Source organism: Nycticebus coucang, chromosome 11 (assembly GCF_027406575.1).
Source record: "Nycticebus coucang isolate mNycCou1 chromosome 11, mNycCou1.pri, whole genome shotgun sequence".
Lineage (NCBI taxonomy): Eukaryota > Metazoa > Chordata > Mammalia > Primates > Lorisidae > Nycticebus > Nycticebus coucang.
In genome coordinates, this window is record NC_069790.1 from 70,760,540 (window position 1) to 70,832,628 (window position 72,089).

Genomic DNA, 72,089 nt, shown 5'->3' on the forward strand with positions numbered 1-72,089 from the left:
CAGCTTTCTTCCAGAGCAGCCTCATTCACTGACAGAATTGGGCAGGCTTTCTGCATCATGAACGAACTCTTTATATTCTTCCTTTCCTTGTCTCCTCCTTTGCTCCTGTTCATTACACCACTGCAGACAAGCAGCAAGCAAGCGATCGGACTTGGGTTTTCATCCATAGTAAAACTCTGTCGTTATTATTTCATCATAATTCATTTAATATGTAAGACTGCTGGATCTTGAAAAGTCCTCATACTCAGATGGTTAATTTCCTTCCATTTCAGATAAATTCTAGACAATATCTGTCCCTAACTTATTTCCTACTTTACATACAGTAAATAGGAATATTTATCATGAATATTGTTCAGTTGATCAAATAACACAATTTTAGCCAATCCAGGGAGTATAAAGTTACTACCATTTTACATTCTACTATTCCATATAGGTTAGCTTTATTGCTATCTGAGAATATCATTGCTATTTACAAGCTCAACAGGGAAAATGACAAAACTTAGTGAAATTCTTAGAGCAACATTTTCAAATCTAATAAATTTCCTCTCATCTCAGTATTCTTATACAACCTTGATCTCTAATATCTTTCTGTTGATAAATAAAAGTAATGCCAGGAACAGGGCAAGTAAAACTGTTACAGCTGCTAGTCAAACTTCAATATGACTTAAATCAGAAGTCTGGAAAATTTCATGTGTCCATGAATCACTTAAAGATCCTGTTAAACTAACGATTCTGATTCAGTAGTTCTGAGGTAAGGCCTGAGATTCTGTAATCTTAACAAGTTTCCAGAAGATGCAGATATTATTCTTTCAGATTTCCCTTAAATAAAAAAGGAAGATTGAGACACATGTTCATTTGTCCTACTGATGTCACATGAATTCCCCTTCACAAATATGTAGAATGGCCTATGTTTGCAGTGTATAGACACAAGGTATTGAGATCTGAGGATAGTTGGGTAAAGAAAACAGGAATGAGATGTAAATAAGTTATGAGTAGATAATAGTGGCTAATATAAATTATAGTAGTGATATAAAACATGGAAGTCCAATACATTCAGACATAAAAGGCAAATCTTTTTATCTAGCAGAAGTGTTTATTTTCACAAATATTTAAAATATAGCTACTTTTGAGCCACAAAAGGAAAAAGTACAATGTTTGTATACTTGGTACAAGAATGTCCACTCCTCTGATGAATTTGCCATTATGGAACTGAGTTTTGAATTGGAACAACAAACAACAACAATTGCTTCATGCTCTAGCCAAGATGAAGAAAATGAACTCTATTCAATTGTGGAAATGGCACTTTTTAAGACTTTGTTTTTTCTAAAGAATTGATTTGGGTGCTTTCTTGATAATCCTTTTGAAATATGCCATTACTTAGTGCCAAAAAAAGAAAACAATGCCAGCATTTCTTCAACCAAAAAATGAGGTGTAATTTGTAAAATTAAAGCATATTAAATCTTCATTTTGTAAATACCATAGAAGGTATGAACAGAACTGGTGCAGTGGGGTAAAGATTCATTTACTGCCTATAAAGTAGAAGAAATATATCAGAAAGCAGTGGAACAATACAAGATATAATGCATCTAAGATACACATTTTATTATTCAACCTAATCTCTCAAGCTGCAGTCTCAGAGAGAAATTCTCTAATGGACTTCTCCAATAAGGCAATGCATAGTCCCATTCAAAAGCACACACAGAGGGCTGTTTCATAATTCTCAAGAGCAGCATATACCACACAAACCATGGTAGCCAATTAAATCTGCTCCAGACTAGAATTTCCACGTCCTTCAGGACCACCTTCCATTTAAAGGTACATACTCTAAAATGACCACTAGGCCTATTTTCCTTGTGATGAACAGAGTAAAAAAAACACACATTAGCTCCACCACCTTATATACCTGTATTTTCGTTTCAAGTGTTCACAAATATGCCCAAAGAATTTACGTTATTAATAACTGAGGCTTGTTGAAGGAAATCTACACATTCTGTGATTCTTCTAAATCTAGTAAATCAAGAATATATATATATTTTTTACTTATAAAGAAAGGGCAGTAATTTTTCCTTAAAAAGTCAAATGTATAATTTAGCTATATATAAACCCAAGGAAACTGACAACCAGGGATCATTAAGCAGTGATGAAATTTATTATGCAATTTTAATGCATGATAATACTTATAGAAATTTTATAACTTTTGTACTCCCCTTTTAAAAGCCTGTTTTCCAACTAGAATCTGTTTTTGTTCTTGTATTTTTTACTTTTCAGTGGATAATCATTTTTCTTTATTATATAAGTGGCCTTGTAAATATCTTTAAGCATAACTTGCTATTGGGCAGGTATTAAAGGTAGTGAGATATTTCCTTTATTTATTGAGATATGAATATATTAGGTGATCATGTTAAAAACATTCTGTCCAAAAAAATTGCAGACAAAATTATTTCATCTCCTTTTCAGAAAGTAGTGGCAGAAATAATCAGAACAAAAAATTGGATTGCCTTCTCAGATACAAACTAAAAATCTTACCCCCCCCCCAGGTATTATTTATCCCCAAATTCCACCTTATTTTTTTAAATCATCAATTTAATTGACTTATATTTTGGTAATGAACAATTTTGCTTCTATTAATATTTGATTTCATGGAATGTCTCCAGAAGATAGAGTAGATACTAATGAATCCAGACTATGGAAAACTCATGAAACTGTATTAGGAATAAAATGATATGATTCATTCACATAAAATGTTAAATGTGGTACTGGCACATAGTGAAAGCTCAATATAGGTTAGTTACTAGTGTCAGTGACAGATTCTGAATTTCTACACAAAACAGCTTAAGGTCACCAGTCTGGATATAGAAAAGAGTTGTTTTGAACTTGTGATATTTATAGCAAGCATACTTTTTTAATTTATGTTGAGTATTTTGTTTTTTTCAAGAGTCTAGAAAGGAAGTACTGATGGAAATGATGGAGAAAGTGAAAAAATTTCCCATAAGCTGACAAATGTCATCCATGGTAACAAAAGAAATGCCTTCATTTAGAGGAGGAAAGGTCAGACATTCATTTCTGTTTATTAAGGGGTGGGGGTGGGGGGCAGAAATACTAGTACATAAAGCACAGAGGCCTGAACTCCTTTTATGATTTTGCCAGAACTCTTAAATATTGTCATGTTTACTTCTGTTTCCCTCAAAACTCTGAGTGATTCTGTTTTACTGCGTTGAGCACTCTCTCTATTTATTTGCACTGACATATTTAAATTTTAGGTCAAGCCTTTTAATGGTTCAGCAGGTGTTCATACACATCCTGGATTTGGAAAATGTATGGCCAGCGTATCTACATGCAACAACACTGTTTTTATAATTCATTTTCACTTTACTAGTTTCTCACATAGTATGTTTTTCTTTCTTGTTTTTAGGTTTCATCATTAATTTCTAGCTTGCTTAATTTCCCTTTTAGCTTCGATCTCTTCACATATTAATGGTATTTAATTTTATATAATCTTTCCTGGTCAATGATATATTAAATTATCTGACTTTTAAATAATTAATGAGCTATAGGAGTGAGAAATGAATAAGTTAAAATTTTAGATAAGTTATTGAGCTAACTTGGAAAAGGTCATTATTAAATCTTTTATTTTATAATTCTAAGAATTAAAAATGCAATTTAGTGATCTGCTTGACATTTATAGGTCTTGCTTGCTCATTCAAAATTGATTGACTAAATTATGTCCAGAAATATTTATGGTCTAATGTAAAAAATGCCTGTTTGATGAAATGAAACAAGTAATATATAAATTAATGTTATTTAAGCAATATATGTATATATGTGCACACACATATATAGTATTTACTTACATATTTAATGCGTATAGAAAATATGAAATCATAAAAACAGCAAACATCACCACACCAGTAATGAGTAAGATGATTCCTAAATGGCGAAATGAGTTTTTTATCTCAGTCACTTTATCTTTGAACATTTTTACCTCCTCATCACCAATGGTGCCAGTCTGTAAAATTAGCATTATTTGGGTAGATTAGTGAAGAAAATACTCAAAATATCCTATCATACACACACACACACATACATATGTATGTGTGTGTATATATATATATATATATATATACACATATATACTCATATATTTTGTGTACACACAGTAGTATATATACATATAATCCTTAACACCTATATAGGTCTTACTCATCAGAATCTTTAAGACAAGTCAACGGGCCAATGGGACTACCTATGCATGTCAAAGGGGCAATAAGTGACAAGTATTTAGAGAGTGAAAGATGACCCCTCTCCCTTTAAACACGCTGTATACCAGAATTTTTACTGTGCTAGGACTAATTTGATCTTCAGAACTGTCTTCAAACAATTGCCCAATTATCCAAAAGATGTTTCCAAAGACAAACAGCAAAGATCAACAGTTTCATTCGCTCTAAAGACCCATTCAACGTATCTGCTCTTCCTGTGGATAATCAATGCAATGTTTTACACTAAAAATACTCTGTCAGGAAATAGGATAGACTTCCTAGCTTACTCTAAATGGCCTTATATGCATAGTTGGCTTTTATTAGTGCTATAGTATTCCCTGAGTCTTGATTCACTTGCATGCAAGTGCTTCCTCCCTAAGGCGAACACGATGGGATGTAAAAATATTTAATAGATCCATTTTGAAGATAATGCTACATGATAGGAAGTATTTACAAGAAAGAAAAACTGAAAACACAGTCATATTTCTAAATGACTAGGTTCTTTCACGTAGGTGTAGTCTTATCTATACATACAACTTCAAATGTACATTCTTTAGAAATATTAAAAGCTTTGATATATTTGTATATATTTTATTATATACAAAGAAGTTTTTTGAGTGACTAGATTAAAATACTGACCTCATTAAGCCAGAGAATAGGCACAATATATTTCTTCTTCAGATGCTTCAGTACTCTGTAATATACATCGAAAATTATAAAAGTATAAACTGATATTATAATGTTTATAATATACATAAATATAATTACTATTATAAATAAATGTTCAGAATTGGTGCATTCTTTGATTCTGTGACCTGTCACGAAGCCTTCAAACTTCAGCATAGCTGTTCTCACACTTCTTTTGCTCTTAATAAATCTTTCAAATCCGGATTCTTAATTATACTTACCTTTTTCCAAGCACAGAAATTCATAGTTACAGAAATACGTAGGCACTTAAATAAACAAGAAATGCTTGCAAAAATGCTGATAAAAACCATTCCAGTATATGTGTGAATAATATTTCAACAAATATCACATATTAAAGATGAAAGTTGTCATGAGCATTTAGTGATCATAGTTTAGTGATGTTATGCTAAAAAAGCTGAAATTTGATATTCTTTTCTCCTTTGCAGACATACTTACACTCTTACAAGAAAACACTATACACATTGTATAAAGATAACCTTATTTAAGAGACTCACTCAATATTTTTTGCTGGCTTGACCAATATGTTGACCTGTAGCCGTTTGGCAAATCGTAAACTGAATCCAGTTATCTAAAAAGAGAACAACTGAAATAATTACCAACTTATTTTTAAAACATTATTTTATAATAACTAAAACTTGTTACAGCACAAGAGAAAGAATACAGAACTTAAAGTAAAACAGAATACTTGTATAATGTGTAGAAGTTAACTGACTAGACCTCTTAACTATCACATACATAACTATATAATTACATTATATGTGTGGATACATATGCCTAAGCACACACACAATTCTTTAGCCCAACTTAATATCATCATTTTATATTTGTGATTTATGTAAAATGGTTTTAATGAAATAACAACACATACAATATGTAAGCGCTCAGGTAGTTCATTTAATTTCTGAACCATACATAGACAAACATATATTCATTCAGAATACATATATCCTTAGTTATAATACCATTAACTATTGTTATTTAAACTGAAACATGGCCAAAATTCTGGAATTGTATTTAACTTTTGAAAAGAGAAATAGAAAAACAAGGGTGGCGCCTATGGCTCAAAGGAGTAGGGCACTGGCCCCATATGCCAGAGTAGGGCACTGGCCCCATATGCAGTTTTTGGCCAGCCCTGGCCAAAAACTGCAAAAATAAAAAAAAGTAGAAAAACAATTTATTATGTTGTAACAATTCTACATATCTTTCTTAATGTAAAGTAAAATAAATAATACCCTAATTTCTTATAAAATCTTTAATTCCACATAATATACAATGACTCCTTATAAAGCAATATCTATTGTTAGGTATAAGCACAAAATTGTAATTTATATAAAGCTTTAAAGCCAATTAGAATTGTTTTTATCGTTTATTAAAAATGCTTATAGAATTCCATGAGCTGAAATTAAAATTTCATTTTCTTTACATTTCATAAACAACACTATGAGGACATGAATGTAATTTTTACTGACACAAAACCCGATTCAATAAGAGTGGGCAATAAGTATAACTAATGAGATTTTTTTCATTCAATATTATTTCTTAAAAAAATATCAACCAAAGCAGATCAATAGTATATTTGCTTACAGGTTCAACATCCAAGTATGTCCTATGTTCTTCCTCATTTGGATTTAAGCCTTCAATCGGTTCTGAAACATCAGGACTTGCATGTAGAAAATGAGGAAGTGAAATGTACACGGGTTTTCCTGAAGACAAGTTTTAAGGGTCAACTGGGAGACAAATAACTTCCCTCATTTCACTTTTTACTCAAAAAATATTCCCTTGAAAAGAAATATTTTTAAGTAAAAATATACAATACTGTTTTTGAAAAACATGAGAGCTAAGGGGAGAGAAGGGAGAGAATCATTACTTCAGGTCGCTATTGTACAAAATTAAAATTTTGCATACTCCTAACAAGTTCGTTGTTCTCTATTCTATATCCCTTAGGTGTCAATTTCCAACATGTAAAATTTAGCTGCTAAACATAAAGTTTTAACTAAATGTGTTCGTGTTTCAAGTAGTAATATTTCTACAGACTAAGAATGGATTAGAGTTTTCATCAACACCTCCCTAGGCGTGATTAATATAAGCAGGATAAAACAGACTCCAAATTTTGAAGATTAAGTTACTTCTTCTTGTAGACATATTGAAAATATTTAGTCTTTCTAGGGAAAAAGATGAATGACAAATGAATAACTTGAGATACTCACAGTGTTTTAGAAATTATTTTCATTTTATTCTGACTCTACAAGCAGCACTGGGAAATACCAGTATGGTTTTACCTGATAACTAAATTTTGTAACACTTACAACGCTACAAACTGAACACAAATTTTTGGCCACTGTCCTTATCTTTTTCCCTGATTACTTTAAATTTTAAGTGCTGGGTAAAGTAACCATTCTAAAGAATATCGCAAATGATGTCATGAACTATGAACTGAGACTATTTACTCACCTTCTTTGCATTTGCTGATGTCTAGCACACCATGGGACATACAATATTCAGAAAGAAAGTTTTTTGTGCAGAAACAATAGTTTTCTGGATTTAAAGGCGGGGGTGCAAAGATGTTGGATGGAAGAACAAATCGATACACAGGGATTCCTTTCAGATCAACGTCGGCTTCAAATACAGCATAGACTGACCTGGACACAGAGAAACAAGAGCTGCATTCCAGGAACCTCAATTAGATTCTGGAGATTTTTTTTTTTTTTTTCATATTCTTACTTTAACATAGAAAACTTGGGTTCTGCAGTTAGAATTTTAAATCTTTATTTAATTCAAGCCAAAAAATTATTGGGAAATTTAAATACACACCAGAACTCATACCTGATTTAGAACTATTTGTACCTCTGTTTTTGAAAGTTTCTAAGCTTATGAGCTCTCTTATGAATATTTATACAGAAGTCACACCTTTAGTCAATTTCTGCTACAGGTTAAATATTTCTGACTCTTCTCAATTCCTTTGTGCCTAGATTAAATGAAATAAAAATAAAATTTCTGTCTTTTATGACTTAATCCTGAAACGAAAGGCTGGGCACTTGCTGAAGTCTGTGAGGGCTCGACACAAACTCTGTTCACCTCTGTCACCTACCAAGTCTCCACTGTGACCTAGGCAATGTTCTAGGGCCTAATGCATATTTCTTCAAATCCCTGGATGTTCATATATGTGGAAATGCCACACTTGTCAGTTTTCTACATTAGGAAAAGATTCAGGGACTGTAAATGCTTGCCCCAGTCAGTCCTTAGTGATAGTGCTGGGTCTCTGGTGTAGTGATAAAGGCGCTAATAATTTTGAGGTAGCTGTTTGGCTCCCTGCCCCCAATTTGATTAGAGCATGTCAATTTTCACAATTCTGTGACATTTCCATTATCTTCTCTGGACATCTTTAGAAAGACTGTGCATGCCCTTGTAGACTTAAACAGACTATTTGTAAAAGAAGGGCAAACTAGCTCCTGCTCAGAAATGACAAAGAAAATGATTTACTTTATAAAAAAAAAAAAAAAAGGTGTAGAAAATGGTTTGCAAAAAGTACGTGAACAGGGCGGTGCCTGTGGCTCAGTTGGTAGGGCGCCGGCCCCATATGCTGAGGGTGGCGGGTTCAAATCCGGCCCCGGCTGAACTGCAACCAAAAAAAAAAAATAGCCGGGTGTTGTGGCGGGCGCCTGTAGTCCCAGCTACTCGGGAGGCTGAGGCAAGAGAATCGCTTAAGCCCAAGAGTTAGAGGTTGCTGTGAGCTGTGTGAGGCCACGGCACTCTACCAAGGGCCATAAAGTGAGACTCTCTGTCTCTACAAAAAAAAAATAATAATAATAATAAAAAGTAAGTGAACATTATGAAGTCTATATTATTGCATTTATTCTTAAGAAACCCAGAAATTTCCCTAACTGGTACTAGGAAGAAAAAAGATCAGAATCATAGACATACTTCAATGTCTTTGTCTTACCTGCAAACATCAGGGAAAAAGATGTATAATACCCTGGTCTTCTCAAGAAAAGGTGGAAACGAGGCTCCATCTGTTGAAAATTCAAGCCAGCAGCAAGTGATTAGAGATGTATTCTAGAAAAAAATCTAGAAATGTCTATTTCAACATGGTCAATAGAAAAACAATTTAAACCACCTAAATAACTTAAAATTTACATGGCAGCCACATTTGAAAAGTAATAGCTCTTTTCAATATAATACTTCTATACTAATATAGAAGTATGAGAATGCACAATATAATACTTGTGCATATATAATACTTCTATACTTCTATACTTCTAAAACATTATTTTTTAAAATTTCAGATTAATCTGAGGGTAAAAATATTCAGGTTACATTGTTTTCATTTCTAAGGTAAAGTTCAGGCAATGGTTGAGCCTTTCACTCAGTGGGCTTGCTGAACACTCTCATTATGCACATTTGGGGAGACCACCCATCTCCCTCTTTCCTCCCCCACCCATCTTCCATGTCTCCTCTCCTCCTCCCTACACTACACTTGCATGTTTTATTTTGTGTGGGTAGGTAGTTGTTTATAAATTGGTTTCCTATTAGTAGGAGTACATTGGATATATGTTTTTTCCATTCTTGAAATACTTTACTAAGAAGTATGTGTTTCAACTACATCCAGGTAAACACAAAAGATGTAACGTCTCCATCTTTTCCTATGGCTGAATAGTAAGTACTCCATGGTATACATAAACCACAGCTAAAACATAATTTCAACATAAAAGTAATAAAAATATTAGGATATTGTGCATTCTCAAAATCTAGTGTGCATTTTATACTTAGAGCACATTTCAGTTCGTAATAGCCACAGATCAAGTGCTTTACAGCTCCATGTATCTAGCATCACCATATTCCACAACATTGGTGCCCTATGCACATTCCCTAGTATAAAAAACTTTTAAAGAGTCAATGTTAAAGCTGTAACTGTGTTTTTGAAATGCTCTGCCCCAGGAGTACCATGGAGTTCATTTAGAACCCCTAGCATATCCACATTGTTTTTATTTTTATCTGACCTAAAAGTGATTAATATTTATAAAATGATTTAAGCTTATCCACTAAACAGTTTCCTGAAGATGTTTTGAAAACACAAAATTCTAAATGTCATTTATTGCCTTCTACTTTAGCTATAATCCTTGATACGCATTGTATATATAAAAAAATAACCAGTCAGCTCCTCAAATGAATATCACCAATTGATAATATGCAAATATTTTTTATGAGCTACTACTAAATGTGCTTGTTTAAAGTGGCATATTCTAGGCTCTTTTTCTTGTGTGTCTACTTTGTGTCCTTATCAGTCACATTCTTGTAAGAAGTGAAATATAACACGACATGTGTGGTTTTATTCCCTGATCGATCCTGCTACTGAGATAGTTGGAAAATCCCCTACAAAAGTCCTTGTATAAGCATTGCCTACAGCTGCCTTTCAAGTACCTTAGCAATTAAATACCTTGAAGAACTTAAAAAAATCATTATCAGATCATTGAACACTATGCCATAATTATACCAAGAAATTACCAGGGGCAATGATCACAGGAGAGTCTCTCCCTACCCCAAAAGGAACATTCTGAATGTATATCAATACTTGCATTTTATGTCTTTTCTAATTTATTAAAAGTATGGGAGTCACTTCTGAATCATGATGAATATACACTGGAATCATTCATTGGTCTTTGTCCTCGTCCTATCACTAAGAATCTCAGACAGGAAACGTACTCTGTCCTGATCTACTGCCTTCTGTACCTGGCTTGTATTATTTCTATTTTCTTCTTAGATATTTTTAACTTCATTCTTCATGCATGTGTATTTATACTATTATTAAGCTAAGCCTCTTTTAAAATCTACTTCCTAACTTTGAGTAAAATTGTTTGATGCTTTTCTTTTCCCCCTTAACCCCAGAGAATCTTCTACTGTTTTAAGAGCAACACAGCATTCCCCCCCACCAAGTCTGTCTAAGGACTAAGTATTTTAGTCGTAATTACTAGAGTTAGTAATGTAATTACTAATGAAATGAAAATTAATTTCCAGAAATGCTTTACTTAGAAAGGAATTTCTTCATTCCTCACCCCCATGTAGCTCAAAACCCTGCAAAGCAAATCCAATAGTGTTTTTTGCTGCTTATTTTTTATTTCTACAAGACTGTTAGATAAGAATACACAATGCAATCATATCTTTGGAAAACCAAACATTCTCTGTGATTCTTTTAATTTTCTATCTGTTTTATATCCTTCCAGGATATTCTATGACCAACTTTGTAGACTTCAGACATCTGTTCCTTAGTAGTTCTTAATTTTAATTACCTCACGGTATTTGATTCCCACTGCTTTCTAAAATCTTAATTCTCAAATTGATAGGTATACATGTATTTTCCTATTCTTCTAGGAGAATAATAAGCCAGATCTAACTGTACCCTAAATCTAAGTTTACAGTTCTTCCCCCCCGATTCAAATTTAGAATGCTTATTTTATATATATATATATATATATATATGTATAATTTTTCATGGATACATAGATATAAGAAATATCTATTCTTTTTTGATTCTCTCTCATTCCGACCATCTTATCTAAAATAGATGGTTCTGTCTTATAATTGCACTGATTCTACCTTGGCTTTAAACCTCAGAAGTATTGTAACTAGCTGTATGAACACATTTCCATGATCTCTGTATATTTTTTTGTAATCTCCTCCCTCTCACGTGTTAGACTCTCAGTCCAGTAACTTGATGACCAGAACACTGTAACAATAACTCCTAATGTTTTTTAGTTGTCTTCCCCCAAATTACAGAATTTGTGTGAGGCAAAAAGAGTTGAGATTCTGAAGCCTTCTGCACAGACTTCCTGACGCCAATACTCACCACCCCTACTAACCTGCTCCAATGCATAGAGCCCCTAGTTAAATAATCTGTACACTTCATTATTCAAGAGATGGATTTGAGACTTCTCACCTTCTCCAGACTAGCAGATTTTTGTATTAAAAATTCCTTTCTCCCTTGGCAATTCTTGTTGCCTCTATAACTGTCTTTCTATGCAGTGAGTAACCAGACCTAGGCCAGATTCTTTTTGGGTTGGTATCAATGTGTTTTCCTTAGTAATCTTAATTTTTTATTTCTTTCAATTCTAAGTGGTTATACCTATCATATTTACACAATGTTTAAATAGCAACTACTTCTCCAAGTTTTTCTTTTTAACAGTTATTTCTGTTGCCAAAATGGCAATTCATTAAGTTTTTACAAAGCACATTTTCCTAGTAATGCACTGAGAGATAATTTGTTTTTGTTAATATTCAGAATCCTATCACATCAAATGTTTACCAAGCCTATATAAAAAATAGTCTGAATTATGAAGTAGGGCTATAAAACAAGTAAACTCACATGCTTAACTTTCAGAACACTGTTGGTATGACGATGAATTTGTAAAAGAAGGTGAGGTAGATTCATTGTTGTTATTACCACAAAACAAATGTCCTTACCTGTACCATTAATCATGTCACAATAACTTTCCCAATAGAAGAGATTCCTTAAGAATAAAAAGAAAGAAAATGAACTAACCATTCTCTTTTTAAGAGCACCTTTCTTAGAATACCTTTTTTTAAAAATTATGATTCAATACATCTACTCATATAATGAAGATTAAATATGGCAAGTACCAAGTTTAAGAAATGTTTTAATTAATTTAGTTCATGTTTTTCAAAATATTTTTTCTTATTGCAATAAATTAAGTGCCTCATACTTTTAAGTTGCTAAATCACAAAACAAAAACTGCCAAGTGCTATGCTAAGATTAGAAATAACTTGTGATTAAAAATATTTAAAAACATTTATCAGAAACTTAGATCTCTACTTAGGAAAGATTTTCTTTTCTTTCCAATATGTGAAATGAATCATTCAGTGATATGAGAATAGAAGAAAAGTGTTAAGTGTGTTGAAGATGTAAGGTCAGTATAAAGAAGACCAGGGGAGTGGGAGGGAAGAAAGAGCAAAGCTGAAATTTAGATCAATACAGATTCAAAACATGTTGATAATCAACCATTTTACATATAATTTTCCCCTTTTTGATTATTGCATGGATTGGCATTAAATTAGGACAGACTTCATTATTTGTACACTGGTATATAAATAAGTTGTATACTATACCTAGACACACAAAAATAGTACTAATTGTTTTTCTACATCTTTAACCCCTTTTTGATGATAGAAAAGCTGTTTTTTCCACTCCTATCATTATCCAGGGTCATGTCAACACAAGCTGTTGTTTATGTTTTAAATAGAATAAACTGTCAGTCATGCTAAGTCTTGCTAGGATGAATTAAACCAATGTTATCACAATCTTAAAGGGTGTGAAATTCATATTCTAATTAGAAGTAATTAGCAATTCACCTTAAAACCCCTGTAATATTGAAATGGAGTAAAATGCTCACTGTTCTCCAGCATAAAAAATTGATGTGATTTCCTCTGAAATGAACACTTGTTTTTCTCCACTTCACTTTTCTATAAAAATAAGTATGTATGGACTCTTTAGAAGAAAAAATATTCTACTAGTTAATATTTAATTCTTATATGCAATTATTAGGTAAAGACTCGGTGTGAGGCAGCAGATACTTATGCTAATAAAACATTTAATTTCTTTTAGTTTTGATTATATTTTTTCAGGAAATAACTATTCTAATGAGTAATTAACTTTAAAGAAAAGGCTTTTGCCAATTATATTTACTGGAGTTCTTTTTTTATACATACAATAAATTATTAATCCTTCAGATTAACAGGCAAACTAGGAAAGTAAATAATGGCTTTACAAAGAAAGTAAATAATGGCTTCCATCATTTTAAACATGGTGTATTCTTTATTTTCACATTTTCTATATAATTCTACTTAAAATACTTGTTTCACTTTTGCATTCATAAAGGTTAAAACTGAGTTATCAATATAGATAATTATTTTAAGAGCAATTGCAGAGAGAAGTCATGAAAGCAATCATCTGGATTCATTAAACTTCCATCTTTATAGACACATTTAGGTCATGTTGCTGGAATACACAATTTTATTTGATATACTCAATTACAAAAGTAAAAAAAAAATGTTTCTACCTACTAGACAATTAGTTGATATATTGATTTTCTTTTCATCTGTTGGTATCTAATGGTATGGGTGTACTGTAAATGGTGGATACTCAGCAAAGATGAAAATATTCCCTTTGGATTTGCACATAAAGGTAAACCAAACCATAAAATGGGGTTGATATTCAGCAGCTATTCACTGGTGTGAACATGCCAACTGGCAAAACTTAAGTGTTGATGCCTTTCAGAACAGGAGTGTCCAGAGCTCAGAGAAAACAACTGTTTGGCATAGGTTGGTGCCTGTGATTTACTAGTTGTTAAACACTACTACTGCCTTAGAGTTACCCTAGTAACACACATGCTACACTCAAATACTTACTTTTTACCTTTGTAAGTCTCAATTATGGCAATCTTGCTTATGTCATCCTTTCCACTGAAAATTTTATAAACTCCATCTGCAGTGTTGTTGTACTAAAAAGATAAGTAGAAGGAAAGTTACTCCTAAAACAATTCACATTTTTCATAAATCCCTTTCACATTTTCTGGATACTGCCTATTTATAAATACTCTACATAACTTGAAATTTATACGCAATAAGTTTTAAAATTCTTGGCTAAAATGTTATAATGGATACACCCATAAAAGGCTCCTAGAAATAAGTGCTAAATGCTGAAATAATTATCAGAAGTTGACATGACCCAAACTCCAGTATTCTTTGTAATAAGTAAGCCAATAAGTCATTTTACTCGTTGTACTCCTTATATTGAGGATAAGAGACATTGACCAAAACCTATAAGAGCAATGACTTATAAATATTTTCTAAGTGCTATGATCTTTAAGTGTTTACCAAAATAAGAATTAGACATGTAAAATTAAAAATTTGACAAATAAATTGTTATGAGTATTGGATTTAAATAATTACTGAATGTTTGATTCCTGAAGGCTTTCTATATTTATATTGAATTGATATATAATGTTGTAACCGTAAACATTATTAAGAAGAAAAATAAAACAATGAGCTGCAGAATATAACTATTCTTATATAGTGCCAAATGAAGTCATAGTCAAAATTCCAATTCAATAGCTTATCAAATTTGTATTTCAAAACAATAAGCTATAACTAAATGTACCATTTCATGATATTAGTGGACTACTGGTAATTATTTTTAAAAAATTCCATTAAAAAGAGGCCTATTGATTTAGTCTCATTAAGTTGTCCAAATTTAAGCTAAGCTAATTTAATATAAACTAAAATAAATTTGTAAATTTATTTTACAAACATTTTACAAAGAACTAGAGGAGAGAAAATGATAGAATGAACACATTTAATATAAATAAAAATATGTTATTGACTTGCTTATGGAAGAAGGGAAATCAAAGCCAAAAATACTGTTCAATGATTTACATACTAGCTTACAAGTTAGTTAATTTTAGTCAAATTGCATTATTGATAAGAGAGTGGAAATCTGATTATATCTTGTAGGATAGAGCATAGGGTTAAAAGTGCTATACACTAGGGACAGAGTAATCTTGGAAAAAGACAAACATTGCTTCTGGTCCTGAGTATTAAAAACAATACTCACTAGATAAAGCGTACTGTCTTAGTCCTAAGTCATATTTAGCAGTGATAAGAAAAAAGCAGAACAGAAGTGCAGTAAACAGAATGTGTTAAGAGTTCAATCATACAATTCAAGATAAACTTGTTTTTTAACCTTTATTCTGTCTTTGAAGCTTTCTGCTGTGCTTTATTTTCTCATGAATGAGATTTCAATAAAAGCCAGTGAGGAACATTGGAGGGGGCCGTGCCCTTGTCTCTCCATGTGCAGAGCTTGCTGGTGTTTGTTCCCCAGGTCCCTCAGTTTAGTGCAAATGGACTGAATAGGTGTTATTTATTTTGCATTGAGTCATACTACCTCAGTTTTTATTTTGAACATGATTTTAAAATTCAGATGAGTTTTCTAACTGGGAAAGTTTAAGCCATCTGTGATGTGGACTTTTTTTTACAAAGGTAGGATACATGTCAGATATGTATCTCCAGATCAGCAGTAGGGCTAACACACTAAATGATAAAATTATGCTTGGCCAATGCCATGTCATTTATCTAATTGGAATACAACAATATTGCCATTTATATTTGGTACTTACAGGATAAAACACACCAACTGTGGTAGGGATAGGGTATGGAACCAAACTCAAAAATGGATCCGTATAGCCCCATAACAGTTCTTTCAAAGTTCTTCTTTGGAACATAGAAGATTTTGACTTATTGATAAGTGTATTGAGTACCATTTGAACAAATGAATTCTGATAGATATGGGGTGCAGCCTACAAAAACAAAATCAAATCACTGTTTAAGACACCAAAATATCATATTTTAACTAATAAATGGATTAAATTATAAAATTAAGTTTAATAAAAATTAAAAAACTACATCTTTAAAATTGCAGCTAAGAATGTGGAGCAAGTTGGCTTGCTAAAGCAATCTGCTTGGCAGCCATTCATGGTGAGACAAGAGAGAGAGGACTCCACCTACCTGTTGCTGGGGTGTCCTGTCCAGAAACATTACTCTGGGGGCACAGTGAAGCAACAGGGGACTGCAGGAGCCAATAAAGTGATCAGAAGCAGTGGAAAACTGACATAGAAGACAAGTGCCTAAGCATCGATAGAGACTGGCTGGCCCTCCAGTGGAGGGCTAGAGACAGAGAGGGCCTGCCCTACAGTTTATTTTTGGACTTGTGTGCTCAACAGAGCTATCTTGGAAGGACTTAAGTGAGTGAGTGAACTTGAATAGTGCCCAGTGGCTGGGAATGAACCACTGGGTGGGGTGGAACTCTTATCAGCTCAGCTAATAGCAATGTGCTGCCATTTTTGGAAGGCCACCTGGCAGGAACAGTCCACAGGGTCCTAGTGTGTGGGTGGCTCTGGCGTGTCTGCTGAGCTTGGGCAGCCAGCTTTGGGGAGAGTTGAGTGGCTCACCCACATAAAGAAAAACCACTTTGTGGCAAGGGGCATATTATGGAGGGTCAAGGTGTGTCTCCAAAGAGGTCTGTGAAGAGCTTCGACTTCCAACCCTGTAGGGATTAAATGCTAGCCAAGTCACCAAGCCCTGATGGAGGACAAATAAATCAGGAAAACAGAACCAGATTTCCTCAAAATCTAGATAGTAGCTTCCTGCCCCCATCTTATACAGCAAAATCAGCATGCTTTTGTTTTATATCTCCTAACTCCACAGTACCAATTGGTGTCCAGGCAATATATAATATTGTATACCCATTTCTCTTTTTCTGTATCTTCTTAGAGGACAAACTGGTGTCCAGGTGATAGATAGATAGATAGAGATAAATTTATATATTTCAATTTGTTTATTAGTTTTGTTGGATTTTTACTTTTTAATTTTTACTTTGTTCAACAGCAAAAGTTCCATTATTGCTACAGTTTTTCAGCCCCTTTTATTCTTTCTTTTTTATTTTTCTCTTTTGGTAGAAATTTTTCTACTTTTCTCATTTTTCCCATATACAAACTTCTCAAACAACAACTACGATATTCCCCCTTTTAAAATATCTTATATAATTATATTTTAAAATTTTCCAATCTATTATTTTCCTTTTCTCATCTATTTTATTCTATTTCATTCTGTGTTCTATTAAAGAGGCAGAGCCTCAATCTGTGGCCTGGGCTGGGATCCAACAGCTATGGCCTTTGAAGAGATGGTATTAGTAAGTATCCAATCCAACATACTGCTGATGTTTTCTGTATTTGGTGGAGGTGGTGTCCTGTTTTTGCTCAGGCTGGTAAGGATCTCCTGACTTCAAGGGACCCACCCAGCCCATTCCCACAGAACACTGGCATTATGGATGTGGGTAAAAGCACACTGCTGAACACCACTATTTCTTCTGTTCTCTCTTTCTGCCCTTCACTCCTTTTTTTCATTTTATTCCTTTCTCTATTTTTTCTCTATATTTTGTTTTCCTTTCTCCCTTCTCACTCTTCAATCTACTCTTCCTTTTGGTAGAGTGTCCAAAGGACACATCAACACCTAACCACAGAGACAAGGTAATTTGAAGTGAAGGAGGAAGAGAGAGGAAAAAGTAGGAGAAGGAAGTGAACAAGAGGAAAACACACATGAGGATAAATCAACAGAAAAATTCTGGCAACATAAAACCAGAACATATCTCCCACCCATGCAAGAGATCAGAGTAAGCTCCTGCCAAGGATTCCACCTATAAAGAAATCATGGAAATAACAGAAAGGAATTTAAAATGTGGATGACAAAAACAATGAACTGAAAGGAAAGTGGAAAAAAAATCCAAAAATGAACCCAAATAATATATGAAAGACATAAATTAGAAAGGATATATCAGAGCTTAAAGAATTGAAGAAGTCAATCAGGGAACTTAATGATCTTGGAGAAAGTTTCAGTAATAGGTTAGACCACGGAGAAGGAAGATTCTCAGAGCTATAAGATAAGGCTCTTGAGCTAACTCAGACATTTAAAAAGGCAGAAAAGGAAAAAGAAAAAGAGCATTCACTTAGAGAATTATAGGACTTTATGAAGCCTTCAAACATATGAATTATAGGTATCCCTGAAGGGGAAAAAAACTGCAGGCAGAATGAGGACCAAAGACCCCATTCTTGACAAGGGAAAACACCCCCAGGAAAAGAGAAAATTAAAAAGTAAGCTGAGTGAGGCAGAACAAAGAAAAGTCAGCTAGTTTACCTTTAAACCAGCCACTATTAAATTTCTTATCTGAGCAAGTTTCCTGCTTTTCCTAGAACTCTGGCTTATTTGGGATAGCTTACAAACATCCCTGCTGGGTGTGTGGGCACTCCAAAGAAAATATTAGCCACAGAAGATGCTGTGGCAAGGCCTGGAAAGATACATTAATTAGGCTATTTCCTGACCAGTAAAATGTGAAAGCAAATATCCATTATGGAGATTTGTATTTGGCTGGGACAGAGGTCAAGGGAACAGCTCAAGCCCTGGAATGTGGGTAGGACACTTATATTCCTTATCGCAGAGGAAGACCCTCTGTGGTGGTGATGAGAGGAAAATGCCTCTCTCTCACCAATTCTTCAGAGGAGATTGATGTCAGTGGCATTTTACTTCACAGTGAACTAGTGTGATTAACCCCTTCTCCCCCCAACAATCTCTCTGTTGGAGGCTTCCCCAACACAAGGTTCAGGTTCCAGATTTCTCAAGACTTCTCAGACCTTAAAGTCAATGATTATAGAAACAATAGGAGCTGATATGCTTGCTCAGAGAAACTGCTATCATCTTTGTTCCCTTCATTAGCTTACCCTCTGGGCTAATGAGCAAATAGCCTTCAATAAAAACTGAATAGAATTGACACTCAGAGCCACTATCAGAATCCCACAAGTGGGCAGTGGTCCTCTGAGTTCCCATCTTAGAAAATTCTATTCTCTGTGTCTTATCTCTTTCTTTCTCTTCATTTCTAACTTTATATTTCTTCAGTCAGTCACTGACAAATTCACTGGTCTTAACAGCCTCTGCCCCCAGGAAAGAACATCCCAAAGGAATTGAAGCCCCACTGGATGAAATCATGAATGAAAATTTCCCAAGCATCACCAAGATTCTGATACACTCCTTTTAGAGGGATATCAAACCCCAGGTCATCTCAACATAATAGAGAATCTCCAAGAAACATTGTAATGAACATGTCCAAAGTCAAGATGAAAGAGAAAATTCCACAAGCAGCCAGTAGTAAGCAGCAATTAACCAACAGGGGCAGACCCATCAGGGTGACAACTAATTTTTCAAATGCAACATTTCAAGCCAGAAAAGACTGGTCATCTACTTTCAACCTTAAACAAAATAAGTATCAGCCTAGAATTTTGTATTCAGCTAAACTAAGTTTCAAAATTGATGGAGAAATCAAATCTTTCACCGGTATCCAAACATTGAGGAAATTCTCCACAATAAGACCAGCTCTACAGGAAAGGACAAAACCTAGTTTCCACAATGGTGCTTACCATTGTGGAAGGATAATATTAAACCATGGACTTTCACAAAACAAGATGAATAGAACTTCACCATCTTTATCAATTCTCTAAATACATGTGAATGGCTTGAATTCCTCACTGAAGAAGCGCAAGCTGGCTAATTGAACATAAAAACAAAAGCCTATATGCTGTCTCAAGGAAATATACCTAACCTTGAAGGACAAAACAAGACTCAGGGTGTAGGGATGGAAAACAATATTTCAGGCAAATGGAAATCAGAAGAAAGGAGAAGTTGTAATCTTATTTTCAGATATAAGTGGATTTAAGAAAGACAAAGATGATTACTTCACACTGATCTAGGGAATAACACAAAAAGAAGACATTTCAATTCTAACTATTTAGATGCTCCCAGATTTATGAAAGGTACTTTAATTGGTCTAAACAATATGGTATCCTACAACACGATAATAGCTGAGAACTTTAACACCTCTCTAACATAACTGGACAGATCTTCTAAAGAGAAACTAAACAAAGATACGAGGGACTTAAAATCAGCTCTAAAATAATTGTGCATAATAGTTATACACAGAACATACCGCTCCAATGTGGAGAAAAGGGAACACTTCAACACTGCTGGTGGGAATGCAAATTAATGCATTCCTTTTGGAAAGATGTTTGGAGAACACTTAGCGATCTAAAAATAGATCTGCCATTCAATCCTATAATTCCTCTACTAGGCATATACCCAGAAGACCAAAAATCACATCATAACAAAGATGTTGTGATGTTGTACCAGAATGTTTATTGCAGCCCAATTCATAATTGCTAAGTCATGGAAAAAGCCCAAGTGCCCATCGATCCATGAATGGATTAATAAATTGTGGTATATGTACACCATGGAATATTATGCAGCCTTAAAGAAAGATGGAGACTTTACCTCTTTCATGTTTACATGGATGGAGCTGGAATACGTTCTTCTTAGTAAAGTATCTCAAGAATGGAAGAAAAAGTACACAATGTACTCAGCCCTACTATGAAACTAATTTATGGCTTTCACATGAAAGCTATAACCCAGTTATAACCTAAGAATAGGGGGAAGGGGAAAGAGGAGGGGAGGGAGGGGGGAGGGGGGCAGAGGGAGGGTGATTGGTGGGATTATACCTGCAGTGCATCTTACAAGGGTATATGTGAAACTTAGTAAATGTAGAATGTAAATGTCTTAACACAATAACTAAGAAAATGCCAGGAAGGCTATGTTAACCACTGTGATGAAAATGTGTCAAACGGTCTATAAACCAGTGTATGGTGCCCTATGATTGCATTAATGTACACAGCTATGATTTAATAAAAAAAAAATACCACTCCAAGGCTAAAGAATATAATTCATCTCATCAGCCCATGTATCATACTCCAAAATAGATCATATCCTAGGACATAAATCAAATCTCAACAAAATTAAAATAATTGCAATTTTACCTTATATTTTTCCAGACCACAAGGCAATAAAGGTGGAACTCCAATAAAAATTTTCATCCGCACACAAAGGCATAGAAACTAAACAACATTACGCTGAATGACAGTTGTGTCAAGAAGGGGATAAAGGAAGAAAGTGTTCAGTTCCTCAAACATAATAGAAATGAAGCCACAATTTACCAAAGCCTGTGGAATACTGCAACGATACAGATAAGAGAGAAACATATAGCATTAGATGCCTACATCAGAAAAACAGAAAAAGAGTATGTAAACAAACTAATGAATAATTTTAAGGAAATGGAAAAGGCAGAGTAATTCAATTCTAAAGCTAACATAAAGAAGAAATAACCAAAATTAAATCAGAAATAAATAAAATTGAAAACAAACGAATTATTCAGAAAATTAATTTAAAAAATTTGTTCTTCAAAAAGATAAACAAAATTAATAAATTTTGGATATATTAACTAGAAACAAAAAGTAATACCTCTCATAACTTTAATCAGAAATGAAAAAAAGGAAATAAATATCACAGATATAGACGAGATTATCTCTGACTACTATATGAAACTCTATACCCAGAAATTTGACAATATGGGGGAAATGGACCTATTCCTGGAATCATACCATCACCCTAGATGTAACCAGGAAGAAATAGTTCTCTTTAACAGACAAATATCAAGCACCGAGATCAAAACAACAATAAAAAATATTCAAACAAATAAAAACCCTGGGTAAGGTAGCCTCACACCACAATTCTATCAAGCCTTCAAAGAAGAGCTTGTACTCATACTGCAGAAGTTACTCCAAAACATTAAGAAGGAAGGAAACTTCCCTGATATGTTCTTGAAGCAAACATTACACAGACACCCAAACGAGGAAAAGATGCAACTAAAAAGGTGAATTACAGACCAATCTCACTAATAAATATAGATGCAAAAATAGTCATCTTAGCAAACAGATGACAGCTACATGATGTCTAAAAAGATCATACATCATGATCAAGTAGATTTTATCCCAGGGATGTAAAGTTGGTTTAACATGTGCAAATCGATAGATGTCATTCACCATATCAATAGAAGTATAAACACAGACCACATGACCTTTTCAATAGATGTAGAAAAAGCATTTGACAAAATTCAGCATTTTTTTCTAACAAGAACCCTTAAGAATATAGGCATAGATGGCACATTTCTTAACCTGATTGAAGCCATCTATGGCAAACCCACTATAAATTAAATGTTTTCCACTCGGAATTGGAACCAGACAAGGATGTCCACTATCACTGTTATTATTCAACATTATGCTGAAGGTTCTACCAGAGGTCCTCAAACTTTTTAAACAGGGGGCCAGTTCACTGTCCCTCAGACTGTTGGAGGGCTGGACTATAGTTAAAAAGAAAAACTGTGAACAAATTCCTATGCACACTGCACATAATCTTATTTTGAAGTAAAAAAACAAAACGGGAACAAATACAATCACACCGCCTCGTGTGGCCTGTGGGCTGTAGTTTGAGGACCTCTGTCAGTGCAATCAGACAAAGAGAAGAATATAAAGGGCATCCAAATGCGGATAGAGAAGGTCAAACTCTCACTTTTTGTTGATGATATGACCTTTTACTTAGAAAACTCTAGAAACTCAATCACAAAACTCCTGGAAGTGATAAGGAAATACAGCAGTGTCTCAGAGTATAAAACCAATGTCCACAGATTAGTAGCCTTTGTATACGCCAATCACAGCCATGTTGAGAAGCAAATCAAGGACAAATTCCTTTCACAGAAGCTTCAAAGAAAATGAAAAACTTGGAAATACACCTAACATAAGAGGTGAAGGATCTTTACAAAGAGAATTATGAAACCCTAAGAAAATAAATAGAAGAAGACATTAACAAATGGGAGAGCATACCATGCTCTTGGCTGGGAAGAATACGTATTGTCAAAATGTCTATACTTCCCAAAGCAATCTACAGATTCAATTCAATCCTTATTAAAATATCAACATCATACTTTGAAGATTTGGAAAAATAGTTCTTCGTTTTGTATGGAACCAGAAAAAATTCCATATATCCTAGCCAATTCTCAGTAATAAAAACAAAGCCAGAGGCATCACTCTACTAGACTTTAGGTTATATTGCAGGTCTATAATAATCAGAACAGCATGGTATGGGCACAAAACTAGACATAAATATACAGAATAGCATAGATATCAAACCAGTCTCTTATAGCCATCCGATCTTTGATAAACCAAACAAAAGCACACAGTGGAAAAAAGAATCCCCATGCAATAAATAGTGCTGAGAACTGGATAACCACATCTAAAAGAGTGATATTGGACCAGCACATTTTACCACTTACAAAAATTGACTCAAAATGGATAAAAGATTTAAATCTATAGTATGAGATGATAAAAATCTTGGAAGAAAGCATGGGAATGACCCTTAAGGATGTCAGCCAGAGGAAAGATTTTTATGAAGAAAACTTTAGTGGCAATCACAACATCGTTAACAATAAATAAATCAGCCTTAATTAAACTGAAATGCTTCTGCATGGCTAAGGACACAACAAGTAAAACAAATAGACAACTTTTAGAATGGGAAAAAAATACTTGCATGTTACGAATGTGACAAAGGCTTGAAAGAATAAACAATCCCATCTATCACTGGGCAAGAGACACGAACAGAACCTTCTCCAAGGAAGACAAAAAAAAAAAAAAAAATGGCAACATGAAAAATGCTCATTGGTCCTAATCATCAGAGAAATGCATATCAAATCCTCCCTGAGATATCATCTCACTCCAGTGATAATAGTCCATATAACTAAATCCCAAAGTTGCAGATGCTGATATGGATGTGGAAGGAACACTTTTACACTGTTGTTGGGACTGCAAACTAATACAGCCTCTCCATATAGAAGTATGGAGAATCCTCAAAGAACTCAAATTAGACCCCCCGTTTTATCTTGTAATTCCATTATTAGGGATCTACCCAGTAGGAAAAAAAATATTATTTTATCATGAGGACATTTGCATTAGATTGTTTATCATAGCTCAATTTACAATCACAAAAATGTAAATGTCAATTAACCCAGGAATGGATTAATCAACTGTGGTATATGTATATCATGGAGTATTATTCATCCACTAAAAAAGATGGAGACTTTACATTTTAAACGTAGATGGAGTTGAAGCACATTCTTCTTACTAAAGTATCACAAGAATGGAAAAGAAAGTATCCAATGTTATCAATACTAATATGAAGCCAGTAGACAATAATATACTCTCATATATGAGAAAAACTCAATTCAATTCAAGTTGGGGGGAGGGGGAAAGAGAGACGAGAGGAGATTAGGAAGGGGAATTGGTGTACTCTCACATACTGGGCACAATCTAATGGTATATGGTACATCTCCTGGGTGTAGTACACAATTACAACAGGGACTCTACCTAACAAATGCAAATATTGTAACCTAGTTGTATCCTCATATTAATCTTAAATTTTTGAACAATAAATTTACTGCTAAATACTGACAAATTACAGTGTAATTTGCCTAATCCATACTTGATTAGCTTTCTTTGCCTTAATGCCAGCCACAAGAAGTCATCCTAAAGCTTATTGATACACTTTAAGCATTTTTCAAATTCAATTGATTGTTGTGATTGTGTCATCTTTCCAAATGACTGCAACTCTGTTCAAAATAATGACTTAGGAACACATTTTTACAAAAATGGAAAAATAAATAAAAATGAATACTAATTGCAATGATGACATTAATTACAATGGATTCCAGAGTATTTTAAAATAAGTGACTTTGTGGTTTGTCTACTCACAGCTACAGCCAGATTGAGAACTGTGAATGTGTCATTCTCAGATCCAACTGATAGTGAAGGTTCAAAGATGGCACCATTGGGCTGTATGAAAGAGATGGTGTGTTTCTCAGTGTCCTGGGTTATGTTTTCTTTTGCTAAATAACGAACTCTGGAAAAAGGATGCAAACAAAATTCAAAACATTTGTCTCATGTGAACATCAGATCTCAAATGCCATTCATTCATTCAACACATATTATTTGAACACATATATGCCATAAATACTTTTTAAATGATGGGGTTAAACAAGCCAGTACTATGCCTTTTACAGACTAATAAAAAAGGGGTCCTAAACTTGCAAACAGGAAATTAAAATAGCAGAGGAAAAGTAATATGTGTTAAAATGGGAGTTTATATGTAGTTCATGGGAAAGCATAGAACAGACACAAATTCAGGTTTGGGGTGATCAGGGTGGAGGTGCAACCCAAGACACCATTTGTAGCTATTCCACATAAGTGGCATAAAAAAATAAAGAGAAGTTTAGTTTAGGCAAAGTAATGCACATGGTGTGGCATGCAAGATAAAAACATTACATAATCATATTACTGTGATTCTTGGAAATGCAATTGTTTGAGTGTGGTTGGATTATCGAGTAAGAGGTAAGGAGAATGGTGGAAAGTAAAGATCTCAAACATAAAAGGGTCGTATCCCATACTCAAAGGACAGATCTACCCCGAGGGTAACCAAAAAAGAGTAGAAAGCTTTAGTAGGGCAAAATTAAGAACACATTTCCTTATATAAGAAATAACCCTCAAATAATATGGCCTATCCAGACCTGTTTCTTCTATTTTTTTCCAGTACTTTAATGAGAATTAGAATATAATTTTCTTTTTTCAGGGCTACTGACCAACCCCTCCCTTCCTCTGTCCATATACTGAATTAGTTATAAGCTCCTGGATCTAATATCTCTAGGTTTCAAAGTACCAACACCATTTTAGAAATGTGGCAATGTGTGATTATTATGGGAGAAGATATTTTACAAGTACAGTCTATTCACTAAAACAAAAGTATACAGAGTCATTGTGCATCAGTTATATGAAGTGAATAGCTAAGGTAAAGAATAAAAAAGGGGGGACTGAAATTTATTCAATATAGTAAAATGTCAATTCCTATATGGTAGGGGTTATGATGACTTTGTATATCTAAGGAGAGTATATTGAACATAGTGTGTTCTCAAATATTTTTCATAAATAAATACATTCATTTAAATGGGTATTCAAAATAAGGTAGAAATATATTTTGTTTTTACTATAATTTCATGGAAATGTAATTATTCTTTTGGAATATTGTAGACATCAAAGAGTATATAATCTGAAACAGCACCTGGGAACATCAAGTACAAGCAATAAATTTTCTTCCAAACAACTATGTCACAATTGTATTACAGATTACTAAAAATTTTAAATTGAAGTATTTTAAATTTCAGGAGTATTTATGCATATATTATAATTAAAACAGCAAAATAATTGTGACCCAATTTTAGTTTACCTAATTGTACTTACAACTGGAAACCAGCAGATGGCACCCACTAAAAGAAAAATCCCTAAAACTCAGACCTGCCTTTAGGCTGAACTTGCAAAAGATCACTCTGTTTAAGGAAGGAGTTTGTCCTAGAATTTTCTGAAGATTACTTTCTCTGTATTCCTGCCTGAGCAAAGTAACTAAAAAACCGATTTATGTTGTAGCTGAGTAGATTCTGACACCATCACAGCATCTTCATGGAGATGATGTAGGTTGGAATATATGAAAGATCTCAATCCAGAGAATTAATAGGGTTTGGCTCATGTCATATCTTGTGAAAGTTTTGTCAAACTCACTTTAGTAGATATCAGCCAAATAAAGCCCATGATTCTGTTTGATGAGGGACATCTGCTACACACTCAATTTTAACTGGATTGAAGGTGTACTTAGCTATAGGGAAGCAAGTCTAACTCAACACATAGAAGTCTATCAAAGTATTAACTTTAGGCAGGGCATGCTCATGCCTGTAAGCCTAGCACTCTGGGAGGGTGAAACAGGTGGATCAGCTGAGCTCAGGAGTAGTTCCAGACCAGCCTGAACAAGAATGAGACCCTGTCTATAAAACCTAGCAGAGTGTTGTGGGTTTTAGTGTAATCCAAGCTAATGGGGAGGCTGAGGCAAAGAGGATCCCTTGAGCCCAACAGTTTGAGGTTGCTGTCAGCTGTGATGCCACAAGGCACTCAACTGAAGGCAACAGAGTGAGACTGTCTCAAAAAAAAAAAACAAAAAGTATTAACTTTTGTCTAAAATGTAACCAGCTTTCACATTATTCAAGGCATTCAAGCAAACAAAAAAGACTCCATTTGGTGATATTATGAGATAGTATGGTCTCTAGGTGATTAATCTCTTTAAAATTGTTATAAAATAGGTGGTTATTGTTTATAACATGTAGCTGTAAATGCAGCTCATTATCTCCCACACTCCTTCCATTGCCTCCCCAAGTAAATCAAGGGCATCTAACCAACCCCTTTTTTGTCCCTTAGAAACTTAAGTTGAACGCTGTAAGAATAACACAGATATTAGCTGTCAGTTATCCAAGGAAAACTATGTTAAATAACTTTATGTTTATCTTCCCTCATATCCCAAACAATATCCTTTAGAGTAGAAAATAGAACCTCTTGAAAACAAAAACAAAAAATCCCCAGAAAACGTGAATTCTCAAATTCTAAAAACGATTTCTTCCTTATACATAGTTCATTCAGGTTCTACTTTTTAAATAATTATGCTCAGATTCTCATTATGCCACATGTGAATTCTGGATTTTCGTGGGTACATACAAGTACCTATGAATATTTATAGGCATATATACCTATAACTGTTTCCTAAAATAAGACATTTGTATAGGTTTTTGCTAAGAACATAAGAACTATGAGCCCATGGGAAAAAAAAAAAAACAAAAAACGATATTTTCCAAGGTAAAATTCTTCTTGCAACAATGAAAACAAATCTTCTTTGACGAACTTGTGAATAGTCCCAAACATCAGCAAAGAGACAGTAGAAAGAGACTTGGAGAAAATTGCTAGGACAGGATAGGCGCCATATGATATGCTACATATCATATGGATATCATATGATACATATGGGTATCATACATATCATATGCTATGGTAAAGGCACTACCCTCACATGACTACTGTTATTCATATTTTGGCTGTGAGTTGTCAATCTAGAAACATATTGATGCATTGGAAAGGAAGGAAAATTATATAATCATTGAATATCCAAAAGAGATAAGATACTAAAACTATGCACACTAATCTTTATGAATATGAACTTTTATGATAATCATAGTATGTAACTAGTTTTAATTATCCTTGAAGGAAAATACACATTTGTGGAACATATGAGATAATGTGATGTAACTATGTCCCCATATGGATTTCATAAATATATCCCCAATCCTTGGTTAAGTTAGTCTTTTTAGCACCCTAATCTTCCTTTGCTTTAATAATTAGAAAAGACATAGTCTATAATTTAAATAGAAAATGTTTACAAAAATCCAGGAGGTACCAGTTTCTGTATCTCTGTGAACATAAAAAGATCACTTTATATCCAGTAGTGTAAGGTATTATTTACTTAAGATTATGGCTAATTATTTCTTCTAATAGTCTAAGATTCTATGCCAACATATATTAAACTGTTGAATGATGCAGATGTAAGACATTGAATATACAATCTCACTACTAGAGAAAATATGGGAATAAAACTACTAGATAAATGTAACCATCTACATGACCTGGAAATAAGGTTAGCTATAAATCCTTACTGTAGTTATATAAAAATAAGAACAGTGCCGTAGTTCTCAATAGTGAGTGCATTGAGTCGCCAATTCATTTGGTCTGGGGTAGAGTCTGAGAACTTTTATGTCTAACAAGTTTCTTGCTGATGTTGATGCTACTGAACCAAGAGCTACACTTTATGAACCACCAATACAATGTATATATTTAATTTTAAGATGTTAAAGATTGATAGTTTTTTTCACTGTTCAACATGCATATTTCAGAGTTGAGTATATATACCGCATAGCAAAGCACTTGTAAGTTCTTGAGGATAGGGATGTTATTTGATGCTGGTAAATTTATTATAAAATCTGCATTTCTTTTCTATATACTGACTAATGCATTTTTGAGCAATTATTCAAAATAAATATCTTCTATAAATCCTTATATTAGGATACTATACAAGTAGGAAAATATTTCAAAGTATATTTTTGGCAGGAAAATAATAAGTACATTTTAATGACACCAAGTGGAAGCATTCTCAGAAATACATAAGTTTTATGTATAACATCATTTATGTTGAATCTGCCACTTGTCTGTGGGGACTCACCTGTACGTGTAGGGACCTCTTTGCTTAACTTTAATGTTGCTGCTCTTCACTCTCACATCCTCTGGATTTTGCACATCAAAGATCCAAAACTGTCTATAAATTTCCATGCCTGTTTTAAACCAGTTTTTAAGAGCAAATGTACCTTCTTCAAGGACAAATTCCTATAAAAAAGAAAACATATCAAGGTTATTTCGTTGTAGTAAATATAGGCACTTCTTAGAATTTGTTCTAAACCTACAACCAGAAAACAAGTTCAAATAGTTGGCTCATGAGAACCTTTTCAACACACTTACAGCACAAGTGTTCTCATCAGATTTTTATAACAACCTCTTCTGGTTCACATTTTACAAAGAGAATTTGTGTGTACTACTGAAGACAAGACCGTTTAAGACAAACATTTGGCAAGCGTTAGAGCAATCCTTTGAGAATACTGTAATAACAACACAATTTATTAAAGAAACATTATTAAAGTTGTTCTAAAAAGTTCGTATCAGGTTGAGTATTACTTTATCTTCTGCTCCTAACTGAATTTTATTAATGAGGAAAAAAAAAAAAAACAGAAAAACTGAGATAAAAGGAGTATTGGAAGCTTCTCCTTTTTTTCAAGAGTTGGACAGTTTAAAGGATAATGACGTTAAATTAAGAAAATAAAAGCATCCAAATGATGAAAACAAATTTGAATTCTTCCCTTTGATTCGGTACTCAATATGGCTTCCATAACTCTCAACATCTTTGCAACGACTCAGTGTTAACATGTTTCCTGAAATTTAACAGGCTAATTCATAGTTATTGGGTTACTACTTTTCAACAAAACAATGGGAAAGAAGCTGGCCTATTAGTCTTTCATGAAATCAAGTAAAATTCATTGCTATCCCATACTGAAACTATGCCAATGACAGGATTAATACCCCTTATAAGGAATCTGATTCTTCACTTTAAAAGCTTTGAGGCAAAGTGCAAAGTCACCAACCCCCGCAGGATCAATTTCATTGGATGGATTTTGCACCTTTACATTTGTTTTCATTTCTCTTAATTGTGAATGGTGTTATGCGCAGTCTTCAAATGCCTGTGTACATGAGTTTTGATACATTTTAACTTTCTGTAATAGAGTTGTATATATTCTATGATGATAAAATAAACCATTAAAAAAAGAGAGAGGCCAGGGTGGCCAGTAACAGGCAGAACTGAGGAAAACATTGCAAAAATTTACCAAATTGTACATCATAATCATCAACTGACTGCGAGAAGCATAGCAGACTAAGTGAATCTTGATAGAGAAAAGGGAAAATCTTAACTGAAAATCTTGCTAAGAGGGACGTGTGTGAAAAAATGGTCCCAAGGTGCTCACTGATAGACAAAAAACAAAGAACTCACGTAGCACCATCTGTGAGGGGGTTCTCAGACAGCAAACAAATATCTGTATTAGAACACACTTCCTACTCACCTGATCTGGCCCCCATTCACTTTTTTCATTACCCGAAGATAAAAGAAATTTTGAAAAGAAGACGTTTTGATGACATCCACAACATCAAAGGTAATATGACAGTAACTTTTGTTTCTAATCCAGAAAAAGAGTTCCAAAATTCCTTTGAAGGGTGGCATCTACGCATAGCTTCCCAAGGGGAGCTTGTCAAAGGTGACCATAGTGATATTCAGCACTAAGGTACATAGTACTTTTTCTAGGATGAGTTCACACACTTAATTAGCCCACCTCATAGATTTCTATCAAGGACTCAACTGGGCATTCTGAATTTGCCACTTTTACCCTCCTTGTCCCCTTGTTTAGTCTCTCCATCCAAACTTCAATTGCATCTCATCACCTATCAGGTTTTCATACCTACACCAACACTAAAATCTTTTGAGAAGGGAATCTCGGGTTTTCTTTGAAGGTGGTCATGTCCTACATAGTTTTTCTTTATTCTCCTCACTTCCCAACCCTTTCTACTACAGAGGCATAGCACACAAGGCTCTGTATCCTTCACCCTCTCCCTTCAGATTTCTGGTGTTTGGAAACTTTTTCCTATTGGCTATGAAAGTTGGCAAGTTGATTTAGTTACTTGCACTTATATATCTCATGGATTATGTTTGAAGATTAAGTGAATTATAAAGGAATATAGGAATCTCTAGTCTAAATAAAAGATAGCCATTTGATGGTATCAATCTCTCAACACAGGTTTTATTGTGTCTTGAAACTTACTCAAAAACATATACTAACTGCTACTTTGTATCATGTTAATGACATATTCTTGTACTTGATGTTCAAAATTTCTTATTATTGCCTTCTAAGCATTCTTCTTATTAATCCAGTATTCTTGGCACATTCCCTATTTTCTTCAAACTCTCTTCATTGCATTTAATTGCCTTTTGAGAACTTTTTCCATGTTATTAATCAGAACATTGACACCTGGTTTCACTGCAGTTCTTGGACTTTAAAACACTGCAGTTTTTGGACTTGAAAAATTTTATACTTCTTCAAAATCCAACTCAAGTCCCACCGTCTTTTTATAAGTTTCTTGAATACCCAGATTTATCTTTCTAAATAGCATTTATTTTTCAAATTAAGTTCTACAGTCTCCTGGGTTCTATTATTTTTTTATTAATATACATTTTCTTGGTCATAACTTATACTTGTTGACATAATTTATTTCATTCTTAGTCACAATATAGAAGGATGTTTTGTTGTTTCAAAAATCTCTCTCATGATTAACCATTATGAGCACAGAGATAAATATTAAATAATTAACTGAAAATAGTTTCTAGCACTTCATATGGCATCCAAGTGTTTCAATGTTACTAATTTAGTTACATGATGAAGGAAAAAACGATTGATATTCAGCTATTGATCTTTTAATTATGTATCAGGAATAAATACTCTTATTTTAAATTGCTATACACTGTGAGATTATACATTACTACATTTTTATTTGGAAACAAATAGATAAGTTATCATCTATTTGTCAGCCCAGACACTGATTCCATCCTTTTCTGTAGCAGAAACATGTGCAAAGCACAGTTTACAGGGCAGAGATGATGCTGGAACAATGGCAATTCCATCTCTCTTTTACACAAGCCCCAATTCACAGTCTTTCATCATTGGACTTTATTAAAAATACTATCAATAAAACTTGGTATTTCAAAGAAGGGATACCATAGAATTTATATTTTTTTCAGTTAAATGCATTAGGCTAAAGATCTATGATATGTTAGCATAAAAGAGATAGAAATCACTACAGAGTCATCCCTCTGTATCCTTTATTTACACATCCAGAAATTCAACCAACCATGAATCAAATATATTAAAACGAGTACAATAATAAAGAATTTAAGAAAATTCCATTCTTATTGTTCTCCATCATACACTATACTTGTCAGTCATTGCCATCTTAACTAGGTAGAGAAAGGAATGCAATAGTCAGGTATGTTTTATTTGGCCAGCATTATGTTTCAAAAAATGATTCTGCTCTCCTTCAGCTGGAAGCACACACTTAATTTCACAGTAACTCACAATTTTCATTTTATCTCGTCCTTGACACCTTACATTTTTTTAACCCCTGTCTCCAAGTCCTGAAACCATTTAAATTTGTCATTCCTGGTTTAGAACTTCAGCAGATGTGTTGCCCTATTCTATTCTTCCTTTTATCAATTAAAGTTTTTGATTATAACCTAAGAATATGGGGAAAGGGAAAAGGGAGGAAAGAGAGGGGAGGGAGGGGGGAGGATGGGCAGAGGGAGGGTGAATGGTGGGATTATACCTGTGGTTCATCTTACAAGGGTACATGTGAAACTTAGTAAATGTAGAATATAAATGTCTTAACACAATAACTAAGAAAATGCCAGTTAACACACTATGTTAACCAGTGTGATGAAAATATGTCAAATGGTCTATAAAACCAGTGTATGGTGCCCCATGATTTCATTAATGTACACAGCTAAGATTTAATAATAAATAAATTAAAAAAATTAGAGGATTGATAACTAGAATTGCTGTTGAGCAGAATCTAGTATCAAATAGGCTGAACTAGACAGCAGTCTTGATTCTGTTTGATTAAATAATTAAAAAATAAAAAAATAAAGTTTCTGATAAGTGAATGTGTAGCTAATTAGCATGAATTAGGGTGGGACAGGAATTCTAGATTGTTGTGCAAAGCATGTCCATGGAACTATAGTCAATTTCTTATATGTACTTTATTGAGACCTTATATATTTTTGGAAGTATTTTCTAAGTGTCAAATATAAAACTTCATCAATAGAAAATGTTTATGAAGTAATCAAATCATTGTACACTTACATAAATCAGTGGATTAGTAAATCAAAAGGCAAAGTTTACCAGCTTACCAAAGATTTGTTTCCATAAAAACATAATATTTAATATATATGTATATACACATTCGTACGTATGTAGTTTTATTTTTCTCAATATTAATTGAAAAGCAACTTTATAAATAACCCCTCATAAAATACATTCACTTATTTCTTATTAAAAAGCAGATCACCATAATCTTTGGAGATAATTAAGAACATTTATTTCTACTACCTTGTATAATTATATACATCTTTTATCACAATATGGATTTATATATTATAGCAATGTACTCATGTTAAAAACACATTATACTTGTAATTTCTTATACCTGATGTTCTATTATATAGAGTTACAGCAATTCATAATTATTTTAGTGTCAAAGACATAAGTTTACTAGTAATCCTGAAATATAAAGCAGGTACCAAAGCCAAAAAGAGGCAAAATAAAGAATATATAAGAAATAATTAAATCTATGCTATAGACTACTTGTACCTTTTTAATTGCATCCTCTATTAACTTGTTTCCAACTGGCACTAGGATAACTCCAACAACGGCCAGAAATGCACCAAGGACTGCCCCAGCGATGAGCCCATACTTCAGAACACAGCCCATTTTTCTTTTTTTTTTTTTTTTAGAGTCAACTTGTTATTTAATTTCTCAAAGGAAGAAAAAAGCTACACAGATGGCAGGAAAAAAATATTAAAGAATTTAAAATAGAATGTGTTCCCTTCCAACAATTTAAATGCCTAATGACATGACAGCCCATTTTTCTTATTCAGGAGACAAATTAAAGTTAAGTACCTCTTCTTTCACACTCTAAGATACTACAAAAAGGTCAAAGAACAAAGAAAACATACAACTGGAAAAGATAATTTTGCTGCTATTAAATAAACAAATGCTTTTCTTTTTGTATTACCAAACTGACTTCTTACATCTTTCCCCCCATTTTTGCTTCTAATTACTTACCAGTGGCAGAAGTATAGTGTTATATTTGAATTTCTTCAAAATTATATTTATTTTTTTTTCTAGAGCTAATTAATATATTGAAACCTTATCCAAGGAGAATTCTCACCTTTATCCTCGTCCTTTCATCTGGGATGCTTGGGCACTTGACTGCATCCTCACATTCTATCTGGCTTCTCCAGCCAAACACAACCATCCACACCCTTTCTGGAGTTCTGCAAACAGACGTGGGTGGACTGATATTACATATCTTCTGCACCTAATGCTGAACAAGTAAAGAAACAGATGTTTTCTTTACTATCCTTTATTCACAAATACAAAGAAAAACATGAATTTTACAGGAAATGAACCATGAGTCTCAGAAAAAATTCTTTTAATTACTAAAAAAACTACTAAAAATAGATAAATAGAAAAAATACAATATTAGAAAATTAATATTAGAATATTCTCTAAGATCACCAGAATTATAATCACTGTTAAAAGAAAACCTCATTTTCATGAATACTGAGTGGATGTCAGAATTATTTGTCCTAAATAGTGTTTAAAAAATGAATTACATTGAAGAAGTACATTTTATTTTTAATTTTATTATTAATTTGGATAGAATATAGGTGTAAAGAATTTGAAGAAAATATGTAACATAGAGGCTATTTTTTTATTTTTATACCTAGAATATATAAAGAACTTAAAAATTTTTTTTCTTTTTGTTTGAGATTCATTGAGGGTACAAACAATTAGGTTATACTGATTGAATTTGTTAGATAAAGTCCCTCTTGTAATTGTGTCCCTCCCCCAAGGGGTGTCCATAAGCTGTGACTCCCATCCTTCTCCCTCTTCCCCTCCCCCCACCCCCTCATTCCCCTACTGGACCCCTTGTCTTAGTTCATCTACTGCCTTCATATTAGAATTGAGTACATTGCTTCTCCATTCTTGTGGTGCTTTACTGAGAAGAATGTGTCCTACTTCCATCCATTAATACAAGAGATGTAAATTTTCCATTTTTTAATGGCTGAATAGTATTCCATGGTATTCATATACCATAGCTCATTAGTCCTCTCCTGAGTGGGTGGGTGGGCATTTAGGTTGTTTCCACAATTTGGAAATTGTAAATTGAGCTATAAACAGTCTAGTGAAAATGTTCTCATGATAAAAGGATTTTTTTTTTCTTCTGGGTAGATGCCACCAGACTTTAAGCTATACTACAAGGCCATTGTGATCAAAACAGCATGGTACTGGCACAAAAGTAGACACATTGACATTTGGAACCAAATAGAAAACCTTAAGACGAAACTAATACCTTACAGCCATCTGGTATTTGATAAACCAAACAGGAACATACACTGGGGAAAAGAATCCCTATTCAATAAGTGGTGTTGGGAGAATTGGATATCCACATGTAAAAGACTGAAACTGGACCCTCACCTGTCACCACTTACAAAAATTGATTCAAGATGGGTAAAAGATTTAAATCTAAGGCAAGAAACAATAAAAATCCTTGAAGAAAGTGGGGGGAAAACACTTGAAGACATCAGCCTGGGGAAAGATTCTGAAGAAGACTTCGTGGCAATTACAACAACAACAAAAATAAACAAATGAGACTGAAACGAAAAAGCTTCTGTACAGGTAAGGAAACAACCAAGGCAAATAGACAGACAACCTTCAGAGTGGGAGGGTGTCTTTTTTTTAATAATGCACATTGCTTTCTTACTAATCTCAAAGGTGTTTTTTACACATTCAGCTAATATTGTTTTGTTACATGCTATTGACTGTTGCCAATCCTGTTAAAAATCTACTAGTTTGTGTTAATACATATTTCGGTCTTATTTCTGATATCTTTATATAGTATGTGGTTATTATATAAAGATTGGAAGAGTGTGATATATAGCATAAGTGGATCCAGTTGTAATAAAATTAAAGTGAATTTACTACTTTTGACTAATATTTGAAAACACACCAATTTGAGCTTTTTTATTATAATGGCATTTTTGATAATAATGAGTTGACCTGTCATTGAGAGTCAGAGTGTGCTTTGTGGCTCACAAACAAATATTCTGTCTTCAAAATGCCCACAGTCAAGGAAAACTTACCTGCCAACAGAAAGAGGGCTACAGACAACAAAGAGACGCACACAGAATATTTTTGTCATTATCATAAGTCAATTAATACCGATTTATGGTTGGTTATGGCTTCAGATTTCACCTGCATAACTTTCTTGTGATAGAAGTACCACTCTAATGATTTCATTATTATTTATTTCCACTTAAATAGTTCTCTTGAAGACCACTTTACTTTTACAATACTACTAGCATAGCTAAGAAAATAAGATTGTTTTCTAGAATGAAGAAAGAAAAATGTTAAAATTTTTCTCTTGGTACTTTATTTATTTATGTTCTTTTTCTTAGTCTTTGAGGTTTCTCTTTACCCATTTCTTTATACCTGGGGTACTTCTACTGTAACTCACAGGATATAACAAACTCATTTACACCACTGTTGTTACGATGTTAAAGCATGAGTATTTCATTAGATTTGTGTTTTTTACAATGTAAAAGGAAAACACATGAGCTTAAACAAGTGATTCACTTTTCCTGTGGAATTGTCTGTCTCACTGAGTGCGTGAAGCTGACTTTTCATTAACAGTTTTAGGAGTGCAGTGGGAAGAATAGCTTGCCATTCCCCGTGACTCATGCTACCTGCTATGGCTTTGATCAGTTTTCATAGACCACATATGTACCACATGTATGTATAAGTGCAGTAGGCCTAGTTCCTTATGTTCCTCTTCTGTATGTTGAGTAGTTTGATGTATTCCCATGGGTGGTCAGCTAACAGGAGTTCTACTATCAGAGGTCCTCAAACTTTTTAAACAGGGGGCCAGTTCACTGTCCCTCAGACCATTGGAGGGCCGGACTATAGTTTAAAAAAAACCAAAAAAAAAAAAAAAAACTATGAACAAATTCTTAATGCACACTGCACATATCTTATTTTGAAGTAAAAAAACAAAACGGGAACAAATACAATCACACCGCCTCATGTGGCCCATAGGCCGCAGTTTGAGGACCCCTGTACCATGTAGTTAGGGAGTTCTTAGTTGAACATTATTAAGCAAAGGTAAAAGTGTTAGTCTAGCATCATTTCATCTGTGTGCTGATATTTTGAGAGAGAGACAAAGAGAGGGATTTTCAACTAATTATTTTTGTTACCTTGATGTAAGTTTCTACTTTTTTCCCCGAAAAGATACTTTTGTTCATTTATTATTATTTAATACCTAGACACTGAGTAATCCAATATTTTATTATACTCCTAATTTATCCTTATGCCGAAGAGTATGGAATTACAATTAGTTTTATTCACCAGAGGCGAAGACGGGTCAAACTTATTATGTGAAACAGGAACTGAGTAAATCAGGGAAATGTTCAGGTTACATACATAGTACACTCAATTCAATAGTTTCTTTACCCATAATAATCTTTCTAGCATATTTAGTTCTTCACAGCATGCAAAATTTGGGTCCTGAAAACTCATATTTGTTAATAACATAGTTTTGTTAATATATTAAAATTGGTAATTAATTTCATTTGCTAATTTGGGGTATAATTTTATACTTTAGAATTATTATTTTTCCCTTATAAGAAACAGACAATGGATTGATATGTATCTATAATAGTTTACTTCCAGCTTGAAGTACTTAAATTTAGAAAGCCAAAAATAGTCATGGATAGAGAAAAGAGAAATAATTATTGAGAAATGTTAAATAAGAAAGGGAAAATTAAAAAGTGCATTTTAAAAGGCCACGAACTGCATAACTTTTATTTTTCTAAAAGCAAATGAACTTTCCCCCTATCCAGTTTACATATTATAAATATTATTTATTTTGTACAATCCCTGAGTAGATTCTATTCCTCTGGTCTGTCTTTGAAAGAGGAAGGAAAAATAAAACTTCCTTTCATGAGTGCAGGAGTTTGTTAAATGAATGGAGTGTTATATAATGAACTTTTAGGCATGATACTTTTCCATTATCCTGAGAACCTGCTAGAAACAGAGACTGAGCATTTTTGTAATTTTTTTCATTTTTATTACAAAGCTTGCAGAAGGCTGAATTATAAGAAGGCTCCCCAAGAAATAGACCAGAACACTAAAGCAAGTTCCCAGAGAATCCATAACTATTCCCATGTGTGAATAAAGAGGTGTTCCCTGGGAAACTCCATCTAGAAAAGGTATCACCCAGAGGCAAATTACTGTGATATGAACTATGAAATTTGGGAAATTTTTGGATTTCACAGTACATGCACTTGTACAATACATGAGTGAAAGAGCTAAATGACATTTTCTTACTGACCATGGATAGTTAAAACTTCCTGTATGTCTGTAACCTTCCTTCCACTTTTTCATTGGCTAGAAAACCAGACCACATACCTCTGGTTTTCACTGTCATTCCTTTAATACAGAAAGCCTTACTTGTCTAAAAATTAGCACATGCCCTTAACTCCCAAATTTGGGGGTTATTTAGGGTGACTAATTCAATAACACATTAAATATGAGTATAGATTAGCTTCCAAAATTAAATTATTTTTTACATTCTTATTCTACAGCATATGTGGTTTCTAGACCTGAGTCACACATTACATGTTGAGAAGTGAAATGCCATTGGACATGGTCTTAATACTTTTTAAACATAAAATAAGATTGATAACTGAGAAAACAACAGAAACCTGATTTTTAAACAAAGCCAAGTGATTTTATGAAACCAATTACTCTTCTTTTTGCCCTAGTTATATAACTTCATAGGAGAATTTATATAGTCAATAAGTATTATCTAAGTGTTAGCAATACACTTCCTTATTATATTAGAGATGGGAAATACCTTGATCTTTTTTGTCTGAAGAAAAATCATATGACATACTTTTAAAATGGTTAAGAAGGATTTTTCTTTATTTCTGCTTTTAAATTTAGGTTATTACAGGGGTGCAAACATTTTCAGTTACATGGATAGAATATTTTATAATTCTTAACTCACAGTTATAAGTGTGCTAGTCACCCAGACAGTGTTCATGTACACATTAGATAAGGTTTTGTCCATCCCCTCTCTTTCCTCCCCACTGTTTGGTTTCTGTTAAGTTTTACTTCCATTTGTGCACACATGTGCTCATCAGTTAGGTCCAATGTAATGGTGAGTAGCCGGGGTGTTTGGTTTTCCATTCTTTAGATCCTTCTCTTAGGATAACAGCCTCTAGTTTCATCCAAATTCTTGTAAAAGGCATTAAATCATCCTTCTGCATGGCTGAGCCATATTCCATAGCACATATACCATATTTTGTTAATCCACTTGTGAATTGATGGAAATTAATGTTGAATCCACATGTTTGCAATTGTGAACTGTGCTGCAATAAACATTTAAGTACAGGTGTCTTTTTTAATAAAATGATTTATTTTCCTCTTTTTTTTTTTTTATAGTCACTTTTTTTTTTTTTTTTATTGTTGCGGATTCATTGAGGGTACAATAAGCCAGTTACACTGATTGCAATTGTTAGGTAAAGTCCCTCTTGCAATCATGTCTTGCCCCCATAAAGTGTGACACACACTAAGGCCCCACCCCCCTCCCTCCATCCCTCTTTCTGCTTCCCCCCCATAACCTTAATTGTCATTAATTGTCCTCATATCAAGATTGAGTACATAGGATTCATGCTTCTCCATTCTTGTGATGCTATACTAAGAATAATGTCTTCCACTTCCATCCAGGTTAATACGAAGGATGTAAAGTCTCCATTTTTTTTAATGGCTGAATAGTATTCCATGGTATACATATACCACAGCTTGTTAATCCATTCCTGGGTTGGTGGGCATTTAGGCTGTTTCCACATTTTGGCGATTGTAAATTGAGCTGCAATAAACAGTCTAGTACAAGTGTCCTTATGATAAAAGGATTTTTTTCCTTCTGGGTAGATGCCCAGTAATGGGATTGCAGGATCGAATGGGAGGTCTAGGTTGAGTGTTATTTTCCTCTTTGTAAATACTCAGTAGTGGGATTACTGGATGAAATGGTAGGTCTACTTTTAGTTATTTGAGTTATCTCCACACTATTTTCCACAAATCTTGTACTAATTTATAGTTCCACCAATGTACTAATTTATAGTTCCACCAACAGCGCAGAAGTATTTCTTTCCCTCCTGTCCATTCTGGCATCTATTATTTTTGGGCTTTATAATAAAAGCCATTCTAACTTTGGTAAGGTGCTCTCTCATGTGGTTTTGCATTTCCTCTGATGATTATATATGTTGAACATGTTTTCATGAGTTTATTAACCATTTGTCTATCTTTTCAAAATACTTTTTCATGTATTTTGCCCACTTTTACTAAGGTTGTTTGATTTTTTTCTTGCTGATTTGCTTGAGTTCTTTGTAGATTCTGGTTATTACCCCTTTACCAGATACTTAGCTTGGAAATATTTTCTCCCATTCTGTAGGTTTTCAGTTTGCTCCGTTGATTATTTCCTTGGCTGTGCTGAAGCTTTTTAATTTAATCAGTCCCATTTATTTATTTTTGTTATTGTTATAATTGCTATTGGTGTCTTCTTCATAAATTCTTTGCCTAGGCCAATAGTGACAAAAATTTTTCCAACATTTTTTTCTAGAATTCATATGACTTCATGCCTGACATCTACTCATTTATTTCATCTTCATGTTGTTTTAAGTTGTGAGAGATATGGATCCTGATTCACTTTTCTGCATGTAGCTATCCAATTTTTCCAGAACAACTTATTGAATAGAGACTCTATTCCACAGTATATATTTTTGTCTGCTTTGTCAATGATCAGTTGACTGCACATTAATGATTTCTTTTTTGAGACAGTCTTACTTTCTTACCCCTGACAGAGTGCCGTGTCATCACAGCACACAGAAACCTCAAGCTCTTGGGCTTAAGTCATCCTCTTGTGTCAGCCTCCCAGGTAGTTGGGACTACAGGCACCCACCCCAATGCCCAGCTAGTTATTAGAGAGAGGGTCTTTAAAATTTGCTCAGGCTGGTCTTGAACTCATGAGCTCAAATGATCCACCCACCTTGGCCTCCCAGAGTGCTAGGATTACAGGCATGAGACACCATGCCCAGACCAATGAGAATGATTTTTATGTCTGCATTTCCTGTTTCATTTTACTGGTCTATGTTTCTATTTTTTGTACCAATTCCATGCTGTTTTGGTTACTACAGCCTTAGTAGTATAATTTGAAGTCTGGAAATGTGAGGCCTTCAGGTTTTTTCCTTTCACTTAAGAGCTTTGTCTATTCAGGTTCCAGACAAATTATAGAATTATTTTTCTAGATCTGTGAGATATAATGTTGGCATTTTGATGGGGAATGGATTGAAATTGTAAATCACTTTGGATAGTATGGGTATTTTAACAATAAAAAGAAATTTGTGCTGTCTGCCATTTCTTTTCTTTGCGTTTTGTAGTTCTCTTTGTAAAGATCTTTCACCTCCTTGGTTAAGCATATTCCTGGGTATTTTATTGTCTTATACATATTGTGAATATTAATGCATCTTTGATTTGACTTTCAGCTTGACCTTTATTAGTGTACAGAAATACTACTGATTTGTGCACATTGATTTTGTATCCTGAGACTTTGTTGAATTTCTTTATCAGTTCCAGGAGCCTCTTGATGGAATCTTTGGGGTTTTCTAGATATAAGATTATATCATCAGCAAAAAGCAATAGTTCAACCTTCTCTTTCCCAATTTGGATGCTCTTTGTTTTTTTCTCCTGCCTGATTGCTGTGGCTAGGACTTCCAGCAGAAAGGTAAGTAGAAGTGGTGACAATGGGCATCCTTGTCTTGTTCTTGTTCTTAGCTTATGTTTTCAGCTTTCTCCTATTTAGTATGATGTTGGCTGTGGTTTTGTCATATATGGCTTTTACAGCTTTGAGATATGTTGCTTCTATGTCTACTTTGTTGAAGGTGTTTTTTTTTTTAATCATGAAAGGATGTTGAATTTTATAGAATGCTTTCCCTGCATCTATTGAGCTGATCATATGATCTTTGTTTTTGCTTTTGTTTATTTGGTAAATCATGTTTATTGATTTGTATAAGCTGAACTATACTTTCCTTCCTGGGATGAGTCTTGCTTGGTCATGATAAACTATTTCTATGATGTACTGTTGAATTCAGTTTGCTAGTATTTTATTAAGAATTTTTGCATCTATATTCATAAAGGACATTGGTCTGTAGTTTTAATTTCTTGTAATTTCTTTTCCTAGCTTTGATATCAAGGTAATATTGGCTTTATAGATTGAGTTGGGGAGGAGTCCCTTCTTCTAAATGTTTTGGAATAATTTATGCAGTATGGCTACCGACTCTGCTTTGATTCCTTTAAAATTCAGATGTGAATCCATCTGGTGGAGGGCTACTTTTTGTTGGGTTTTTGTTTGTTTGTTTGTTTTTTAATCTCTGCTTCAATGTAACTGCTAATCACTGGCATGTTCAGAAATTCTCTTTCTTCCTAATTGAGTCCTGGGAGGTTGTGGGATTTCAGGAATTTGTCCCTTCCCCCTAAATTTTTTAGTTTATATGCATAGAGATTTTCATAGTATTCACAGATGACATTTTGTATTTCTATAGTATCAGTTGAAACATCATCTTTTTTTATTTCAGATTGAGCTAATTAGTGTCTTTTCTATTTCTGGTTAATCTATCAAGAGGTCTACCAATTTTCTTTATCTTTACAAAGAACCCACATTTGGTTTTGTTAATCTCTGTGTTATATATATCTTATTGTTTTTAATTTCATTGACTTTTTCTCTGATCTTTGTGATTTTTTTTTTTTCCTGTTGGCTTTGGGTTTAGTTTGCTCTTCCTTTTCTAGTTCTTGAGACATGTCATTGGGTTGCTAATTTGTAATCTTTCTATCTTTTTTTTATTTGTAGGCATTTATGGTTATCAGTTTTCCCCTTAGGACTGCTTTTGTTCAATATCATAGATTTTGACAATTGTGTCCCCTTTTTCATTTCATTTGAGGATCTTCTTATTTTCATCTTAACTTATTTCTTAAGAATTGTTGAATTACAGTCAATTTTATCTGATACAAGAATAGCTATACCTGTTTTCTTGTGGTTACTCTTTGTATAAAATATTTTTTCTGTACCTTAGCCTTGAGTCAGAAGAATCCTTATGGGTTAGATGTGTTTCCTGAAGGCAATAGATACCTGACTTGTATTTTTCATGGATGAATGAGTAAGATGCAATATATAATCCAGCTCTCTAGATGTAAAGTCATTTTTATAATGCTAGCATTCATAAATACTATACTTTTTAATATAAAAATATATCTTTTCAGCAACATTATTATGTAGTGTGTCACTTCAGTTTCTTTATTTATAATTATCGTACATTTAAGTAACATAAAGAATTGTAAAGCAGTATTTCCTTGAGATTTTTTGTTGAATTATGTAACCATACTTGAGTAACAGTATTAGCTATCCAAATGACAAATAGACTTCCATTAATATGAGGTGCAAGACAGTTTATGACTTTTTGAATGAACATGTATTACATTTCCTGTCCCCATCTATAAACACCTCCTTCAGTCTCCAACCTTCCACAATACCTACTGCAGCAGACCATAGCCTCTTGCATTCTTTTAATTCACCAGACTCAGCTTATAACTGTTTAAACTAATCACAGTCAATCAACGTAAGGGCTATAAAGACTGTTTATTCCTCCAGAACATTGTATATCACAATGAAAATCCAAATAAAATGTCATTGATAGAAATGAAGATAATATAGTATGTCTATAATCTGCAAGGTTTTACTTAGTTCCAGTACTTGTTTTTTTTTTCAGAGACAGAGTCTTGTCACCCTTGGTACAGTACTGTGGCATCACAGCTCACAGCAACCACTGACTCCTGGGCTTAAGCGATTCTCTTATTTCAACCTCCCGAGTAGCTGGGACTACAGGTGCCCGCCACAACGCCTGGCTATTTTCTTGTTGCAGTTTGTCAGGGGCCAGGTTTGAACCCTCACCCTCAGTATATGGGGCTGGTGCCCTACCCACTGAGCCACTGGCGCCACCCCCAGTACCCATTTTTCTGTACTTCCCATCACTATTCTAGATAACAAATCCTATTGTGAAAGACAGTTAGGAATTATTTGCAAATTGAAAACTGACTTTAATTTAATAGTTAAATTTTTAACACTACTGTGTACATCCTGTTGGCTGTCACGTCAAAGATTCAGTAGGCCAATTCAATACATACAATGACTGAGTTCTCTAACCTGAGAATAAAAGTTGCAAAGCCACATGTCACACAAGTCACAGTTGTCACCTGTGACTGGATTCATGCTAGAAATGTCAGGAGTAGAGACAGCCTGTGACTTTTACTTGTTATTGTTAAACAATAGAAGCAGGGCAAGATAAATTCTTCTATCTCCAAGATTGAAAAGATAATTGTTCTGCCTTATGTTATTATGATAAGAGAGTCTAAATTTACAAAAGAATACTCATTATAATTGCATCTTTGGGGGGTTAAGTGTGGTGGTTTATGCCTGCAATCCTAGTATTCTGGGAGGTTGAGGTAGAAGGATTGCTTGAGGTCAGGAGTTTAAGACCAAGCTGAGCAAAGGGAGACTGTAGCTCTACTAAAAATAGAAAAATTAGCTGGCTATAGTTGTAGGTGCCTGTAGTTCCAGCTACCCAGGAGGCTGAGGCAGGAGGATGGCTTACACCAGGAGTTTAAAGTTGCTGTGAGCGAGGGTGAGGCCACAGCACTCCAGCCTGTGCAAAACAGTGAGGCTCTGTCTTAAAGGAAAAAAAAAAATTGCATTTTTAGGTAAGAAGTGACCATCTGCAATTTAACAGTCTTCCTGGGACATATATGTTATTAAGAATAAAAAAATGGCTAAAAATGAATTTTCCCATTAAATATGCATTCTATTAAGATACACCACCATTGTACAGGAGCATATAAGCATATGTTTGTTTGAGGGTTTCAGTAATTTTAGATATTTTTTGATGACCTTTTGTCACCTAGTAATATAATCATTACTGAAAAATTATCATAAAACTACCACATGCGACCAACTGCCTCTCCTTTCTTTCAGATACAACCTATTATCTAAAAATTTAGTACAGTGTATCTGAATGCCTGAAATACATTATATATTTTGCTTCCTGAGAGAAATAGATAAGTATATCTTATGGTGAACAAAAACAAAGCACAACTCATATTGAAGTAAAAGATTTTAGTATTGCAAGTGTCAGTCTGGGATCTCCCATCTTCATGTTAGGAACCTGTACAATGATTACACGGCCATAATTGCCAGTTAGAAGTCTGTTGAAAGAGTGGAAGACCACTCTTTAAAGTTTCAAAATGCTGGTTAGAAGACTACAGGACTAACACTGTTGACTCTGGTCAGAGTTTGCCTCAAGTAGGGGTCAAATCATTGCTGCACATCAGCCAGCCCCACCTCCCAGTATCCAAGAATGGTTGTGGAATTTTGATTGACACTCCAGTGAGGCAGTGGGATTCCTAAACCAGAGTACACTCTGCACCAGTGTTTGTTAACCTCTCCAGCTTAAAAGGAGCTACTCTTTACTCTAGTTTTTCCTTTTAAAAAAGAAAAAAAAAAAAAAAAAAGAAACAATTACTCTGTGACATTTAAAAGAACAGAGAAGCAGGACCCACTCAATAAATTATGTTTATCGATTTGCATATTTTGAGGCACCCATGCAGTCCTGGGATGAAATTCAAGTGATGATGTTGAGTTATCTTTTTAATGTGTTGTGAACTCACTGGGGTAGTATTTTGTTGAGGATGTTTTCATCTATAGTCATAAGGAATATGGAACTGTAGCTTCATAGTTTACTTGTTTTTGTTGTTGTTGTGTCCTTTCTTGGCTTTGGTATTAAAGTTACAGAGGCTTTACAGAATGAATTGAGGAGGATTTTCTCCTTCTTGATGTTCTTGAATAAATACTGTAGTATATAGGTCCCTATTCTTTTTTTTTTTTTTTTTTTGTAGAGACAGAGTCTCACTTTACCGCCCTCGGTAGAGTGCCATGACGTCACATGGCTCACAGCAACCTCCAGCTCTTGGGCTTATGTGATTCTCTTGCCTCAGCCTCCTGAGCAGCTGGGACTACAGGCAGCCGCCATAACTCCCAGATATTTTTTTCTTGCAGTTTGGCTGGGGCCGAGTTTGAACCCGCCACCCTTGGTATATGGGGCCGGCGCCCTACTCCCTGAGCCACAGGCGCCGCCCGGTCCCTATTTTTTTTGTATGTCTGTTAGAATGTGGCTGAGAATCCATATGGGGTGAGGCCTTTTCTAACTGTGAGACTTTACTACTGCTTACAACTTGCTGCTTTTCATTCATCCCTTAAAAATTTCTATATCTCCTTGAATTTGGTTTGGAGGGGTTGTTTTTCCAGAAATTTATTCATTTCCTCTAGGTTTACTAGTGTGTAATACATACATTGAGATATCTCAAAATTTTTTAATTCCAGAAAGATACACATGTGAAACTCTCCTACTGCCTCTAGACCTCATTTGTCCAAGTCCCAACCCACGCATATCCAATGTTATCAGTTCTGTGTATATTTCCAACATATATTGTACATAGGCTAGAAGATGCATATTTCTGGTCACCCTAATGTTGTATCTATCCATGTATATAGACAATTATTCAGAGTCTGTTGTGTCTAAATTGGAAAAAAGCATATTGTTTAGGAATGCGTGGATTTGCAGCCAGACTGCCTAGATTTGAAAGCAAGTTCACTGTCTTCTTTTGGTAAAGCTTTAAAATTTTCTCTCTGCCTTAATTTTCTATACAACTTCATACCAGTAAAATGTTAGGACAGAATATTTCATACATTAAGTATTCAGTAAGTATCTTATTATTTCCTTATTTAGAAGGTGCCATCTTGCTAAAACAAGAAGTAATCATTCAAGTCTGCCCTAAGTCAAGGGCAATGCCAGTGAGATAGATAGGAGCCTGAAGTCAGGTAAAATGAGACTTTATAAAAGCGAGGAAAGAAGCCACATATTAAGTCATACATATGCTAAAACTTTTGAATGACAGATATATTAGTTTTCTAGGGTTTACTTCTGGGCTTTCAATCTATAAAAATGTAAGTGAGGGCGACGCCTGTGGCTCAGTGAAGAGGGCGCCGGCCCCATATGCTGAGGGTGGCGGGTTCAGACCCAGCCCCGGCCAGGCTGCAACGGAAAAATGGCCGGGCGTTGTGGCGGGCGCCTGTAGTCCCAGCTGCTCGGGAGGCTGAGGCAAGAGAATCGCGTAAGCCCAGGAGTTGGAGGTTGCTGTGAGCCGTGTGACGCCACGGCACTCTACCCGAGGGCGGTACAATGAGACTCTGTCTCTACAAAAAAAAAAAAAAAAAAATGTAAGTGAAAAAAAAGCAACAACAAAAATTAAAAGTTGGGGCGGCACCTGGCTCAAAGGAGTAGGGTGCCGGCCCCATATGCTGGAGGTGGTGGGTTCGAACCCAGCCCTGTTCAAAAACTGCAAAAAAAACTATTAAAAGTTGTCTCAACACATCTTCCAACTTGATAATTCTGTACTATTCCTTAATTGGCTGATTATTTGTCAGTATCTATCTGGCTCACATTTCAACTTAGCCTAAATATTAAAAAATATTTAATGTACTTTTATAACTTTAATGTATTGCTGATGTCTTGTATTTCTTACCTAAGTAAAACAAATTTTAAAGAAAAAGGGGACATCTCTTCTGATAGCTGAACTCAAAAGATACATTGAACTTTGTTTTACAGCCTGTTAAGAAGCTAAAATCTAGATCAAAAAAGGGATAATAAATAAGCAAAAGTATTTATTTAACCAGAGGCATTGAGAATCCATTGAATTATATTTATGATGAGAAAATTATAGAAGATTATTATTATTATTATTATTATTTTATTGTTGGGGATTCATTGAGGGTACAATAAGCCAGGTTACACTGATTGCAATTGTTAGGTAAAGTCCCTCTTGCAATCATGTCTTGCCCCCATAAAGTGTGACACACACCAAGGCCCCACCCCCCTCACTCCTTCCCTCTTTCTGTTTCCTCACCCCCATACCATAATTGTCATTAATTGTCCTCATATCAAAATTGAGTACATAGGATTCATGCTTCTCCATTCTTGTGATGCTTTACTAAGAATAATGTCTTCCACGTCCATCCAGGTTAATACGAAGGATGTAAAGTGTCCGTTTTTTTTTAATGGCTGAATAGTATTCCATGGTATACATATTCCACAGCTTGTTAATCCATTCCTGGGTTGGTGGGCATTTAGGCTGTTTCCACATTTTGGCGATTGTAAATTGACCTGCAATAAACAGTCTAGTACAAGTGTCCTTATGATAAAAGGATTTTTTTCCTTCTGGGTAGATGCCCAGTAATGAGATTGCAGGATCAAATGGGAGGTATAGCTTGAGTGCTTTGAGGTTTCTCCATACTTCCTTCCAGAGAGGTTGTACTAGTTTGCAGTCCCACCAGCAGTGTAAAAGTGTTCCCTTCTCTCCACATCCACGCCAGCATCTGCAGTTTTGAGATTTTGTGATGTGGGCCATTCTCACTGGGGTTAGATGATACCTCAGGGTTGTTTTGATTTGCATTTCTCTAATATATAGAGATGATGAACATTTTTTCATGTGTTTGTTAGCCATTCGTCTGTCGTCTTTAGAGAAAGTTCTATTCATGTCTCTTCCCATTGATCTATGGGATTGTTGGATTTTTTCATGTGGATTAATTTGAGTTCTCTATAGATCCTAGTTATCAAGCTTTTGTCTGATTGAAAAAATGCAAATATCCTTCCCATTGTGTAGGTTGTCTCTTTGCTTTGGTTATTGTCTCCTTAGCTGTACAGAAGCTTTTCAGTTTAATGAAGTCCCATTTGTTTATTTTTGTTGTTGTTGCAATTGCCATGGCAGTCTTCTTCATGAAGTCTTTCCCCAGGCCAATATCTTCCAGTGTTTTTCCTATGCTTTCTTGGAGGATTTTTATTGTTTCATGCCTTAAATTTAAGTCCTTTATCCATCTTGAATCAATTTCTGTGAGTGGGGAAAGGTGTGGGTCCAGTTTCAGTCTTTTACATGTAGACATCCAGTTCTCCCAACACCATTTATTGAATAGGGAGTCTTTCCCCCAAGGTATGTTCTTGTTTGGTTTATCAAAGATTAGGTGGTTGTAAAATGTTAGTTTCATTTCTTGGTTTTCAATTCGATTCCAAGTGTCTATGTCTCTGTTTTTGTGCCAGTACCATGCTGTCTTGAGCACTATGGCTTTGTAGTACAGACTAAAATCTGGTATGCTGATGCCCCCAGCTTTATTTTTGTTACAGAGAACTGCCTTAGCTATACGGGGTTTCTTCCGGTTCCATACAAAACGCAGAATCATTTTTTCCAAATCTTGAAATACGATGTTGGCATTTTGATAGGAATGGCATTGAATAGGTAGATTGCTTTGGGAAGTATATACATTTTAACAATGTTGATTCTTCCCATCCATGAGCATGGTATGTTCTTCCATTTCTTAATATCCTCTGCTATTTCCTTTCGGAGGATTTCATAGTTTTCTTTATAAAGGTCCTTCACCTCCTTCGTTAGGTATATTCCTAGGTATTTCATTTTTGTTGAAACTATGGTGAAGGGAGTTGTGTCCTTAATTAGCTTCTCATCTTGACTGTTATTGGTGTACACAAAGGCTGACTTGTGGACATTGATTTTATATCCTGAAACATTACTGTATTTTTTGATGACTTCTAGGAGTCTTGTGGTTGAGTCTTTGGGGTTCTCTAAGTATAAGATCATGTCGTCAGGAAAGAGGGAGAGTTTGACCTCCTCTGCTCCCATTTGGATTCCCTTTATTTCCTTGTCTTGCCTAATTGTATTGGCTAGAACTTCCAGCACTATGTTGAATAGTAAAGGTGACAGAGGACAACCTTGTCTGGTTCCAGTTCTAAGGGGAAAAGCTTTGAGTTTTACTCCATTCAGTAAAATATTGGCTGTGGGTTTGTCATAGATAACTTCAATCAGTTTAAGAAATGTGCCACCTATGCCTATACTCTTCAGTGTTCTAATTAGAAAAGGATGCTGGATTTTATCAAATGCTTTTTCTGCATCTATTGAGAGGATCATGTGATCTTTATTTTTGCCTCTGTTAATATGGTGGATAACGTTTATAGACTTGCGTATGTTAAACCAGCCTTGCATCCCTGGGATGAAGCCTACTTGATCATGATGAATGACTTTTTTGATGATAAGCTATAATCTATTGGCTAGAATTTTGTTGAGAATTTTTGCGTCTATATTCATGAGTGAGATTGGTCTGAAATTCTCCTTTTTGTTTGGGTCTTTTCCTGGTTTTGGTATCAGGGTGATGTTTGCTTCATAGAATGTGTTGGGGAAGATTCCTTCTTCCTCAATTTTTTGGAATAATTTCTGCAGTACAGGAATAAGCTCTTCCTTGAAGGTTTGATAGAATTCTGGAGTGAAGCCATCTGGACCAGGGCATTTTTTGGTTGGAAGATTTTTTATTGTTTCTTTGATCTCAGTGCTTGAAATTGGTCTGTTCAGGAGCTCTATTTCTTCTTGGCTAAGTCTAGGGAGAGGGTGTGATTCCAAATATTGATCCATTTCTTTCACATTGTCAAATTTCTGGGCATAGAGTTTCTGGTAGTATTCAGAGATGATCTCTTGTATCTCTGTGGGATCAGTTGTTATTTCCCCTTTATCATTTCTGATTGAGGTTACCAGAGATTTTACTTTTCTATTCCTCGTTAGTCTGGCCAGTGGTTTATCTATTTTATTTATTTTTTCAAAAAACCAACTCCTTGTTTCATTAATTTTCTGAATGATTCTTTTGTTTTCAATTTCATTGATCTCTGATTTGATTTTGGATATTTCTTTTCTTCTACTGAGTTTAGGCTTAGATTGTTCTTCTTTTTCCAATTCCATAAGATCTCTTGTGAGATTGTTGATGCTCTCTCTTTCTGTTTTTCGAATGTAGGCATCTAAAGCGATGCATTTTCCTCTCAAAACTGCTTTTGCAGTATCCCACAGGTTTTGGTAGTTTGTGTCTTCATTGTTGTTATGCTCAAGGAAGTTAATGATTTCCTGTTTTATTTCTTCCTGCACCCATCTGTTATTCAACAGAAGATTGTTTAATTTCCATGCCTTTGTGTGGGGTTGAGCATTTTTGTTAGAGTTGAGTTCCACCTTTAGTGCTTTATGGTCTGAGAAGATACAAGGTAAAATTTCAATTCTTTTGATTCTGTTGATATTTGTTTTGTGTCCCAGGATATGATCAATTTTGGAGAATGTTCCATGGGGTGATGAGAAGAATGTATACTCTTTATCTTTGGGATGGAGTGTTCTATATGCGTCTATCAAGCACAGTTGTTCTAGGGTCTCATTTAAATCTCTTATATCCTTGTTTAATTTCTGTTTAGAGGATCTGTCCAGCTCTGTAAGAGGAGTGTTAAGGTCCCCTGTTATTATGGTATTATCAGATATCATATTGCTCAGACTGAGTAAGGTCTGTTTCAAGAATCTGGGAGCATTTAAATTGGGTGCATAAATATTTAGAATTGAAATGTCTTCTTGTTGTAGTTTTCCCTTGACCAATATAAAGTGACCATCTTTGTCTTTTTTGACTTTAGTTGCTTTAAATCCACATGTATCTGAAAATAAGATTGCAACTCCTCTTTTCTTCTGAATTCCATTTGCCTGAAAAATTGTCTTCCAACCCTTGACTCGGAGCTTTAATTTGTCTTTTGAAGCCAGGTGTGTTTCATGCAGACAGCAAATGGATGGCTTGTGTTTTTTAATCCAGTCAACCAATCTATGTCTCTTCAGTGGGGAATTCAAGCCATTAACATTTATTGAGATAATTGATAAGTGTGGTAGTATTCTATTCGTCTTATTTGGTGAGAGTCCATTGCTTAGTTTTATCTATTGCATCAATGTGGAGGTTTGGTTCTGTCCTTTAATTTCTGAGTTCTTACTTTGCTGCTGATCCATTGTGGTTGTCAGTGTGCAGAACAGGTTGAAGTATTTCCTGTAGAGCTGGTCTTGTTGTGGCGAATTTCCTCAATGTTTGTATATCCGTAAGTGATTTGATTTCTCCGTCAATTTTGAAGCTTAGCTTAGCAGGGTACAGAATTCTGGGCTGGAAATTGTTCTGTTTAAGTAGATTAAAGGTAGATGACCATTGTCTTCTTGCCTGGAAAGTTTCATTAGAGAAGTCTGCGGTCACTCTGATGGATTTGCCCCTGTAGGTCAACTGGCGCTTACTCCTGGCAGCTTGCAGAATCTTTTCTTTTGTCTTGACTTTGAACAGGTTCATCACAATGTGTCTTGGAGAAGCTTGGTTAGAGTTGAGGCAACCTGGGGTCCGATAGCCCTCTGAAAGTAGCGTGTCAGAATCTTTGGTGATATTTGGGAAATTTTCTTTTATAATATTCTCTAGCATGGCTTCCATTCCTCTGGGGCATTCTTCTTCCCCTTCTGCGATTCCTATAACTCGTATGTTGGAACGCTTCATAAAGTCCCATAATTCTGACAGGGAATGTTCTGCTTTCTCTCTCTTCTTTTCTGCCTCTTTTACTATCTGAGTTATCTCAAAAACTTTGTCTTCTACCTCTGAAATTCTTTCTTCTGCATGGTCTAACCTGTTGCTGATACTTTCCATTGCATCTTTAAGTTCCCTGATTGACTGTTTCATTTCCTTCAGCTCTGCTATATCCTTTTTATATTCTTCATATCGTTCATCTCTTATTTGATTCTGTTTTTGAATTTCCTTTTGGTTATTTTCCACTTTATTAGCAGTTTCCTTCGTTGTTTCCATCATTTCTTTCATTGTTTGCAACATGTGTATTCTAAATTCCCTTTCTGTAATACCTAACATTTCTTTATAGGTGGAATCCTCTGCAGTAGCTACCTCATGGTCCCTTGATGGGGTTGTTCTGGACTGGTTCTTCATGTTGCCTGGAGTTTTCTGCTGATTCTTCCTCATGAGTGATTTCTTTTATCTGTTTCCTTGCCCTAATTTTCCTTTTGCTTCCTCTTGCTCTTTAAGTTCTCGTACCTGTGGACTAAGGGTTATAGGACCAGAAGTGTGAGAAAGTTGAAGAGCAAAAAAGGGATGAAAGAAAGGAGGACCAAGTGATAAGAAAAATAGAGAAAGGAGAGGGGGTGGGTAAAAGGAATATTGACAAAAAGAAGAGAGGCACAGAAAGAGGGAGACAGAGCAATATAGGTGTACAGTAGGGTACTTCGATTCAACCTTAAAAAAAAAAACCACCTTCTGGGGGTGCCCAGTTGGGTGGTTCCCTTGAGGTCAGCAGCTCTTTGCTAACTTGATCAGACACAGTACCCCACCTCCACCAAGTAGAGAGGAAAGACAAAAATGCTATAAATCAAACCAAAACAAGCAAACAGAAAACTTTACGGGATAAAATTGGGTGGAAAACCAAATAATAGTGGTAGAAACACTAACAAAAATGAAGTTCTAATTATTGAAATAGGCAGCAATGGAAAATTATAATTAAACTAGCAAAATTGAGAAAGAAAAAGGATCTGTATGGAAAAGGTTGAACTTGAAAAACAAAACAACTATCTACAACATCAAAATAAACAAGAAAAACAACCAAACCAAAGGAAAAAAAAAAAAACCACAACCAAAAACAAAGCAGTATATATATGTTATTGAATATTGTCTGGGCAACACGTGGTCTTCTGGGGTATGAGATGTTAATCACAGTTCTGATACAAATGGAGGCTGCTAGTTTCTCAAACCCCAGCAGGTAGACACCCTAAATCTCTCTTCAGCCCACTTAAAAGGCACTTTGAACTTGTTCACTTGCTGAGCAGAAGCTTTCCCAGGGAAGTGCTTGTCGCTGGAATCACTGCTGAAGTGGCTATCCACTTACCTTGTGTGCCAAAACTGGTCTCCCTCTGCCCCCGAAGGTTAAGTCTGCAAGGCGGCTCAGAGCCCGCCCTTAGGCTACTTGGTCGCTGGGTTACCAGCTCCCACCCAATTCCAGCTCTGCGACCTTGAGGGCGGAGCTTGCTGGGGTAGATCACTCACAATGGCTGACTGTGACCCAGAGCCAAACACTATTAGCTCCGTCTGGCTCAGCGGCTCAGACTGGGGCCCTAGACAAAGGCCAAAGTTCTCCGCACTCCCGCTCAGGCTCTCCCCAAGGCAGTTCAGCTGAGTGCCAAGTCCAAAGACACCAAAACAGTTCACAGGTAAGGCCTTTCTGGTTTGAAGTCTCGCTGCTACTGAACTTACAGTTGTGGGCGGGTTTAGACGGATTGAATACACGTGACCACTTGCCAGTTTTCTGCTGTTTTAGTCTTCCTCTTGGGGTCCAGAAGTCTCTCGCTGACTCCCTGTATTCTCTCAGGGGTGATGATAGGCAGATCCCACCAGCCAGAGATGCCTGGAGTCCTATCTCTCCAGACTCACAGTGGCCAGATGCAAGGAAGCTGTTACTCAGCTGCCATCTTGCTCCGCCTCCAAGAAATGATGCACTTTAATCTTGCATTTAGAAACAAGTTGTCTGAGTGAATGAGAAAAGCTTAGAGAATAGAGCTTATGTTGAAATGCCCTTTTTGTTAGGAAAGTGAAATTCACAATTCAGTTTGTGGAGTAATTCAATCTCCAATAGAGAACTGGGGCCAGCATTGAAGCTCTAGCTCCAGGACAACCCCCCACAATGGACCCACTCCAACCCAAGTCACTATTTTCCCCTGTCATGTAAAGGAAGGAAACTCTTTCTAGAAAGATGATCTCTAAACAATTTGAGATGATTTCATCAAAAGTTGGACTGATGCTTTGGAAATGGAGGTAAACCTAGGTTCCTTGCCAGGATTGGGATAATTATAGATACTTGTAGATAAAAATACTTAGTAAAGTATCTTAAGATTGGAAGAAAAAGTACCCAATGTACTCAGCCCTACTATAAACTAATTTAGGGTTTTCACATGAAAGCTATAATCCAGTTACAACCTAAGAATAGGGGGAAGGGGGAGCGGGAGGGGTGGGAGGGTAGAAGTGGGTAGAGAGAAGGGGATTGGTGGGATTACACTAGCAGTGCATCTTACAAGGGTATATGTGAAACTTGGTAAATGTGGAATGTAAGTGTCTTGGCACAGTAACTGAGAGAATGCCAGGAAGGCTATGTTAACCAGTGTGAGGAAAGTGCGCCAAATGGTCTGTGAAGCTAGTGAATGATGCCCCATGATCATATCAATGTACACAGCTATGATTTAATAAAATAAATAAATTAATTAATTAAAAAAAATACTTATAGATGAGGGTGGTGCCTGTGGCTCAAAGGAGTAGGGCGCTGGCCCCATGTACCGGATGTGGTGGGTTCAAACCCAGCCCTGGCCAAAAACTGCAAAAAAAAAAAAAAAGAAAAAGAAATACTTATAGATGATCAATTTGAGACAGAAAAAGAAGGAAAGAAAGATTAATTTATGTTTTGCCTCTCCTTAAAGAGCATTAATCTTTACTCTTCTGACTATAGCCAACACCAAAACCATGAGCTTGAGTGGAGAAATATATTTATAGCCAATAAACAGTGTGTGTGTGTGTGTGGGGGGTGCTTATTATGATTTGAGATTGTTGGCACTTGTTTTTTCTTTTTTAATTGGTCAAAAGAAATATGAAAATACTTCCCAGGCTGCCTTTAATACTTTCATTAAAAAAAAAAATTCACAGCTAGAAAGTCGGTTTCATGTGTCAATTACTTTTTATACCTTGTATCTAGGATGGTGCCAGCCAGGTAATAGGTGCCTGATTGCTCAATAAACATTTGAGGAATTGATTTGGTCTTTCCATTTTGATAGCATATAATGAGTTCTGTAGATGCTAACATCTAATGAATATGAGAGCATTAATACTATATGCTGTAAAAGACACTTTAGAACATGAAATGTTAGCAGTTTGAAAATCTGTACAATTTTCACCATAGTAAATAAAATACTCACTAGAACTTATGAGGCAAACAATTAAAATTCCACCGTCTACTCCCATATATGAAATTAATAACATCATCTCTATTTTCCAAGATAAAATCAAGACAAATATGAAATATTTAATAATACAAGATGACATTTAAACAATATTTAAAGATTAGTCTATATAATCTAGTCTATATTACAAGGGAGACCAGAGATCATGATTTAAAAATCTATTTTTGCTATTAGTGTGCTATTCCAGTCCTATTCATTCAATATCTTATCTACTTTCCACAGTAGTACTGATTTGGTGAACATCATATGAAATTTATAGATGGGAAAATAAGCTCAGAGTCTCTACAGATGACAAGTTTGTGCACTAGGACTGAAAAACTACATCTGCTTTTTGTCCTAAACCACCCAAGCAGTCAGACTGTTAGAGAATGGAGACTTCACTGTAGTAAACGGGGAAGGCTTCCTGTTGCAGGAGGAGTGTAAAATAGACGTCTTAATTTAGAATTCAAAAGGATCAATGTGAGGGAAGAAGGACTTTTCTGTAAGTTTACGGGTATGAAACACATGAAGAAAAAAATAATCCATTGACTGATTTTCAGTATTGAAGGTAGGGAATAGTGGAGATCAAGACAGAACATGTGCATGCAAATGTGGGAAATAATGACATAATGTTGAGCTGCGTTTGACTTATTCAATGTATTTGTGGAGTGCAAGTGTAAAAGAGTCTATTGTCTTCAATCTTCCAGACACTAACATTCTTGAACCTGGATGTCTAAATCTCTAGCAATACCAAGGAAGTTTTTCTTCAAGATTCCCTCAAATAAGTTTCAATTCTTTTTGCTTTTTCTTCTCCTTTATAGATACCTATGATTCTTAATATTTGTTCATTTTTCATAATCCCATATTTTGTAGAAAGATTGTTCATTCATCTTCATTCTTTTTTTCATTTGTCACTGAGTTAATTCAAAAGCCTCATTTTCAAGCTCTGAAATTCTTTCTTTGGCCTGGTCTGTGTTAAAACTTTCCCCTGTACTTTGAAATTCCCTACAGGACTCTTCGTTTCCAAACCTTTTTTGTTGTTGTTGTTGTTATATTATTTATCTCATTAGTGAAGTTTTCATTCATGCCCTGAGTTATTTTTTGCTTTCTCTGTGTTGGCTTTCCACTTTCTCATGTATCCTATTAATTTTACTTGCCATGCATATTCTGAATTTTATATCTGACATTTCAACAATTTCCTTTTGTTTGAAGTCCATTGCTGGAGCTCTAGTGTGATCCTTTGGGAATGTCAAAGCAATCTGTTTCTTCATCTCATGGGAGTTCTTTTGCTGGTTTCTTTCCATCTGGAACCTGCTCTGTGAGCCCAAACAGGTGGCTACGTGGTACACATGTTCTACTCAGCTGGGAGCTCTTTTCTCATTAAAGAGAGGGGGAAAGAGAGGGATGGCAAGTTTGAATCCTACTCCAGAAGACTGAGCCAGGAAGTGAGGGGCAGGTGCGCTGTGAGTAATTAACACTGTGGTCTGTTGCATCTTCCTGTTCTCCTGGGGTTGTCACAGGTGTGAGGTGGGCATGTGGCGGGCAGCATTTGGCAGGCACATGAGAATAGGGCGATCTGAACTCAGTGGCCTAGGTATTCCCTCCACCTGGGTCAGCAGAGGTGGTGTGGTCATTCACCCTGACCTGGTCCTTTGGTCGTGGTGCTACTTTGGTGGCAATGGCAGGAGACGGGGCTACCAGGCATGTGGTCCCCCTGGTTCCAAGGTAGCTGTATTTGGGGATGGCCATCCAAGTAGTGGCATCAGGCACCTCATTTTGTGGGCGCCTCATCTGTCTGCCCTGCAGTTTGGACTCACTTCACCCAGGCCCGTGATGAGCCAGAACTCCCAACCTCCCCACTCCCTCCTCAGCTCGGCTGGGGCGCTGTGGAGGCAGCAGTAACGATCTGACCCCAGTTAGGACCTCAGAATGGTACGGGTGGCAGCACCCAGAGTTCAGGAAGCAGCGAGACCCTGTTGTGCCCTCTCTGTAGAGTAAAGCCACCATCCCCACCCGGCAGGGTCTCAGGTCAGCTTCCAGGACCTGAGGGGTCCTCCCGCGGCGACAATAGCTGTGTCTGCAGGGGAAGTGTGGAGCCCCCGGGTTCCCTCCGCTGGCCTTTCCCGGTGTCCGAGAGCCTTCCCAGATCTCACAGAGCAGGTCACTTCCCTTCCTCACTTTGGCCCCCTTCACCACGGTCTTGATTCCCAGTGCTCTCTCCTGGACAAAGTCCCAAGGGGAGTATAGACCCCGCGCTTGGTGTCTTCTCCGGAAAGCGGTGTGGGCAGGCTCTTCACATCTGCCTCCTGTCTCTTCCTTCTGCTACTGGATTTTCAGAAGGGCTGAACAATGTAGATGCTTTGAGGATTTAGAAAATACTAAGGAGACATGAGAGGCAAACATGTGCTGTGGTCGACTGATTCATGCCCGGCTGTTTCCCAGAGAAATCTCAGAAACATAATCTGGTGTGGGTGGAAGCATTAATGTCATGAATTTATTTAATGTAGTTCCTGCCTTGACTTCCATTTTTAGGCCTGAAGAGTTGTTGGAAACCCAGCTGTACCCTGTCTCCTTTGCCAGGCGTCCTCAAACTGCGGCCCGCGGGCCACACCAGGCGGTGTGAATTGTATTTGTTCCCATTTTTTTTACTTCAAAATAAGATATGTGCAGTGTGCATAGGAATTTGTTCATAGTTTTTTGTTGTTTTTTTTTAAACTATAGTCCGGCCCTCTAACAGTCTGAGGGACAGTGAATTGGTCCCCTGTTTAAAAAGTTTGGAGAAACCTCAAAGCACTCAAGCTAGACCTCCCATTTGATCCTGCAATCCCATTACTGGGCATCTACCCAGAAGGAAAAAAATCCTTTTATCATAAGGACACTTGTACTAGACTGTTTATTGCAGCTCAATTTACAATCGCCAAAATGTGGAAACAGCCTAAATGCCCACCAACCCAGGAATGGATTAACAAGCTGTGGAATATGTATACCATGGAATACTATTCAGCCATTAAAAAAAATGGACACTTTACATCCTTTGTATTAACCTGGATGGAAGTGGAAGACATTATTCTTAGTAAAGCATCACAAGAATGGAGAAGCATGAATCCTATGTACTCAATTTTGATATGAGGACAATTAATGACAATTATGGTTATGGGGGGGGAAACAGAGGGAAGGAGGAAGGGCGGTGGGGCCTTGGTGTGTGTCACACTTTATGGGGGCAAGACATGATTGCAAGAGGGACTTTACCTAACAATTGCAATCAGTGTAACCTGGCTTATTGTACCCTCAATGAATCCCCAACAATAAAAAAAAAAAAAAAAAAAGTTTGAGGACGCCTGGCTAGACAAACCTTCTCTTCTGTGTGTGGTGGTTTGCAACATAGCCCTCTTGTTCCTCATCTTACAGAAAAATCCAACCTACCCTACAGCTGCCAATCATGGTGATATCTAATTGTCAACACCAGAGTCATATTAGTGTAAATAAGATCCCCATTGGTGAATGTATTCTTTAAACTCTCCAATCCATAACCTCCTCAGGAAAGCCTAAGAGCTGTCTCATTAATTCACCAAGCCTAAAAATATATGGTCCCATTGAGCTCCCTCATTCTCTTTCATACCCTCTTACTCTCTGGCTCCTCACTCTTCATTCATTTGTTGAGCACCTCCATCTCTCCGAGACCTGTAAGTAATACATTTGTTATGTTTTATGCATTTCTGTTTTGTTTCCTCACTGCTCTCACCTGACCAACACCACAAGATGAGCCTTGTTTCCTCACTGGTCTCTTCTGGTCAGGGCTATCCTACAGAATGGCTATCTGGGCTTATGCGATTCTTAAGAGGCACACTTTAAGAACAAATTAAACTATATCAGTAGAAATCACAACAGTAATGAGGTCTTATGGTTTTTGTCAATGATGCAATGGGTACACTGAGACTAGTCTTTATTACAGCATTTATGTGTAAAAACATAGAGAAGCCACCTGGTATGTAGATTTTGGCTAACTGAATACTAATGCTTTTGAATAATGCCACCTTTTGCTTTGAGGATTGTATAAAACAATAAAGATCAGCGGCTCCTGTGGCTCGAGGAGTAGAGCACTGGCCCCATAGACCTGGGGGTGGTGGGTTCAAGCCTGACCCCAGGCCAAAAACTGCAAAAACAAAACAAAACAAAACACAGAAAACAAAGCAATAAAGCTCATGGTTCATGTTAATAGAATGCTCTCTGGTACTCAGAGATTGTGGTTTACACGCATTATTTTGTTTAATGCTCACATTCCAACTTAGGAAGTAGGCACTATTATTGTGTAATTTTTTCTGATAAAGAAAGTAAGGCACTATATTAAGAAACTTCACATTAATAAGAGTAAGTAGAATATTTTGAACTATGATGACCTATTACATTATAAAGAGCTATCCACAGATGTTTAGAGACTCCAGAAGTCCTGAATATAGATCATTTTTGTATAAAATATTAGCATGATATTTATAAATCAGGAGTTCTTGCTTTGTTTTCCTAACTATAGATATTTGCATCTGCGGATAATGATTTTACCACATGGTATCGGAATACCTGTTAACTAGCATAATACCACAATCATTGAAATATCTAAGGAGAGCACTTTTTATCACAAGAAAAAAATCAATGATTGACACTAGGTTAAAAACATTGTCCATGCAGTTTGCACAATATAAATATTTTAGTTGATAAAATGTTTCTGACAACTTGAATAAGTGTAGAACTTAAGAACTCCAAAAAAACAAGGGCAATACCTTTTCAGGATCCTCTGAAGCAGCAGAGGCCAGAGAACAGCGTTATTAGTTAAATTACCCTTACAGATCAGATACTCTGAGGGAAAAGTGAGATGGCAGGTGGAAATACCAGGGTGGTCCCGGGAGGTGTTGCCCACAGTCATTTTATAGATGATAAAACTGGGATTAAAAGGTAATACTTTTTTTGTTTGTTTGTTTTTAAACAAAGCCAGGTCCACATAAGTGGCCAAGAGATAGTTATGTAGTGTAGAAAAGTACACAAAGACCAACAAGTTATTCTTTTCAGCTGTCAGCATCAAAAAAGTAAGAGCTTGAATTCCTGGGATTCTGTTCAATTGCAGTGTCTAAGTAGACCAGATTTTTGGGTCAGGCTCATTTGGCTTTGCTCAGCTACACATGGCTTCAGTGTGAAACAGGACCAAAATGACAGGAGAATATTTTTTTCAATACCCATTTTCAACTTGGTGAAGCGATGAACACTTTACCCATAATGTCACAACAATAACTTTCTCTAAATTTCTCAGCAGTAGTTGAGAATTATCTTGTCAACTATCCTGTCTATTTAAATAGAGACATTGTTAAAATAGACAGTGGTTATCCGAGAGACAGCCAACCACAAGTGTAGAGGATAGAAAACTCATCTAAGAAAACTGATTGTAAAGATCAAGTTTGTTCTCCATTGTGCCTCTTTGTAGAGATGCTCGCATATTAAGGCCTTGTAACAGAATAGCTGTATCTCTGGCCTACCCAATTATCTTACTCTCTTCCAAAGTCCCTCCTTCTCCCCGCTGCCTCTTCCCTATATCTCCTCAGACCTAGGGCTTCTCAAACTTGAATGTACATGAATCACCTCTGAGCCTTGTTAAAAAGTAGAACTTCCTTCAGTAGGTCTGGGGTTGATCTGGAGGTTCTGCATTTCTGACAAAACTCTAGAGCATGTACAGGCTTCTCTTCTGTAGGACTTGCTTGGAGTGACACGGCTCTGTTTTATTTTTATATTGATGACTGAGGGTGGGGAGGTAGGTTTTAAAGGAAGAAGAGAAGATCATTTCTTTTTGCTTTTCTCCCCATTCTTCACTGTGGAATGAGTGTTTTGGTTTTTTGATTTGTTTGTTTGTTTTGGGTTTTTTAGTTTTTTTTATTATTATTATTTTTTTCTCTGCAAAACAGAAATAGTCTTCTACTAGGACAGCTGAGGCAACTTCTAAGTGATACACATTACCTTTGTGTAAGATCACCTGTCTCTTTGGAAGTACTATATGGAGAAGAGTTCTTCAAGTGTTTTTTGCATACTTTTTACACCAATCATTCACTAAATTTAAATGATGTTTTTTAAACATAATTTGAAAAAGAAAAACAAAGTAAAATAACTTTTTGTCAAGACATAATTGAATTGTGTTAGGATAAGATTAAGACCAGTGTTGAGCTGAATGGTCTCTCCAGAATAAGGAGTTTAGGGAAAAAGGCCTTGATGTGTAGCATTTGTCCATTTCTATGTGTAAATGCAGTACTACCATTAGGGTCAAGGTCAGCCTTCCCAACATGAGGTTTCTGAATGAAAAACTGGGAAAAGTTTTGCATAATTGGCCTTCAGAACTGGTAGAGGAGATAGTTGAACCTATAAGGAAAAATGACATAATGCAAGGAAAATGACATAGGAGGAAAAATGAGTATCCTATCATTTTCTAAGAATTTTGTGTATCTATTAAGGCTTCTATTCCATTTATCTTTGTCTCATAGTTAATTTCGAATTTGTTCCATAGACCTTAAGTCAGGCATCCAATTCACTGTCCCTCAGACCACTGGAGGGCTGGACTATAGTTTAAAAAAAAAAAAAAAAACTATGAACAAATTTCTATGCACACTGCACATACCTTATTTTGAAGTAAAAAACAAAACGAGAATAAATACAATTCACACCGCTTCATGTGGCCCACGGGCTGCAGTTTGAGGATGCCTGCCTTAGGTCATGACTTTATTCTAAATGTCTTAGGTCTTTTATGTTTGCTTTTTTTTTTAATTAAATTTCAGGTTAATGTGAGGGAATTACATTGTACCCATCGTACCCCTTACATTGTACCTTTTAAGTGGGAATACACCAGTCCTTTCCCTTCCTCTCTTCTCTCCCCCAACTTGAATTGAATTGAATTGAATTTTTCTTCTATGTGGGCATGGATTAGATCATCTACTGGATTCATATTACTGTTGAGTACATTGTATATTTGCTTTTCCATTTTTGTGATACTTTACTAAGAAGAAGGTGTTTCAACTCCATCCAGGTTAATATAAAAGATGTAAAATCTCCATCTTTTTTAGTGATGAATAGTATTCCATGGTATATGTGTATGTATATATACATATATCACAGTTTGTTAATCCATTCCTAGGTTGATGGGCATTCAGATTGTTTCCACATCTTGGCAATTATAAATTGAGCTGCCATAAACAATCTAGTACAAATGTCCTTATGATAAAATGTTTTTGTTTGTTTTATTTTTTTGCCTTCTACGTAGATGCCTATAATGGGATTACAGGATCAAATGCAAGGTCTAATTTGAGTAATTTGAGGATTCTCCATACTTCTTTCCAAAGAGGCTGTATTAGTTTGCAGTCCCACCAATAGTGTAAAAGTGTTCCTCTCTCTCCACACCCAACCAGTATCTGCTGTTTTGGGAGTTTGTGAAGTGGGCTAATCTTACGGGGCTTAGGTGATATCTCAGAGTGGTTTTGATTTGCCTTTCTCTGATGATCAAAAACAAGCACTTTTTCATATGTCTGTTAGCCATTTGTCTGTCTTCAGAGATGGTTCTGTTCATGACTCATGCCCAGTGATATATGGGATTGTTTGTTCTTTTTTTATTATTTAATTTGAGTTCTCTATAGATCCTAGTTATCAAGACTTTGCCACATTCATAACATGCAAATATCTTTTCCCATTCTGAATTTTGTCTATTTACTTTACTTGTTGTATTCTTAGCTATGCAGAAACTTTTCAGTTTAATTCCCATTTGTTTATTTTTGTTGTGATGATTGTCATTGAACTTTTCTTCATAAAGTTTTTCCCCAAGCTGACATCCTTAAGGGTTTTCCCATGCTTTCTTCAAGGATTTTAATCATTTCCTGTCTTAGATTTAAGTCTTTTATCCATCTTGAGTCAATTTTTGTAAGTTGTGTGAAGTGTGGGGCAAGCTTTAGTCTTTTATATGTGGTTACCCAGTTCTCCCAGCACCACTTATTGAATAGGGATTCTATTCACCCACAGTATGCTTCTGTTTGTTTTATCAAAGATCAGATGGTGACTAAGACTGGTTTCATCTCTTGGCTTCTAATCTGTACCATATGTCTATTTTTATGCTAATAAAATGCTGTTTTGATTGTTGTGGACTTATAATATAACTTGAAGTCTGGTAGAATGATGCCACATGCTTTGTTTTTATTACTAAAAGTTGCCTTGGCTATCCATTTTTGCTTGTTGTTTGTTTGTTTGTTTGTTTTTTCAGGTTCCCTATGAAAGGAAGAACTATATTTTTCAGTTCCTCACAGTATGATGTTAGTATTTTAATGAGGATTGCATGAACTCTGTAGATTGCTTTGGGTAGTATTTTAACAATGTTGATTCTTCCCAGGCAAGAGCATGGTATATTCTTCCATTTGTTAATGTCTTCAGCTATTTCTTTTCTTCGGGTTTCGTAATTCTCTTTGTAGAGATCCTTAACCTCTTTTGTTAGGTATATTCTTAGGTATTTCCTTGAAGCTACTGTGAAGGGAATTGTGTCTTTGATTAGCTTCTCAACATGGCTGTTATTACACACAAAGGCTACTGATTTGTGGATATTTATTTTATACCCTGAGATGTTACTATATTGCTTGATCACTTATTGAGTCTTGAGGTTGAGTCTTTGGAGTTCTCTAAGTATAAGATTATATCATTCACAAAGAGCAAGAGTTCAACCTCCTCTGCACCCATTTGGATGCCCTTTATATCCTTCTGTTGTCTGATTGGATTGTCTGGAACTTCTAGAACTATGTTGAATAGTAGTGGCAATAGAGGCTATCCTTGTCTGGTTCCAATTCTAAGTGGAAAAGCTTTCAGTTTTACTCCATTCGGCATGATATTAGCTGTGGATTTGTCATAGATGGCTTCAATCAGTTTAAGAAATGTGCTGCCCATGCCTGTTTTCTTAAGTGGTCTTGTATAAAAATGATGCTAAATTTTATTGAATGCTTTTTTTGCATCTATGGAGAAGATCATATGGTCTTTGTTTTTGCTTCTGTTGATATGTTAAAATACATTTATGGGCTTGCATATGTTAAACCAGCCTTGCATCCCTGGGATGAAGCCTATTGATTGTGGTGTATAATTTTATTAATGTGTATCTGTAATCTATTGGCTAAGATTTTGTTGAGCATTTTTCATCAATATTTATTAGTGAAATTTGTCTGTAGTTCTTATTTTTAGTTGGGTTAAAGAGATAGTCATGTAAGGATTTCGCTTCATATAATTGAAATTTGTGGGTAATTAAAGAATAGAGCAGCTGTGAAGGAGAAGTATTGAACAAAGTAGCATTCAATTTTCAGGGATGACTATGGCAATCATCCCTGGAAACACAGAGCATAAGAAGGAAACTGCTCAGCAAAACACTTTTAAAATTAAGGAACAAAGTTACTTTTTTTTTTTTTTCCTTTGAGATAGAGTCTCAAGCTGTCACGTTGGGTAGAGTTCTGTGGCATCATAGCGCACAGCGGCCTCCAACTCTTGGGCTCAAGTCATCCTCTTGCCTCAGTTTTTCTATTTACAGTAGAGATGGGGTCTTTCTTTTATAGTAAAGATGGCTGGTCTTGAACTGGTGAGCTTAAGCAATCCACCTGCCTTGGCCTCCCAGAGCACTAAGATTATAGGCATGAGCCACCTGCCCAGCCTCATATTAATTTTTTTATTGAAATGTAGACTTATCAATGATCTGTTCATAAGCTCCCTACCTACACATCCCCACATTCTCTGATGCTTCATTAAATACCACAAAGTGTTGGGATTTGCTGATTTTTCACACAGGATATTCAGAAGTGTAGAAGGAAAAAGCTATGCTCTATTTGATAGTATACCTGAAGCTTCGTCCTAACGAATGTCCAATCACTAACATAAGCAAATGTTATTATTTTAGGTGATAAGTACAGCTTTGAAAACTCTATTTTCTCCCATATTCTGTACTTCATGGGCCAGCACAGGATATAATTGGAAAAGAAGGTGGATGCTTTTGCTTAGAAGTAGGGTTATTTGCTCTGCTATCATCATTGTGCCATGCTTACAAATACATAGATTCACATATATCCCATCCACTCCCCAGTAACAGTTACCCAGAGATGTGGGCTTAGATCTCTCCCAAGGTAAGAAAATAAATTATTTTTTTAACTAATGTATGGGTAATAACACCATGGTTTTATAACTTATGGAAATTCATCTTCAGATATCAAATTTAGATCACCTTCAAATGTGCTTTTAAAGGATCAGATGCCCCCTAGATGTCACAAGGAGAAAAATTAGACTAATCTTGGCAGTCTGGAAGAAAGATGTTGTCAAAGGTCATCAACAGGTCTGACAAAGCAGTGCTCATTAACATAGTCTGTCAGCACCTCCATTTGGAAGTAATTTGGATATTTGCAGTGACTCCATCAGTTGTGATTGGCTGGGCAGTGACCTTGACCAGGGTGAAACCTGTTCAGCATAGCTCATGCAATGCGCAGTAGGTAGAATCCAGAATGACAGATGACCATGTGGTTGACAAAGAGGAACTTGTCCATCACTCCTACTGAAGATGAAACTGCTCAACAGGATAATTTAATAGGCACAGGAGCTGTGGTTTGCATAAGCCACAGGAGGATTTTTCAAGTTCTTTTATTTTTGAAGGAAGTGTTATATAGTCTCATGATCTCAGAGTTCATGAGACTGATGAATACATGGAAAAAGGAACACATCGGTTGGACTTTAGCAATAGACTAGGCATTTCAAAGCATGTCTTTGACTCAAAAACTAAAGCCTGTAAAGCCATGTGGGCTATGTCTGTCTTACGAATAAATTCTTATCATAAAATAGTTCTATTGATCTTTTTCATTCTTATGAACTAGTTTTGTTTCTGGAGATGTAATTACCTTATTCTTCTGGTAGATACATCCCTTCCTTTTCTCTCTCTGACATATCACAGATTAAATATAACTATGTTCTTAGTGTATTATACTCTAAGTGGTGGGTTAATAAAACTATAAAAGAAATTATAAATTCTTGGCATAACTACCTTTAATAAAACAACCTATGCCTGGTTGTTAAGGTTTCATAAGCACTTCTGACCTGCATAAAAAAGGAATTAATAGAATATTAAATGACATAATAATGTTTTGATTCTGGGAACTGAGTCTCAGTAGTTCAAGAAAACATAAGACAAATTTATTGGCCAAGTTCCTTCTGGCAATGTGTGTAAGTACTAACAGTAATATATGTATAAAATGAAAAATCAATAAGAAAATATTCACAACTTTCAATTGCTTATGGAATGTCAATAATCTTAGACTATTTCCAAATGAAGACCTCCCTATTCCATTGACTACCTAAGCTCAGGAAATTCTCTCAAATCTTCATCTTTGGATTCCTTGCAATGTTTTTGGACCAAATAGGAAGGGAAAAGAAGAGGAAGAAAAATTAAAAACCAGCTGATTGGTGCCAACTAAAGATGAATAAAAAGTAACAAGTAAATTGATTTTAAGGAATAATAATAAACTATACTAGAAAACTGACAAGTGTTGTAGCTAAGTGGGTTTCCTGCCTTCTGATTACTCATTTTCCATATTTAGCATTTAGGACAAGTTGGGAAACTTTAATAAGAGCCCTCTGAATTTTGCTTAGTAATTAGACATCATGATTTGCCCCTATTCTAGTTTGAAAAGGGGACTTTCTGAAAAGCAATACTACCCTGCTCATCTAGACCCCAACACACAGACATTTATAGATTAGTTATTAAGTTAATTTTTCCATTTGGTCATTTTATCCATAACTGACAACATCCAAATGGCTCCTAGGACAATGCATCATTTTCCCTGAAACACTTTGCCTAACTGAATTTGAGACACCTCCCATTTGGGAAAATCAGCTTGTATAAAAATTGCCTCAGCCAGGCTCCTTCCAGCTATATTTACACCACCTGTTTTAACACACATCTTGTCATGACCCACAGAAACTGCATTAAGTAATTAAGAGACTGACCTCACACTGTCATTTGCTATAACTGGAGCTATGGATTCAATCAATAACCACCTGAAAGTGCCCAGGGCTGCAGGGTGAGGGCACAACCTGCTGAGTCCAGAGGGAAGGGCAGATGGGTCAAGCATGGGGGGGTACCAATGGGAGCATGTTAATTTGGGACACCAACCTATAACTTTCAGTTCCATTTTAGTTAGTCATAAACAGAATATAAGCCAGGTTAACGAAACCATCCAAGACACAATCTTCCTTTCCTGAGCAAAGATTTGAAATAGAGCTATAGGTGAAAGCAAGTAGCCAGTTGAGCAGAAGAAGAAAAAATATGAACCTTTTTTTTTTCCCCTCAGAGTATTACAGAGATGCAAATGCTTTGGTTATATAAATTGCTTTTGTATGGTTGGAGAAAAAACACTCATGTTAACTTCCTTTCCAAGCCATGGTTTATCTTCCAAAGAGATGTGGAGTCCTGTGATGGCTATAGGCTCTCTTTTTTCCTGTGTACGAAAACAAATAGTCATTTTTGAGGCGCTAAGATCACTGTAAACACAATTCATTTTATGAGTTTTCATAGTTCCACTGGTGAAAGGGCTATGCAGCTGTTGTTTGCTAAATTGTCAGTTGTTGGGCTAATATTTTATCCTACATATCCAGGGTATGGTGACCACCCAGGAAACAAATGACCACACCAGGGCTACATAGTATTTGGATCATATAATTTGTTTTGGATCAGTTTCCTTCCAGATACTAAAATCTGGTGCATTTCTTAAGAGTTGGCTTAAGTCCTGATTTTCCTTGGAGTTCAAAAAAAACTAATTGAATGGTACCCATCCCAGCTCATATGTCTTCTTGAAGCCAAAAGTGATGTAGGGATTTGATGGCAGTTCCCATTGGCCAGATCTGTACTCTTTCTAGGTGGTTAGGCTGCAGCAGTTTTTCTTTTTTTTTTTGAGACAGAGTCTCTCTTTGTCACCCTTGGTAGAGTGCTGTGGCATCATATCTCACAACAACCTCCACAGCTTTTTTTTTTTTTTTTTTGGCCAGGGCTGGGTTTGAACCCACCACCTCCGGCATATGGGACCGGCGCCCTACTCCTTGAGCCACAGGCGCCGCCCGTGCAGCAGTTTTTCTATTCTAGATAAAACTTAAGGTGACTATTTCCCAGATACCTTTTTCAGATAGATGTCTCTTACAAAAGCAGAAAAGAACACTAACAAAATTCAGAGAAGAGCTAGTATTTGAGAATGTTTTTAAGGGACAAATTCAGAGGCCTTTTAATTCTACATGGTACTTTAGGAATATGTTCAAAAAGTAAGCATATAGTGAATTGCTTAGCTGCCACGAAGATTAGAGTATGACCCTTTCATAGAATTTTCACATCATTTTAAATCACAAATCCTTAGGATCAGACTATGCCTTTACATTGAGAAAAGAAAAATGAGACTAAAGTAAATTAAGTGATGCTCTCACATGAACCTGATTTCCATCCAGGCCTCCCCGCTCCCTCCCATTCCCAAGGGCACCCTGCCCTCTGTAGCACAGGCCTGCAGCTCAGTGGACAGTCTTTTACTGGGGACATTCTCTCTTGCTTTTGCATTTATTTCTTCTCTCTCTTTCAGTTTGGCTTCTTTCATTTTTCCGCATTTACTGCTCTCCTACTTTTTCCATCTCCCCATAGAATCATCTCCCAACTCTAGCCCTGAAGTTGAATTGTAGTGCCAAGGATAACTTGCTGGTGGTGAAACTGGCCCACTGAATAATTCCCTGCATGATTTCTGATTCCACTTAATGAAAATATACTATCTTAGGATCTTTGACTTTTTGTTATATATTTAATTGTATTCTTTATGTGTGTAGGGAGAGGCAAAGACATCGTCTATTTTGAATCCCTGTACTATCTAGTGTTGTGTTAGGCTACATGATTATTTAAAGAGGTTAATTTTCCATCTGCATCTTTTAAATCAGTTTTAATTTTTTAAATGAAATGTTTAATTTAAATGAAAATGTCTGATCAAAGGGTTGTTTACAACTAGTGAGGGAGGGGAAGAAGAAACAGTGCTTAAATGTAGGCTTACCTACGTCCCTGGAATGGGGCAGAGTTTTGAATGCCAACTCTTCACACTAAGGTGAGCAAATGCAGGTATTTAATTAAGGCTTTTTAAAGTATTTATCTGACAATTTTAGGGAGATCACTTCTCAACTGAGAGGTTGACATAAGTCTTTCATTCTTTGCTTCCATTATTCACAAACATACATTTGCACACATGCATTCTACATCTGGGGAGCAAGTGTACAAAAGAACTAAAGCTGTTTCAATAAAAGTTATTAATTTAATTTCCAGAATTTGTGTAGTGCCACAAGAAAATGAGCATTAGGAGCAACAAGTTGAAATTGCAGAAATGTGCTCATTTGTATTCCTAATTGTTAACCACAATGAAGCTGATAAGGAAATGAAAGTAACCCAAGTCAGCGAAAGGCCTTGTGAAAGAGAGAGCAGCAGAAAATATTCACAGTGAGACACAGATGGGGAAAGGGAAATATGTCATGTGGACACAAGTTTAACAGAAGACCCAGCAGGTCAGCTGAGGCTGATGATGAGAGAGTAATGTAGAGCCCTGTGGGCAGGGCACAGGGTACACTGGTGGGAGGAACAGCTCACGGGGAGGGAACGACAGACAGACGCTGCACAGGGGCAAACTGAGCAGCATTAAGCAACCATCACTGCTGTGGGTTGCTGTGGGTCATGGGACACTGAAATGTCATTCACTGGCAAGTTGGATGCATTGTTCTATGTAATCCCAGAGTTTTGGGGAATGGACTGTTAGAAAGTTAATGGGAATGTGGCAGGATACTTTAGATACTTATTTTACTGTCACTATCCTTTCTCTCTTCCTTCATAGCCCTGGTGTTACTGGAATTTCTCTGTTGTGTCCTTGGTCTGGGGAAATCAAAGAATGAATTCATGGACCACCATGAATAAGCAACAGGACAGATTTTATTACAGATAAGAGGAGAAGGAAGACACAGCCTCCAGCACAGTAGAGGGGGTCCCAAATGGGTAGCAGATTTTGGCTGTCTGTCCTGGGGTTTATATGCAGCTTCTCTTTCCCTGCAGGTAGGGGGATTTGGGG

At 35.6% G+C, this 72,089-nt stretch overlaps 1 protein-coding gene across 1 annotated transcript; it reads right to left on the reverse strand.

The window, feature by feature from the left end:
- Positions 1 to 5,454: 5,454 nt before the first annotated feature.
- On the reverse strand, positions 5,455 to 58,728 carry LOC128598330 (platelet glycoprotein 4-like). Its single transcript, XM_053608700.1, has 10 exons — positions 58,582 to 58,728; positions 29,646 to 29,806; positions 25,259 to 25,406; positions 16,148 to 16,327; positions 14,382 to 14,473; positions 12,420 to 12,466; positions 8,905 to 8,974; positions 7,416 to 7,603; positions 6,549 to 6,667; positions 5,455 to 5,532 (listed from the first exon to the last, which is right to left on the reverse strand). The coding sequence occupies exons 1-10, from the start codon at positions 58,726 to 58,728 to the stop codon at positions 5,455 to 5,457; spliced, it is 1,230 nt and encodes a 409-aa protein (XP_053464675.1).
- Between the last annotated feature and the right edge of the window lie 13,361 nt (positions 58,729 to 72,089).

What these genes read in the sequence shown, in the direction of transcription:
- LOC128598330 (XM_053608700.1), bottom strand. Translation starts at nt 58,728, where the DNA reads ATGAGGCGCCCACAAAATGAGGTGCCTGATGCCACTACTTGGATGGCC. An exon ending in AGAGGTCCCTACACGTACAG is followed by an intron (nt 25,407 to 29,645) that starts GTGAGTCCCCAC and finishes TCCTTTTTCCAG; the next exon opens with AGTTCGTTATTTAGCAAAAG. An exon ending in CATCAGCAAATGCAAAGAAG is followed by an intron (nt 6,668 to 7,415) that starts GTGAGTAAATAG and finishes ACTTGTCTTCAG; the next exon opens with GAAAACCCGTGTACATTTCA.